The sequence below is a fragment of the Nuphar pumila genome, chromosome 1 (genome assembly GCF_984573655.1).
Source record: "Nuphar pumila chromosome 1, dmNupPumi1.hap1.1, whole genome shotgun sequence".
Classification (NCBI taxonomy): domain Eukaryota; kingdom Viridiplantae; phylum Streptophyta; class Magnoliopsida; order Nymphaeales; family Nymphaeaceae; genus Nuphar; species Nuphar pumila.
Genome location: NC_143249.1, coordinates 119533003 through 119605091, shown reverse-complemented (window position 1 = coordinate 119605091; position 72089 = coordinate 119533003). Strand labels below are relative to the sequence as shown.

General features: G+C 38.2%; 1 protein-coding gene across 3 annotated transcripts; it reads left to right on the top strand.

Moving 5' to 3' along the window:
• The first annotated feature begins 44900 nt into the window (after positions 1–44900).
• LOC149849126 (protein OSB3, chloroplastic/mitochondrial-like) lies at positions 44901–70219 on the top strand. Of its 3 annotated transcripts, none has more exons than XM_089998529.1 (10): positions 44901–45515; positions 46305–46443; positions 48404–48500; positions 60131–60222; positions 60333–60468; positions 67877–67965; positions 68101–68236; positions 68672–68763; positions 69548–69702; positions 69896–70219. In XM_089998529.1, the coding sequence occupies exons 1-9, from the start codon at positions 45025–45027 to the stop codon at positions 69674–69676; spliced, it is 1401 nt and encodes a 466-aa protein (XP_089854655.1). In that variant the 5' UTR covers positions 44901–45024; the 3' UTR covers positions 69677–69702; positions 69896–70219. The 3 variants fall into 3 exon arrangements, with proteins under 3 accessions (XP_089854655.1, XP_089854663.1, XP_089854673.1); XM_089998537.1 differs by having other exon boundaries at positions 69548–69709; XM_089998547.1 differs by having other exon boundaries at positions 69882–70011.
• The last annotated feature ends 1870 nt before the right edge of the window (positions 70220–72089 follow it).

Sequence of the window (72089 nt, the reverse complement as noted above, 5' to 3'; positions counted from 1 at the left end):
TTCATTGCCGAGAATCCCATTTGATATAGTTGCTAGCTGTATCAGTTTACTAGAATATCATGTGAAATATCTTTATGTGCCCCCAAGTTTGTATGGCTTAAACATAAAGACCATTTTTTTGGTCTATCAAAGGTACATTATTTATTATAAATATTTAATATTCAAGTATCTGATTTTATGAGTGCGTTAACTGAGAAAAACATATTTTTGGTATGTAAACTTATAATTTTGTTATTCGTTAATACATTATGACATAATTGGATCCTGTCATGTTAGTTTGCATATGCACTTTTTAAAAAAGCATGCTTGATTCTGTTAGAGATGATTATCTTGTGGTTTGTTCTCTTTTAGATTTCTAACCGGTTTTTGCATGTCTCTTGTTGATATTATCTGCATGTTAACATTTATTTTCTTGTTTTCAACAACAGGCAACTGTCATGGTTGTTGCTGAGGAGGATGTTAGAGATCCTGGTTTTGGTTTTTCAGCATCTCAACTGCCCATTGAAAACTTGGATACCACTGTTGAACTGGCGGAGCTCAATTTACAGCAAAAGTTAGAAGATGTTGGTGCCCAACTAGATCAAAACCTTGGCAACCCTCTTCTGTCAGGCTCTTTGAAATTGCTGAAACCAACTTCTGGTGCTTGTGATGATGAGGTGGGCAGTGAGGGTGTTTATAGGAATGGGCTTCTTACCCCTTCCACGGATCCATCAGTTGGGCCAGATGCAATAGTTGCTGAAAATATTGGATATTCTTCAACCAAAGCAACAATAGTTCTATCAGTAACTACTGCTGACAATGATGTGAATCCAGAACAGCTTTATGTGCAGCCAAATTCCAAAGTTGTTCGGGCTGAATTATACCAAGATCATGGTGTCTCTGTTCCCATAGAATCTTTCAAGTTCCTGAGCTCAGGTTCCAATGCTTGGTCTCAGGAGGTGAGTGATGGAGGACTTCACAGAAACCAGCATCTTTCCCCTCATGAGGAGTCACCCATGCCGACAGATGAGTTGAATGCAGATGCAGAAGATGGAAGATCTGCTTCAAACGAATCAGTGACTGTCCTGACTGTCATAGGTGATGGTGCAACTGATTTGCATGAAAGCAATGGTAGTAGGCACCTTTCTCCTGCTATGGAGCAATACTCGAAGCCAGATGATACAAATCCATGTGCAAAAGATGGAATATTTGATTTAACCCAATCGATAGCAATCTTCCCAACATCCGGTATTGATTTGGGTGGCAGAGAAAAGGCTGAAGTTGGTAGTGGGTATCAGTGTGTGGATGTAGACAAAGAAGACCATGTTCAGACCCTTGAGATGGTATTCCAGTGTGACAATTCTCATAAGAGACATGTAGATACTGCTGAAATGTTTAATGATGATGATCACATGATGCATGTTCTTTCATCAATGTCTGAATCTGGGGATGATTCCAAAAGTGAAATCCTGCTGAGAAGTGATCATCTCAATGAAATCAATATCCTTAAGATGGCAGTACACTCATCAGTTTCTGAGGAACTTTGCAAGGACCGTGAAAATTCTGAGGCAGATAAAGAGTTTGAGGAGGACACCAAGTGTGAAAGTCTGCCAATGGGTCACCATGTTGAGGATAATGTCTTTGATGTGAAATTGGATCTTGAAGTGGTAGAATTAAACTCGTCTGTTTCTGAGGAACTTCATGAGGACAATGAAAATTCTGCGACTGATGAAGAATTTGAGGAGGGCACAAAGTATCAAAGTCCGCTGATGGGTGACCATGTTGAGAGCAATGTCCATGATGAAAAATTGGATCCTGAGATGGTAGAATTAAACTCATCTGTTTCTGAGGAACTTTGTGAGGACCATGAAAATTCTGAGAAAGATAAAGAATTTGTAGAGGACACCAAGTGTCAAAGTCTTCTGATGAGTGTCCATGTTGAGGACAATGTCTTTGATGAGAAATTAGATTCTGAGATGGTAGAAGTAGACTCTTCTGTTTCTGAAGAACTTTGTGAGGACCATGAAAATTCTGAGAAAGATAAAGAATTTGTGGAGGACACCAACTGTCAAAGTCTGCTGATGGGTGATCATGTTGAGGACAATGTCTTTGATGAGAAATTGGATCCTGAGATGGTAGAAGTAAACTCTTCTGTTTCTGAGGAACTTTGTGAGGACCATGAAAATTCTGAGAAAGATAAAGAATTTATGGAGGACACCAAGTGTCAAAGTTTGCTGATGGGTGATCATGTTGAGGACAATGTCTTTGATGAGAAATTGGATCCTGAGATGGTAGAAGTAAAATCCTCAAGTTCTGGTGATCTTTATAAATGCCATGGAAATTCTAAAGTAGATGAAGGGTGTCAAGAATCTGAAAATGCAGATGAAAATCCTAAGGAGGCCTGTTTGTCATGTTTAGACTCTGTTGAAAAATTATCTGTTCTTGATAATGCAGATACCGCATTCAGTGGTGTTCTTGATGAAACTAACTGCACAGTTGAGGAAATAAATTTGAATGGATTTACCAAGATGCCTTCGGTAGCGCGACAGTCAGAAAACGGGTTGATGGAAGAGACAAATATAAGAACTGGAGAAGATTGCTTTGAAGTATTGGATGTTCTGGAAAGCCCTGAAGCTGGAACCTGTTTGGGATCGAAACATTCCATTGTGCAACATGATACAGGACATTGGTTGGATGACAGGGATCAACATGCCACTGTTGTGGAGATTGAGGATCATTCTGGTAGCATTACCTTGGTTCATAAATCTGATTCATGTGCCACAAATTCGGTAGGCATTGGAGCTACCACTACTATTATGGAAGAAGTGCACAGTGAAATAAATCTACTGGAACAATCTGGATCATCTGATGAGTGTCATGGTTTCTTTGGGGAATTCAATCGTTTACCACAAAGTTGTTCAGAGGTCAGTGAGCCTCCTGGGACAATTCATTCTGAACAACTGTTTACTGATTCTGGAAATTTTTATCACTCTTCACTTGTTGAGGTTTCTAGGTTGGAGGGTAGTGATAAGGGAGATGATTCTGTTTCTATTGAGGAACACACTGATCAGAATCAATCTTTTGACCCTGAACAAGAAAAGTGGTATGAGTCTGATTTAAGAATTGAAGGGCAGCCAATCTTGGAAAAGGCTGAATGCAATGTGGGTACTGCTATCCGTGATCATATATCATCCTACTTTCTGTCAGATGATCTCTTCACTCCATATAGTTACCGTTTTCAACAAAGGGATGGTGGAATTGAATGTGATCCAAGCTTGAGCACTGAAGATCTATTGCAGTTATCTTACTCTGAAGTGCACAAGGAGATGGACCTTCAAGAGTCTGCACCTTTCTCCATGGATCTTGATGAGAGTCCCATGCATGGCACCAGCCGCACCACAGATAATATGTGTGCAAACCTTGATAGGAAGGATGGAGAGGTTAATATCATTGTGAAAGGAAGTGAAAGTTATGCGCAAGCTGACATGGGGAGCTCTATATGTTTGCATTTTACTGATGTAGGACATGACGAGTACTGCTTAACAGACTGTCCTTGTGAGAAGCATGGTGGCAGCCCTGCTACAGAACTTGCAGCTGTGACAAGTGAGTTGCAAAATGATGGATCCATTTCATCATCATTCTCATCTGGAGTGGATGGAAATCAGAGGGAGCCTCTTGTGGGAAATAACTCATTCGTTGATTACCAAATGCAGTCAAAGTCAGCTGCTGTTCCTTTTTGGCTTAGTTCCCAAGATGGTGCAAATCCTCAAGGCAATAGTTCAGACTCAAATGGTTATCACATGCTGAGTGAACTTGCAGAAGCTCAGTCCAGTAAAGCAAATAGGGTTGACACTAATGAGAAGCATGAAGCAAACTCTTCTGTTGAGGAAACAACTGCTGCAGCTAAATCGGATCAAGAAGATATTGTTTGTACTGATGAAACTGTTGGGGCTGAGGGAGAAATATCCACTGGATCTGTTGATGAGGATTCTTCCATTCCTGTGCCAGAACAGTACTCATATAACAAAACTTCGCCTGTATTGAGTACTCGAGTTCAATATGGTTCTGTTCTTGAGGATTCAACTGGTGAGAGGTATGAAGCAAACTCTTGTGTGGGGGAAACAGTTGCAGCTAAATCAGATCAAAAAGATGATGTTTGTACTGATGAAATTGTTGGGGATGAGAGAGAAATATCTACTGGATCTGTTGATGAAGATTCTTCGTTCCCTTTGCCGGAACAGTATTCCTCATTTCATGAAAGTTCACCTGTATCAAGTACTCAAATTCAATATGGTTCAACCTCCAGTGGAATTGATGGACCACAGGAAGAAGCCCATCAAGTCATGGTCTCCAGATCTGTTGGCTATGATTTTAATTTTCGTGGAGTGAGGAAATTAGTAGACCAATTTGATGAGTGCCTGGCGAAGGAAGCAGAAGAGGCTAGGAAAGATGAAATTCAGTATGAGCAGGTAAAAGAGGAAAAAGCTTTATATCTTTATATTATGTTCTATCATGTTTACATCTGCTTGTTGCAGTTGTTGATATTTTTGCATATGTCCATGGCAGGCGTCCACTGGGAGTTGTCATTCTGGTTTATTACTGATCTCACATTTGTTTATTTGTTATAAGATTGGCGTGTTCATGCAAAAGCTTCAAAGCCAGGACTTTGTCCTGAACTTGGAGGGTTTGAGTCAAATTAATCTGCAAGACAATCCGGTAGAGGCGACCTGGTGGTCAAGTTGTTCCTAGTCATCCAATCATAAAATGAGATATTTTTTGCTGAAATTACTAAATTTTTGGATGATATATTCCCAGTTACCTTGACCAAGTAATGAATGGAATAAGCCAGTCTATATCTGTTAACAGTACTATTTGCTGATCTGCCTAGGTTTAGAACTGATTGGCTTGGCTTGAGCTGCAATTTCCCCATTCAGTTGTTTGGACTTGGGAGCGCTTGCACAACCACACATGTATTGGCAAGTTATCAACTCTAAATAACACGAGTGCTCTGCTCTTTCTTCTCAGGATAAACCTTCTGCTGGAATCTTGAACTGTAGAAGAGCTTCTTTCCAAGAATGCTGTGGCGTCTGGGATTGGATTCGCAGATTTCGTGGATAAGGATCGTGACTTGATCACTATTACTGTTATTTGTGTATCCAATACAAGTGAAAACTTCTCTCAAGCAAAAACACCACGATCAGTTTCATTTGCAGCATCTCAAGTTGGTTAGCAGCTTCCACGGACTCTATACCTTCTAGTGTTGAGCCTTCTTAAGTAGCCTTGTTTTGAAATAATATTCTTAGTTGTAAGTATTGTGTGATACGTGACTGTTACCTTGAGCTTCTTTTCTTGTAATGCGTAAGATGTCATATAAAGTAAATCTGTCAAAATCAGGATTGTATCACAATCATTAATATCTTAGTTTTGCTATTATGTGCAAATTCCCTTGAATGTACATGTGTGGGATTGGATGATAGTTAGGCCGATCAATCTTTCAAATGCACAAACTTGACCAGGTAAATAAAACTCAATCATTCTCTAGATGTGCACATACATTCTGTTTACGTTGCAAGTTGGGCTATTTAATGCATGTCACCAGTTTGCTCTCTCAGCTGTCCTCTTTGGAACTTTGTTCTTTTGGGAGTCTTTGGAATTGGAAAATTACATTTGCTTGCTTGTTCACATGCACGAGTCACATGATAGAAATTGTGTTGAACCTCAACTTATGCATGGTACATGTGCGTGCGTGCATGCTTGTGATGTCTCTTCAGACTAGCAATGGTTGTGCACTTCTGCTCTTCTATAGAATCAGCCAGATCAACAACCATTGATATATGCTCCAAATCCTTTCATGTTTGCCAAATTTGATTTCTTTCTTTGAGCTAGAAATAAAAAGCTGACCTTACTAAAACCTGAGAAACAATTAGGTACTCTGAAACCTCAACTGAAATTCCCCTACCAGACCAGGCCTAATCCTGGTTCTTTCAGGCTAAGCCCCAGGGTTTCTGACTTGGACCAAGCATGGTGCTGTTGGTTCATAATTTTCTGTCTGGATGGTGCTTGGCTCTGTCTGGGCCAGCTAGTAGGCGTGAAAGCAGATTGAATGAGGTTTCCTATCTTCAACCTCCGCGCGTTGTTATTGGATATTTATCTTAAAATTGACTTCTATAGTTGGGCTCTCTTGAGAAGAGATTAGGATTAGTATTTTCTGCTGGGTCTTTACTTTTATATTTAATTAAATCCTATTTTGTACATTTTGCACACACAAAAAAAATGTTTTCAACCTCTTTTTATCAGATCATAGTACCATATGAAATTAGGATTATGTTTCATCAGATTTGTTTTGGATTTGTATTTGAATGGCTTACTGCTCAAGATTCAGGTATGGTTTAGATCTGCGATGATGTAATACCCCAATTTTTATAACCCAAAAAATGATGATTTTTTTTAAACCCTTTTAAAAATATTTTAACAAATACAACAAAAAATTCATCGGGTCTAAAATTTGGGGTGCTACTTCTCTTATTCATGTGTAACCATATGATTGTGGAGATTCAAAAGAAATAGATTTCAATTTGCATAAAATAAATCAATATCCACAATCATTCAAAAAAAAAAATTAATTACTTTAGTCTATTGACATAATAATCAAATAATAAATCAGAGTCCGAAAATCTTGTAAATGCAAAGGAAAGGTAGGCTCAGTCTCCGTCGCAACATCCTACCTTCGCATCTAAGTTACTTTTCATCACCTGAAAAATATTAATCCGTATAGGGTCAGACAACACATGTCTCAGTAGAGTGAGATATACTAAACTCGTAAGACAAAAATACAAAACATGAGTTTCAACAACAGTTTCATAGTTTAGCATTTAAAATTTACTGAAATAATTATATAACTAGTCATGCATATTCAATCTACCAAATTAAATAAGAGAGCATCAATTCATACATTCAAGAAGTAAAATGCATGAGCTGTTAATATGCATGACTTACCATATGCAGAAACCCTTCGATGCGTACATATATTTTTGTCTTTAATTACATTCTCTTTCTTAAATGATGCATGCAATGATTAACTAATGCATATACATCTTAAGTTATCACTTCTTAGACCTACTGATACGACACAGACTTGACTTTCAGATCAGGACCATGACTCAGGCAGTGTTTTACATACATGAGTGGTTTTGGCCTGGCCAAACTCTTTCACCAGGATGAGATGAAGGATGATAATATGAGAGAGATTCACAACACCTTTCAACCTGATGCATCATATTTCCTTATGAGTACATTGCCCTATATGCTGCAATCTAATGCAGAGGTTTTCCTATAAAATCGTGAGAAGGGAGGAGCAACCTTCTGTGCCCGAAACATACTTGCCTTACGCAGTTTTGTATCACCTGCCACTCTCCCAGCAAGTATCTTGATTTTAATGTCACATGTTACTTAATTATATTTATATTTTTCATGCAACATCAAAACCTTTGGTCACTTTATGGGCAATGAATGCATTCTTATAAAGCATTAAAATATTTATTCAATCATGCTTTTAACATAAACTTGAGCATATGCGAAAATAAAAAATTTATTCATATTCATGCTTTAGTTAGCACATATGCATGTACATGGCCAATGCAATAAGGAATATGAATTAGCGTATTCATATTGTTGCAATATCAATATTATCATCCTCTTCATTACAACATGGGCATACATGCAGTCAACAAAATATTTGAAATTAAACCATAAACTTGCATTCATTGGACCCTTCGATTATTTATCTTTATGTGTAGGCTTTTTCTTAGGGCAATTCATGTTTTAAGCTAGACATATAAACTTCTGCATAAAATCAGAATTGCATACCCATTCACATGTTTCATGCTATTTGATATGAAGAAATTTATACAACATATGTGCAAACTGCGCAAAAGTCGACCCTTGGTCCAAAGACCAGTCTCGATTAGCGAAATCTTCAACTCTATCCGATTGTTACAGAGTTAACAGAAAAATTTACATCTAGTGAACAAAGCTAATATTTTTACAGCATGTAAAAAAATTTGTCATCTTTCCGTAGCCGCAAACCTTTCATAAAAATTCTTTCGTATGCGGGAGTTATGAACGTTTTACTACAGACATGACATATTTTGTTCCGACTGTCACAAGGTCGTACTCAGTCCATGAACAGAGTCCAAAATTTCACAGTATATGCAAAATTTTGTTATCTTTCCAACGCAATAAATTGTTCGTCAAAATTCTTTCGAACAAGGGGGATACAAATGTTTTATTGGTCAGATGTCTTGCCGAAAAGCTAAAATTCTGGGTCTATGCATTCGGGTTGGACCAAATTGGGTCACCCGAATCCCTACACCCACTATTTCTTGCATAAATTTAAATAAAATCCAAAATTAAATATAAGCTTAGTCTAATATATTTTAATTGAGACAAATCATACTTTTTCTCAACCGTTTGGCCGAAAAAATATGCTAGTGTCGCACGTGCTTTATTTTCTCATAAATTAATTCGGTAAAATACACAATAAATTAACTAAATTATGGAATATTAATGAAATAAAAACTCAAAAAAATCCACAAATATTACAGAATATCTATTTTAATATGGTCTATCAACTACCATTGATATCCACATCCTTTCAATATTTATCGATTAATTTTCTGAAAAAAAAAACCCAATATTGCTAAAATAGCAATATCTTCAATTTTCGATTATGAAAATTCATAATTTTTTTACAGAATGTCTACAACAACCTATTTTACCCATACAAATCATTACTTGCAAGAAAATAATAGCATAGCACAAGCATTTATAAATTTTACAGATTTCTTTTCTGAGAAACCAGGTTTTTATGATAAACTTGATTTCCAAAAGGGTTTTCTTTTGAGAAAATCGTTCTTTTTTCATGGATCTTTAGATCTGGGTCAAACCCACGGTTAGGAGGATTTGATCATGGCCTAAACTCATGAAAAATTGTTGGAATCCATGTCAAGAATTCTGCTCTTGCAAGAAAAGCATAAATCACCTACCTCGTGTTGGAAAAATATTTTTTGAAGATTTTGGCGGGTCTTTTTGCATGATTCGGACGATCCACACCTTCTACTAGCTTGAGAAGGATCTAATACACCCCCTAGAATCACGTGGAGGTCTTTCTTGAATCCAAGAAAAAGAAGGAAAGGCTCTAAGGGGCGCGGAGAAAAGATGAGAGAAAAAAAGAACTAATCTTGTTAATCCTCCTTACGAGAGCCTCTATTTATAGATGGGCTTAGACGAGAGTCTCGACTCTAATATAAGAAGTTAATATTTATTAATTTCTTTTATTAATAAAATAAAAAAAAAACAAATTATGAGACCTAATTAATTAAATTTCAAAATTACTTAAGCTATAAAAGAAAAGTAAAAACTTTTTACTTTGGCTTGAGCTCTAGTGACATGATAACCTTTCGAGAGGCCTAAAGACCCAAAGATTCATCGGAATCAAATGTTTAAATAGTCAATTTGATAGCCCTTGAAATGTAAATCATCGTGGTGGTCTTATATTTAATCATATGTATACGTATTGGCAAAAAAATTTAGTCGATATTGAAAAATGTTAATTTTTGACTTATAATTAGGCATGAACTTCGGTCACTGATAAAACGCTCAAATCAATACCAATTTGGGCATGTAAATAGTCGATTTTGATGCCTTCAAAATGAGGAACGCCAATGTTAAATTTGATTTAATAGATAAATCATTGATCAACCAAAATTTATGTCGAAACAATAATGATATTGTTCGGATCGTCTCACCCTATAGGTTCAATCCAATGAGATTAGATCTAAATCCAAAATCCAAAATCTACAATCTAAAAATATACCAATCATTTACTTTCTTGTTTAGTCCACATATTTTAGCTTTTTTAATTATTCTTGAAATAATCTTGATAACTTGAGACAAAGGTTCATAATTAATCGAAATCAAGAATTCATTATTATAGTCATGAATGCACCGATAATTCATCATTTATTCATTTTAATTATCAAGAATTTTTTTTTGGTTTTACACATGATCCAATCCATATGCTCTGTGTTTGCACCCTCAGGGTCTGTTTGATTTGCAGGACAATCGTGTGCAGGGAAATTGTCGCCCCCGTGCGGGTATCGCATCCTGCATTTGATTCACCTCCCATGCATGTCCTCGCAGGACAAAACAAATCTCACTCGGCTGTAATTAAGGGGATACAAGAATCACATTGCATCCAGAACATTTGCCAGTCGGCTTGTCCGAGCTACAAATATTTTTTGCATCAAATGTGCCCTTAGGTCTTGTTTATGCACCGTTCCCAGTGGGATTTGGATGAAAATTCTGCTGGGAACAGGGATTCCAACAAACGTTGAATGCGGTGGATGCACGGAATGTGTTCGCTGCATTCAAACAAGCACGTAATTTTTGTAACACCCTATCCCCTATTACGAAAAGATTTGGATGCGGGGAACAAGGGGAGGTGTTACACGGGAAAAAAAAAGTAGGGAGTTGGGGAGGGGGGAAGGGAAGGTCTCTCTCTCTCTCTCTCTCTCTCTCTCTCTCACACACACACACACACACACGTGCAGGTTGGGTGAGGCCACCGACGACCAGAGAGGTAGCTTGGAGAGGCGACTGGCGAGGCCACCGACGAAGTTTGGAGTCTGTGGGTTTTTTTTCTCTCTTTGTTCAGTTTCGTTCTTCTTCATTTTCGTCATGGCTCACCGAAGCTCCAGAGGTATGACTCCTATCTCCTTCTTCCTTCCTCTCTCTCTTTTCTTCGATCGTCGCTACATCTTTTTTTTTATCTTGATCTTTGATTTTAGGATTTGATGAGATCCGTTCGGGATTTACTTTATTTATCCGATTAAATTATTAGGTTTATGGTTAAGGTTTCGTGGTTCTCTGTTTCGTTGTTTTTCTTCCATCTTTTATTTGGTGGATGAGATAGGATTGAGATTAACACTAAAATTATTTGTGGCCTTCGATTTTGGGTTTTCCATGCTTGTTTTATTCGTTGTGGTTAGGGTTTTCCATGCATGTTTTATTGGATTAGGGTCTCTCTCCCTTTTTTTATTAGGTTAGATTTGATTAGGGCCTCTCTCCCTTTTTTTTATTTTCCTCGATCTTCTTCTTCTTTATTAAAATCTTGATTAAGGTATTCTTTTTCTTCTCCTTTTTTATTTTCTTTAAACATTTTTTTTGGTTTGATGGCTTGTTCATGTTGTCCGTAACAAACATTGGACTTTAGAACACAGATAGGGAGAATGGTCGAAACAAACTTTAGACTTGGAACAATTGCTGTTCTTCTGTTCCATAATTTCATGGACAAACCATCGAACATGCCCTTAGGGCCTAAGAATGGGTTGGGACTGGATTTTGGGCCCGAGCTTGTACCATTCTGGGCTGGGAAATCCAGAGAGCACACAGGCTGTTATGAAGCTCAGGTGGCTGAACTCATGCTTACCCTTGTTGGGAGACGCTAGTAGTTGATGGGCCATGTTTGGCCTAATAGTTATCCAAACTTCTAATACATATCTAGTTCTACATCCGGCCTGATGCATGTTGTGACTGGGGCTCATTGGATCTGTTTGGATTCAGTTTTATTATTTTCATTTTTTATTTGGATTTTAAATTTAATTTGGACATTAGATTTATATTAGATTACAGTTAAAATTTTGGGTCTTATGGTTCCTTTTTCTGTAAAATAGAGGATTACATAGGACTTTTAGGAATTTAACCATTTGTTTATTTTTGTATTTTTTTTTATGGTTCTTTCTAGTTAATTGATTTATTATCAAGTTTCTTTTTTAGTTCGTCTTATGTTTTAGTGACAAATCTGAGTCTCACAAACGGTCGTCCTGGACTTTTTCACGACAGAATCTCGGATACGGGCCTTATTTGAGTACTTGTGATATTGATTCCTGTGAAAATTGGGTAAAGCACCATTATTTTAATTGGGAAAAGATGTAAGTGGGTCAAGCAGGCTTGATTCTGTGTGGATCCTATTGAGTACGCAAATATGGATATGAACTGACAGGATCCAGACATGCATGTTCCAAATATGACCAAAATTCAGATATATCCTATCCTATCCATACCCAAAAATCTGGATTGGGTCCAATTTGGACTGGATCAGAATTCTAAACAAGCTGGCATCCTTAGTTAACATAATGAAATCTTGTTTTGTAATGGATGTTGAATGGTATTTGATTGTCCTTAACCCACTTACGTCTATTCTACGTTCAGCACAGTGGGTCTAGGGACCTGTGGAAGTATCCACCGCGATCACAGGACCCGTTGCTGCAGCTCGTCTTCTGCGTTGAAGCCGCTCCCCTCGGACGGTAGGTCGTAAGGACCCCACTTCACGCAAAGGGAGTCTCGCACACTGTCGAAGGCACCAATTTTACGTCTATGATTTTTGGAATCCACCCCCCCCCCCCCCCCCCCTTGTTGCACCGTGGATTGGGATGCTCTAGACATTTTCCTTAATTCGCCATGGATAGAGATCGGAAATGGAAGCATTGGGAGGTCTTTGACTGGAGCTGGAGACGTGTCCTTGACTTCCAATGTGGACGGGGAAAATTTGTCCACGTCAGCCCGAAGGTGGTTTCCTGCTGACTCAGCCTTCTCCCTGTATCCCATGTTTGTTGGATGGTTGTCCATCTGCACTGTCAACTCAGGCATGGAAGGAGAACCGGCCATAAGTCCAGGCAGATGATGTGGCTGTTGTTATCCTTATTGATCTCCAAAGAAACTTTGTCGGCCCAAACAGCCTGATGGGGAACCGAGTCCTGCGACAATTCAGGTCCTTGGATAGTGGGCCTGAATTCAGTTTTCATGGCAGTGTGGTTGACAGGGGGACTGACCTCTTGTCAAATTTGTTGTTGTGCACTGTGTTAGGGTTTCGATTCGGGGGAGCTTTGCTACGTCGATGCACTTTCACGTGCATCCCAGTTATCTTGCAGAAGAATATCTGTCTTTTCTTTAAGAGTTGTTGGACATTTTGGATCAGTTTGACACAGGGCATTGTTCTCTTGTAACTTACTTTATAAAGTTGGCTGTTTTGCTTTGGTTGAGTCATGATGTAAGTGTTGAGTCACTTGTAACTTTCTTCGGGCCACCTTTGTACTTTGGTTCAGGTTGATCAATACCCTGAAGGGCTAGCCCATAGATCTGAACTATAATGAGCCTGCGGGCAAAATAATGAATGAATGCAAATGCGTTGAACTTTCTTTGTTTACCTTCGTTGTGATTACCTTTAAGTGATTGCAATTTCTCTCCCTCTCTTATCTTTCGCTCTCTTGCACTCTCTATACTCAGCTTTCGCAGCGGCAAGCAAATGATCGGATAGTCTTGCAAGGGTAAGGAAGGACCATCGCGCTGCACTGACTTATTAAAGAAATATGTCCTGAGACCGAGGAGATGGGTTCACCTCGGGACTATGAGAAGATGGCTGAGACTGTCAATAGACTGGTGGCTGATATGACTTTGCATGATGAAGTGATTTCACGTGCATTGGAGTTGTTCGAAGGACTGGACGATGAGGTGAATAGTCTAGGAGAGCATATGAACTTGTTGATGGAACAGGTTACATTGCTGACCACGACAATAATCGCCCTGCAAACTGAAGTAGGGGGAGCTTCAGTTGAAGAACTGCACGTTGCAGCGGATAGTGACCCTAAATGGTGGAAATGACAATAGGCCATCAAAGATAGATGTACCGAGGCCAGCGAAGTTCAATAGTTTCAGACACAGCAAGGCCATAAAGATTTTTTTGTTCTAGATAGAAGACTATCTGGATATTTAGAATGTACTGGCTGAGGACCTCAGGGTGAAAGTTGCAACAACTCTGCTTGATAGAGATGCTATAGCCTGGTGGAGAAGGAAACAAAGTGACATGGAAAGAGGGCATTGCGTCATTGATACTTTTGAGGCTTTCAAAATTGAGCTACAAAACTACTTTATGCTACGAAATATACAACATCAAACGTATCGGATGCTGTCAGAATTGAAGCATAATGGAGCCTTGATAGATTACATTAGGACATTCTAAAAGCTCATGTTGGACGTACCCAATATGTCAGATGAAGACAGACTCAATTGGTTTATTTTGGGACTACAACTGTGAGCACAGTCCGAAGTGGAAAGGAGCAATCCCGAGACTTTGAAAGATGTATATGTGACGACCAAGCGCTTAGTGGATACTCAACGCACGACCTTCACTCCATCAACCAAGGCCGGGAAGAAGCTAGATCATAGATGCAAGAAAGATGATCGACACGACAACAAGGGTGAGGCGTCAACCCAACACCACTTTGACAAGAAGCAGAATTTCAAGAAGTACAACAATGACAACAAAGGGGGGTTGTGACTTATTGGTTTTGTGGCGATAGGCATATCATAAGGCAATATCTAAAGTGCTTCGTGAACGATGACAGACAAGCCAATGTGGTACAAGCAGAGAGTAGTGATACCGAGGTCGTGTAACCTAGGATGGGGGCCATGCAGACCATAAATGTGGTCAGAAACTGTGCAGTAAAAAGTATACTAGTCAGCAAAGAACTCATGTACTTGGAAGTCATTGCGAATGAGAAGTCTATTATGACAATGGTAGACTCTGGGGCCACACATAAATTCTTCTCACGGGAAGAGGAGGAGCGGTTGGCCTTGAAACACGGGTCAAAGCATAGGACCATTAAGACGGTGAACTCTGAGGCCAAACCCTTCCTTGGTGAAGCAATAAATGTGACTATCCAAATTGGGAGTTGGGCCGGCAAAGCCAACTTCTCGTTGGTGTCCCTGGACGATTTTTGGATGATTTTGGGTATGGAGTTTCTTCGCAGTTAGAATGTAATGATGTTGTTGAAGGTGAATTCATAGACAATCATGGGACCGAATTCTTCTCACACGGTGTAGTGCCTCGCTCTTGGAGGCAATACTTCAATGCTATTTGTGATGCAACTAAAGAATGGTGTCAAGCGGGAAGAGCAGACATTCCTAGTTGTGTGCACCGAATAAGGAAAGGTGGAAGTAGTAGTGTCATCGACCCTTGCCCCACTGTTGGCGGAGTTTCCAGAAGTGATGCCTTCGGAACTGCCGAAGCGTCTACCACCAAGGCGAGAGGTCGATCATAGGATTGAGTTGACCTCAGGAGCAAAGCCCCCTGCCATGGTCCCTTATCGCATGGGACCGACTGAATTGAAGGAGCTGCACAGGCAACTGGATGAGATGTTAGAAGTAGACATCGTTCATCCTTCAAAACCACCCTTTGGTGCCCCTTTGCTCTTTCAGGTGAAACACAACGGTTCCAAAAGGTTATGTATGGATTACCGTGTATTGAACAAAGTCACGGTGAAGAACAAGTATCTGTTGCAACTGATAGCGGACTTGTTCGATCAGTTAGGCAGTGCCCAAGTTTTTTCAAAGCTAAATTTGTGATTGAGTTACTGGCAGGTGATGATTGCAGATGGTGACGAGCCAAAGAACACTTGTGTCACTCGCTATGGTGCCTATAAATTTCTGGTGATGCCATTCGGGTTGACGAATGCTCCAGCCACGTTCACGATATTTATGAATAAGATTTTCTACCCTTAGACAAGTTTGTGGTAGTCTATCTTGATGACATCATGATCTACAACAGCAGCATAGAAGAACATGTAGGGCACTTGCGAATAGTGTTTCAGGTGCTAAAGGAGAATGACTTTTGTGTCAAACGGAAAAAGTATCTCTTCGAACAGGAGGAGATCAGCTTCTTTGGTCACGTTATGGGGTGTGGTTTGCTGCACATGGACGGGCAGGAGATAAAAGTCATTCAGAAATGGAGTCTGCCAACCAAAGTGCCAGAGATATGGAGGGGTATGTGCAAATGTGCCTCATCTGTCAGCAAGACAAGGGGACCATCCAGAAGATTGTCGGCCTCCTTGAGCCTCTACCTATTCCAGAACGTCCTTAGGAGAGCATCTTTATGGACTTCATTGTTAGTCTGTCGAAGGTAGATGGCTTCAGTTCCAACCTGGTGGCGGTGGATCATTTATCTAAATATGCCACCTTCATCCAAGGAGTGCCCTGCAGAGAAGACTGCAAAACTATTCGTCAAGCATATTGTGAAGCACTAGGGTGTACCAAAAAATATTTTGAGTGATCATGTTTCTCGCTTCACGGGCAAATTCTGGCGTGAAGTGTTTCAGCTACTCGGCTCTGATCTGCTGTTTTCAACATGTTTTCACCCACAGACGGATGGGCAGACAGAGTGCATTAATGAACTGCTAGAACAATACCTCAGGCACTTTGTTAGTGCCAATCAGAAAGACTGGGTGAAGCTCCTGGGTGTGACCCAATTCTACTACAACCTTTAGAAGAGTGAGTCTTCAGGCCACAACCCGTTCGAGATAGCCACGGGGCAACAACTGCTGACTCCGCATACTCTAGCCACACAAGAGAAGGGAAGGTCATCATTTGCCTATCAATTTGTTCGAGTCTGACACAAGCAGACCGAGTTGAAGAAGACGTTTTTGCATAAGGCGGCTAAGAGAATGAAGAAATGGGCAGACAAGCGTCGTCGACCTGCTGAGTTCTGTGTTGGGGACCAAGTGTTGGTGAAGCTTTATCCTGATCGCACATACATCTTCTGTGGACCGCACCGCGAACTGATCAAGAAGTACGAAGGACCATTCACTATCACCAAGAGAGTGGGCAAGCTGGCGTACAAGCTGGACCTGCCCCCAGACTTCAAGGTGCACCCGGTGTTTCACGTGTGCAACCTAAAACTGTTCTATGCGGATGAGGGGGGTCCAGAATGTAGCGTTTCACAACGTGCTCCTATCCCGCAGAGGCCCCCGACAACACAACGAGCCGAGAAGCATCTCAGCAAGATCCTTCATCACAAGGTCAATTACTTGGGCGAAGCAAAGAAGTATTTTATGCAGTGGGAGGAGACAACAGAACTGACGTGGGAGCCAGCATTCCGGATGAAAGCCGCTATCCAAATGAAGTCAGGGCTTACCATGAAACAGATGGTGCCGAGGGCAACACATGATTTGAAGGGGAGAACATGTTCTCTTGTGACCTACTTTGTATAGTTGTGTCTAGAGTTTGTTTTGCTTTGGTTGAGTCATGATGTAAACCCTTGTACTTTGATTCAGGTTGATCAATACCCTGAAGGGTTAGCCCATAGATCTAAACTGTAATGAGCTTGAGGACAAAATAGTGAATGAATACAAATACGTTGAGCTTTCTTTGTTCACCCTCGTTGTGATTGCCTTCAAGTGATTGCAATTTCTCTCTCTCTCTTCTCTTTTGCTCTCTTGCACTCTCTATACTCAAATCTTTCGCGCGGCAAGCAAGTGATCGAATAGGCTTGCAACGGTAAGGAAAGACCGTCGCACTGCACTGGCTTGTTGAAGAAATAGGCCCATGACACACTTAATGGTATGCATACGTGGGGAAAGAGTTCCGTGAATATGAATGGTTCATATTAAATATAAGCATCTCCTCCCATTATAAATAAGGAGGCATGATTGCTTTATTAGTGCAATCAATGAGCTCTCTTTTTCATTTGGGTTCAGGGTCCTGACTTTTCAACTTGACGACATGGGCTTATCATGAGCATCGATAAGCTGAAGAGAATGTCGAGCACTCACGTCTACGAAAGCTTTAATCGTATCGACTATAGCGACTTCTTGTATGTTTTCGTTCTTCATATTTTTTTCTGTCGACATTGGGTTATAGGCCCACACCTCATATCCTCTATGCGTGAGGGTGTGTCAACGTTTATGCGGTGCTCGCTGGAATTTTAACTTCTTCGTCGTGTTTTTTTTTACCCCCTACAAGGTGCCTCACAAGCCATTCATAAAGGTATGTAGCAAGCCACTGCTTGGTTGCAGTTGGGAAGAGGTTTAACCCCATTTTTTCACAGCCCTCTACCATTGCAGTCGCCAATGGTCAGCCCAGGGTGCTGACGGTTGGTCGCCGCTCACCAGTCGTCCCTAGTGGCATCCAAGATCGACTGTCGAAGGTGGGGATAGCAGGGCCACGAGGGTGAAACCCCATCCGTTACAACCCTTCACAACTGTAGCCACCGACAATCGACCCAAGGAGTCGATGACTGGTCGTCGCCAACGACATCCGGGACTGATCGTCGAAGATGGCAGCTGGCAGTGGTGGCTGTAATGGCAGGTGTAGGGAATCAAGCCCTGTTCCCGCACAACAGCCCTCCATCGCTGCAGCCTCTAATGGACGGTGGTGATCGACGATGACTGGTCACCATCGACCGACTGTCGTCGTAGGATGCAAAGGCCAGTCACTGGTGGTGACTGCAGTCAAGGAAGGTCACTTGCAACCAAAAAAAAATCGGTGAGGGTGGATGTCGGGATTCCACTATAGCAATTACAGTGGATCCCGACTGGGTCGGGGACCCGATCTAAATCCATAATCATTTCTTGGTTCTGGGTGGATCTGGTCTGCGCCTGTCCTGGTGCAGACCCGATTTAGACCCAAATCCGTTAAGGATAGGGTGGATCGGGTCTGAACCAGATCTCAGGGACCCGATCCAGACCCGAACTCATTTGGAGTTTCGGGTCTCAATCTGACCCAATCCATTGTGATCCAAGATCCAGATATGATTGGTATCTAGTTTAAACCAAAACTAGATTCAGATCGGATCTAGGATTCGGATCTGACCCAAAATCCAGCTTGGATTGGGTCTGGATTTGGCTCATAAGATCCAACCCGAGATTCAGTTTGGATCAAGTTTAGATCCAGATAGGGTCTGAATCTTAGAATCCAACCAGAGATTCATTTTTAAACAGATCTAGATCTGGTTCTTAACCATATTAGATCAAGTTTGAAGTAGGGTCCAGACACTATTTACCCCTTTTAAAGAACTAAACCAGTTTTGTGACCCCTGCTTTCATAAATCAGTGAAGGAACATGGGTTTTCTCATTCGGTTTTAGGAGTTTATAGGCTTTAGTACATGTTTCAGACTAGTTTGGTTGTTCTTGGACTGATTCAAGGCCTTGATTGATGGGTTCAGGAATATTTTAGACCGGTTCAGAGTACTTTTTTGTCTGTTTTAATATGAAGACTCTGGGTATTACTTATCAAAGCATGTTTTTGTCATTTTTGCATGATTTGTGTATTTATTATCATAGATGCATGACTCATGTATGTATTTTATGTTATTTTCAGTTATCCATTATATTTAAGCATGAATTACGAATAAATTCATGACATATGTGATGTGTTTCATTAAAAATTTATTTGTGCATATGAGTTGAAGCATGAATTTATATTTTTGATGATATAATACATAGTTTGTCATGAATATACATGAATTATCATGTCTGCATGAGCATGCTCTACAATATGAATATATTTGTGATAAAAGATCTCGGTTAACTTGTAACGTCCCAAATATTTAACTTGAAAATTTTGGAATAATTTTTTTTTCTAAACAACAGCGGAAAAGCTTTATTAAATCCTTCGTCAAATTATTTGGGTGGGTTACAAGTAATAGCACAGACTCAAGGCATTTAAGTAAAATGAATTCTGGCATTGAAATACTACAAGTTATCATTTACAATTAATGATTTATTACAAGTCATATTCCTCAGGACATCCGAAGAAGATATGGTCACATGGCACTGTCGCAGCGACGACCGCAATTGCTCGTCATTCAGTTTCCTGAAAAACATTAATTCAGAAAGGGTCAGACTACCACGTCTGAGTTAGAAGCATAATATCCATATGAATGTGCACAGTGTCATGTGTACAAGTATATGTGCAACATGTTTAGATAGAATTAATAACCATTTAACAATTGATAAATGTACATGTTACTAAAGTCAAGCATTTCATGATATATTCAATCACATCCAAGCACGATCCATCATATGCATAAACCATATTCACGTAAGTAATAACAACTTTAAAACTAATGTGGATGTACACCTGACTTAACTAAAGCGTTTCATGTAAAGTGTGCATAAAGCACAAATATCAATGTTCAATACATCATTCATAAGTTATCACAGTTTCCATGTAAAGGAAAACCAATTTGAATCATGCCCTGCAGGAGTCACAGTTTACTCCGACATTTTCAACCTCAAGCAGTATGCAATTACTTGAAGATTTTTCTTAATGCACTACTTTATGTTTCATCTTGTTAATTACCATGTGGGTACGCACAGGCATTCAACATCGTAGCGGACCGAGACCACACGAGGGTCTATTATTTTATAACCCGTGTGACTAGCCGTACGGATATCCAAAAGGGACGGTTCACGACCGAGAGAGTACTCCCCAATGGCTAGAACTTAGAATTAGGATGCACCCTGTACTTCTGTAGAAGACTTGGATCTACCACCTAGGACAAATTGGTAGTCCTGGCCCCCTAACTCCGAGGACTGGGGACCGGGTGAGACGCCTCGCTCTCACCAAAACAAAAATTGTCCCACGGAGCTTGTACCATCTACCCTCTCTAAGGTAGACCATGGGTCCAGTAACATACACCGTCTTTCAGGTGTACCCAGAGCCCTGGGAAACCAGTAACATATACCGTTGTCAGGTATACCCAGTATCCCGGGAAACCAGTAACATATATCATTTCAGGTATACCCAGAATCCCATATTTTTATTTTAGGTGTGCATATATTTTCATTCTTGTTTGATTGGGTCTAGTAACATACATCGTCTTTCAGATGTACCCCGAACCCCCCAATAGAAACTGGTAACATATACCGTCTTTCAGGTATACCCAGAGTCTAGAATTTTCATTTATGTCATCATGTATGAATTTAACTTTTGATTTTGGTGCTAGAGTATACAAATCGCACCCTATTGGTTATGCTGCAACATGGCATAACCCAACTTTACCAATTCATATGTGCACGTATGGCACTATCAGCTTTCAGCGAAGCTGCAAGCTCAATTTTAAGCTTTCACATGATTATGAAATAAAGATGTCCTTTACTTGGCAAATTTTTGTAAAACAAACATAGATCACCTCACACAAAACATGTCGTAACCCTTACGTATAAAATCATAAATCATTTTATATGCAACTTGATTAGCATCATGAATGCCCATACGACACCACAAGAGTTATGCGTGCTTAGTTTCAACCTTGGACCATCATGCCCCTATATATATTTATTTTATAACAAAAATCATATATTTAACCATAGGTGAATTCTGCATTTAACCTGGGTTCCAACATTCCTATGTCAACCACACCCCAAAATAATGTGCAACAAGATTACGTCATTAACCTCCCATTCATTTGGCTTATTTACCAATATGTACCATTTTATTCATAAATATATAATAAGGCACTTCATCATACTATTTAATCATGAACACTATGGTGATTTTGCCATGACTAATGTAGGTGGAAGCATAATTTTAAATATCTGACCACCATGTCACTGTAGATTCTCATTGATTGGGTAATTTATAGCTAGCATATGTATTTACAAGAAGTCACATACAAACCATTATGCGATAAGAATACATCATTGAAATCTCATTCATTGTCACCTTCATTAATACGTAACATTCTTAAGCGGGTATGCATAAAAAGTGACTTTCATAGGTACACATATATCATAAGCGACTATATCTTCAGGTTTGTAGTGGATTCACAACCATTGTGATATGATCATCATAATATAACTAGTGGGTTGGTGTTCATCTCATATCTCATCATGCTTCAATATGACTGTCATGATTTCAAGGGCAAATTTATGTCTGAACTGGATTTGCATATTCAGAATGAGCAAGAAAGAAGTAACCCTGCCATCAATAATCTCTGTGGCCCATATAACCAAACTCTAAGTGTACAATGCATTTTGCCCTTATTAATATTACATTATTATCATTATTACTTTGTGTATTATACCAAACGGATGGTAGTGAGCTAAATTGTATAGTTTACCCATGTTAACATAGAAATCCTTTAGGGTATGATATATGGTATTTTAATTTTGCTTTGATGTAAAACTTCATCTGTTGAGTGTATCGATGCCTTAGGAAATGTTTTGTCAATATTTTGTGTAAACACTATAAGCTCAACTACTCACCATGTCATAGACAAAGATTTTCCTTTCATATATATATATATATATATATATATATATATATATATATATATATATATATATATATATATATATATTCTCTTGAGACTATAGTCAGGTCGCGATGAGTCATTGACAATTTTACAATCCGTGGCACCTTCATGTTCAACGCAGCCCATAAATGCTTCCGTGTGGTTTCAAGATCATACTTGAATAGGCTAGAAAGGTGTGCCAATGGGGTAGTGTGATTGATAATCGTAGATTCATTTCCCTAGCCCCTTGGTATATGATGGTGGTTTAGGGTCACGAACTCGATGGCAGCCCCATACCCATAGCCGATCTACTAATGTGGCAGCGTAGCTGGTCATGCCTTCAATACTCAAGCCTACTAAAACCTATTCAACTCTTCAATGTATCCCCAGCTCATGTGTGTAAATCGAGACTTAGCAAAAACCGTTGACCAAAATTTTTGGTCTATACTAGACTATGCATACCATTTAGATTAGTGGTTTTCATAGGGCTCCATCACCTAATAACTTAGTCAGACACATACCAATTGTACATGTAGACCATAGTGATTTGGACATGCAACGTCCCAACACCTAATGACATACATAAGTTGGTTCCTTATCAGTTCAGCTGAATTCCTATTGGTTTCAGCAAGTAGTGGTTATGCCATCAAGGTATGGCATACCTGCTGCATCAACCATGCCCAGGCCAATCTATATAAATAACCCATCTAAGCCTTAAGTTGTACTACTTCAATGATTATGGTGAACCTCATACCATCAGATTGGGTTCACGTAGTAAAAAAAATTATGATTTCATCCACCTATAAGGTTCTGGAATTAACAATATAATCGTGATGGGTACAGTTCATCAAGCATGTGTGTAGAAAATGTCATAGTGTTGGATGCAAACCGTCAAGTGCATGTGTGTGGGAAATGTCACAGTGGTGGTTACATGCTATTTAGGGTATGTGTACAGGTCAATTGGTTCGACTTGTGCCTTCCCAGGTCAGCGAGCAACCTCCTTGCATTGTAATAGATGAATTCTTCCGTATGTGAAACAAAGAAAATAAAAACAATACTTATCAAGATACGTAAACTGGGTGATACCGATCTAAGATCGGATGTCAGTATGATTTTATGCTTCAAGACATATAACAGCAAAATATATGATCGATTTACTCTTAAAAGACATGCAGTTCAGTTATGATGGTTGTATGCATAACTAATCAAATCATCCCTTGTATATATATATATATATATATATATATATATATATATATATATATATATATATATATATATATATATATATATATATGTATTTTTTTTCTACTTAATTGATAAATCAACTGTATGGAAAAGAAGAACAACAACAACAGTATGTCGAACTTTCATGCTTGTATGCACATGCTATGATGGCAACATCATCATGTTCACACCAGTATTAGATATACATGTATATTTTTGTTCAGCAGAATAATGAAAACACCATTATATGCAATGGAAATAAAAACAAGAGGAGTCTTAGGTATTTGATAGATATTTGAGTAATCAAACACCCATAGGTACCCCATGGCTCTGTGCACATACGTAGAGAGAATATGCCCTTACATCTTTGAAGTCTCGCGATGGAATGGCTGCACCCCTTCCTTCCTTCGTTGGAGCGGCACACCACCTCAATAATGGAGTCCACATGATCAGCAAGGGAGGTCGACACGTCCAGCAACGATGGTCGACCACCACGATGGAAGAGAATGATGGATGAGCCAAAAACGTTAAGAGAGAGAGATAATGGTGTCAATGGCTGGAATAGGAAAAGATATGAAAGAAAGAGGATGAAAATGGTCACACGCTTGAGATGAAAAAAAACGTGAAGAAGGATGAAGATGAATCCAAAAAAATGATTTTTTTGTAAAGTCCCTTCTCCGTCCGTTTTTTTTTTCTTGAAATTGTCCTTCCCATTCAATGCCCCATGTAAACCTCCCCCCTCCTTGTCAAAACTCGTGGGAATGGAAACCTTCCCAAAGAAAATGCTTGGGTTTCCTTTTTGGGAAATTCGCCCAGCCCCCTCGCTCCTTGAAAAATGCATTTTCTCATTTAAGTCACTTTAATGAGGAGTTACTAAAAAAAATCCGTTGGTTATAAAGTATTTTCGGAAAAAAAATAATTCTTGGCACACTAGAGGATTTGAACTGGGGTCCTCTTTTGCAAGGGGTAACGAGCCCCACCAGTGCACCATATTAAATTTCGTTGCATATCTTTGCAACAAAATTTTATTTAACCACTTATAGACGTCTGATGATATTTATTTTTTTTTCTTGGAACCACCATTCTCATTTAAGACTCCTCCCAATTCTAAAATCGTGGGCATGGTGATCTTCCCAAAACGTTTTTCTCACCCTCTTCAATGTCCTTTATTAGGTTTCCAACTTGGGAAATCGGTCAGCCACCACCCTCTTGAAAATGTCATTCCTCATTTAAGCCCTCTTAAATGAGAAGTTCTAAGGTCTTTTCGAATTTCAGCAAAAGTAACAAAAATATTTTTGTCAAAATGGCTCGGCGCACAGAGGGATTTGAACCAAGGTTCTTTTCCATGTGAGTACATCATCTTGACCAATACACCAACTCCTCTTTAGTTGCTTATTCTTGCAACTAAAATTCTCTTATATACGTATTGATTCTCGATGAATCTCAAATATGAGTTGGATAATAATTATATTTTCAATCTTATGAACTTTCTAACTACATTTCTGGATCTTAATTATGGTTCGACCCTATTTGGATCCCTTTAGATCCAATTGGATTCTAATTGGGTTTCGGATCCATTCAGGATCCGAATTCATTCATCGTACCCGAATCCAAATACTGGATCCAGTTGATTCAGTTTGAATTTTTAGATCCATTTGGATCGACTCTATATCATTTTATCGTATTTCTTTCAAAGGATTTTATCCTTTATTTAGTTTGATAATTATCGAAATTTTATGGGTTTTACATAACTGACTCATGTAATCACCAAAGTTATCTGAGTTGTGTTGATTGATGATTTTTTATACCGTGTTAAGATTCAATATCATGATTATGTGTAACTTTATGAAATAATGATTCTACCCAAAGGTGGGTCATTGTATTCCAAATTCACACAGGGTGTAATAGTATGTGTGTATCTCAGCCCATGAAGCATGTTCGTACACAATGATACAATATTGAATTGCATTTAATTACATGATATGCTAGTTTAATCAACTGAAGTTAATTCCTTAAAAATTGAGAAGACAAAATAGCTTTGAGTATTGTCATTTTCACCAAAGTGGAATAATAATGACCCTATTATGCTTGTCTCAGAAAAGGTGAATAATAAAGGGTCTCAATTTTTTACCTTTTCAACATGAGTCATATTTGAGCATTTATAAGGTCTTTTCTTTTCATTATTGCAGTACCAGGTTCTTTGATCATTGACGGTTCTAGTAATATCTTAATTTTAGACGGATCCATTTTTTTAGATTGAAAAGATATAATGTTAGTCACTCTGGGTTACATAGACCTAGATTTGGCTCTTAGAATTGACGAACCTCCTGCTCTTACAGAGCAGAGTACAACTGAACATAAGACTATCTCTGAGAAGTGGGAGTGCTCGAATATACTTAGTATGTTGTTTTTGCAATCAAGAGTGTCTAAGAACATTCGAGGTGCCATCCCTCACTACAGGATAGTGAAGAAATTCTTTGGACCCATTAAGGCTCAGTTTGTCAGTTCTAATAAGGCTAAAGCCAGTACCCTGATGTCCAAGTTGGTGTCTATAAAATATTCTGGTGATAGTCACAACCGACAACAACTCTTGGAAATGAGAAACATTGCATCTTAGTTGAATGACATGAAGTTCTTCATTTCAGACTCTTTTCTACTCCATCTGATTTTGACCTCATTGCCTATTGAATACAGACCCTTCAAAATATTTTACAACACACATAATGATAAGTGATCCTTTAATGACTTCTTGACCAAGTGTGTTGAAGATGAAGAAAGACTGAAGGGTGAGAGGGTGTCGAGCGCACATATGGCTTCTTATCAAGGAAAATATAAGCTGAGGACCAAGAAGGGTTCCTTTAAGAAGAAGAACAAGAAAAAAACCTTTGGAGAGAGTTTCGACTCTTAGGCGAAAGACAAATCTTGGGCAGAAGGTTCTTCTATAAAGTGTTTCTTCTGCAAGAATAAGGGACATAAATAGGTGGATTGCCTGAAATATAAGAAATGACTCGAATAATATTGTAGTGTATTGAAATATGACATCTCATATAAATGTGTTAATCTCCATGACTCATATGATTCATTCTTGTGATACAGGATAACACGTGAACCCACATGGAAGTTGAATCAAGATAACGGTAATGAACTATTATGTGTATTTTTGTGTCAATAGGTCAAGTGAGAGAATATTGGACATTTTAGATCGGGTCCAACCATGAGTGACCCGGTTTGACACAGAGCACACTTAATGGTATGCATAAGTGGGGAGGGGGTTACGTGAATGTGAATGATTCACATTCAATATGAGCATATGAAGGGTTCACATGCATGAATGGCATGCATGTAACCCCTACTCTCCTGCCACTATAAATAGAGATGCATGATTGCTTGATGAGTGCATTCAAGGAGCTCTCTCTCTCTCTCTCATTTGAGTTCAGGGTCCTGCTCACCTTTCGACCTGACGTCTTGAGCTCATCGTGGGCGTCAATAGGCCGAGGAGAACACCGAGCACCTATGTCTATGCAAGCTTTGACCAGATCGACTATGGCGACTTTCAGTATGCTTTCGTTCTCTATATTTTTTTCGCCGACAGGAGTCTAATGTTTTGGGCATGAGCTCGTCGAATGATTCCTTGAACCACAAAGTCTGCAAAAATGAATCTTCTACTCAATAGACAATATGTTGAATGAAGAATCTTTGATTCAAGATAGCTATCTCAATGTCAGCCTTTGGCACAAAGTTTAATGGAACTGATATGCATATATGAGTGAATGCACATCGCTCCATCGCCCTCGTATGACTATCCACATCCAAAAGAGTGCCCTGTAGGAATGTAACAATCCCCTCAAAAACATCTCTTGTCCATCATTTGGCTAAGAGACTGAGAAGTCGATCCATAACGGAATCCAATTCGTCTCTTGGAGTTGATGCCTGAGGTCCATTGTTCAGTATGCACCCTGCCACTTTCTATGGTCCCCCGTGAAGGATTCCGGACATCTCCTCTACATTGTTCAAGCGAATCAAAAAGAGCGAAGCAGGTTATATGTCCCCCCCCGAACAGGGTCGGTACTCCATCTCATGTTCGGGTGTTCCCAAAGAGCGCCACGTATAAGATGCAGACTGGCATGTATCCCCATGTGTGTCAACATCATATTGCATCGTAATGTGGTGTCGTCGCAAAGACTTAAGTACCCTTTACCATCATTCTCTTCCTCTTCCTCGAACGCACATAAAAGCCCTCTATCTAGAAAATTGAATTGGCAGTTCGTGAAAAGGACAAAAATGCCCTCCATCGTTATCGCGCCAAAACGTTCTGTAAAGTTTGCGTATGCAGCAAGCTGTATGTTGTAGGATTTAAATAGTTCAAAACAATTCATTTTCGCCCTAAGCAGAAAACTTTACCGGAGCATACTTTGCTTTCATCTGTGTACAACGGAGCATCCTTTCCTTTGTTCCAGAGCATCCGTTTCCATCTTACGCGCAGTCGCAGCATCGTTGCCACCTTCTGTTGCGTATTAGTTGTTACTGTTGCTTACTCTACAGTTGGAATATCCAAAATCCTATCGTTTCGGTGAGTTTTGTGTAAGGTTTCATTATTCAATATGTAGGTTTCTTCTTATACAACGACTTGTAAGTTTGAGAAATCTTATAAAGATGTGTACTTATGAACCCAAATATTGCGACGATTTGTAATCATGATGATCGTTTAATGTGTTGTGCGGGTTAGCAATGTCTGCGCCTCATCAGAGAAGAGATGCCTCGTCGTTCTATGGTTTGTGTATTAGAGAAATGATTCGCCAGTCTCATCTATCTAAGGTTCTTGAGAGGTACCAAAATATACTTAAGATTGAGAATGATGAAAACAGAGAGAAAGCTTTGGAATTGTATTATGCGGAGGATTATCCCTCAGATATCGAGGCTGCGGACCAAAGGAAGAATGTTGAAGAACGAAAGATGCAGAAGAAGGATGACGAAGAGAAGGCAAAGCAAAGAAATAAGAAGGATAATGAGAAGAGAAGACGGAGGAAGGAGGCAAAGCTTAGGGAAAGGCAAAAAAAGAATGAGGAGGATTGGCAAAGGTATTTTAACAAGGTAATGATGGAGTCAAAAGCGGAAATTGATAAGGGGATCTTGGAGAATAAAGCAAGGCGAAACAAGGCAAAGCTACTGAAGGAGGCGGAGGAGAGGCAAAGGCAAATGAATAAGGAGGAGGAAGAACGGAATAAGACTCAGGATGAGGAAGAAAAGGAAAGGCGAAGGAGGGAGAAGGAGTTTGAGGAGGGTAAGGAAATGCAAAGGCAGAAGAAGGAGGATGAGGAGAAGAAGGAAAGGCAACAGAAGGAGAAGGAGGAGGAGGAACAAAAAGAAAGAGAAATGAAGAAGCAGGAGGAGGAACAAAAGGAAAGAAAAATAAAGAAGCAGGATGAGGAAGTGCAGGAAAGAAGGAAATAAGACTTGGAAGAGGAAGAAAGGTGGCGGAAGGAGAAGGAGGAGGAAGAAGAAAAGGAAAGAGAAAGGAAGAAGCAGGAGGAGGAAGTGCTGAAAAGAAGAAAACAATATTTGGAAGAGAAAGAAAGGTGACAGAAGGAGGAGGACGAGAAAAGGGAGAGAGAAAGGAAGAAAGAGGCGAAAAAAAAGAGAGAAAGGAAGGAGAAGGCGCAGAAGGAGAGAGAAAGGAAGGAGAAGGAGGACGATGAAAGGAAGGAGAGAGAAAGGAAGGAGAAGGAGGAGGCGAAAAAGGCGAGAGAAAGGAAGGAGAAGGAGGAGGAGAGAAAGCAGAGAAAAAGGAAGGAGAGGGAGGAGGAGTGAAAGCAGAGAGAAAGGAAGGAGAAGGAGGATGAGGAAAGGATGGAGAATGAGCACGAGAAAAGGAAGGAGAGAATAAGAAAGGAGAAGGAGGACGAGGAAAGGAAGGAGAAGGAGCTCGAAAAAAGAAAGGAGAGAATAAGGAAGGAGAAGGAGGATGAGAAAATGAAGGAGAGAGAAAGGAAGGCGATGGTGGAGCCGGTAGAGAAGGAAAGGGAAAGGCAGGTGGAGGCAGTGGACCCACCAGAAAGGCCTAGGTTGGAAGGAGAAAAGAGCGACCAAGGTAAATAAATTTGTCTTGTCTTTGAAGATTTAATAATATGTTTAGCGATTTTGATATAGCGATTATTGTGTTAGGTATTAATATGTATAGTGATTACTGTAATAGTCTGTGTGCAACCAACATTATTTATAGTGGTCAGTAGAATAGTATTTATAAGTACAAATGGAACTAATTGACAATTGGTAGAAATAATATATTATTTTGTGTTACAGGGAGGTCACAAGAGAAGTAGAGCACCAGGTGAAAAGCTCAGAGGCCAGTGTCAATGGCTTGTAGTTCTGTCATGGTATGGTCAGCTGAGTGCATATCTGAAGGACCGATTACGAAATATGCACTTCGGTGCCCTTTTGGACCAGCAATATTTTGAAACTTGCTGGAATACCATGACCCACCTGGTAAATAAGTGGAATGATAAGACTAACACATTCCAGTTTGATTCTTTTGAGATCACCATGACTCTAGAAGATGTGGCGAGGATCACTGGCCTTAAGTGTGATGGCAGTGCTGTCCTATTACGACATTCAGACTATAACGCATGGAAAGAATGCATGACCCTTTTAGGAATGTCGATGGACGAATGGAGTCAATGTATTTCTGGTGGAATGAAGTCCACACCAATGAAAGTTTTATTTTTCCGTAATAAATGGGAAGGTCGCTCCGCTACTTGTGCATCTAAAACAGCTGACCAAGAGTTGCGCGACTTTCTTCTTTATTTTTTTGGTCTTACATTATTTTCCGATTGTTGTGGTTCGAGAATAAGTTTCATGTGGCTGCAGTACCTGGCAGACTTAGACGAAGTCGACAACTATGCCTGGGGTGCCGCTATGCTCGCACACTTGTACAGTCAACTCTATCGTGTGAGTAATGGTACGAAAACAGTTGGGGGATTTTGGTCATTTGTTCAGGTATTTGTTGATTGCATAGTTAGTAATTGTAGACTAATTTCATTGAAGGTTGTAGTGTTACTAATAATATTGTTTCTGTTAGGCTTGAGCGTGAGAACATATTATCCCATTGCGTCCACGTGGTGCCCCTGCGAGTTATAGTTTTCCAAAGATCAGTCGCTGGGCTAGAATAAACATCACAGTGCATAATGCTAAGTCCATTTTAGATAGGCTGCAACTGAATGAGGTAAACGTTCTAAAATTGTTTACTTATCATTGAGTATTATAAATCGTTGTAATGTTTAGCATTCTTAAGTAATCATCGTTGCAGGATTGTCTTCCGTAGTACATATCGTTGTCGCCATATCATGCTTAAGTAAATTGTAATATATTTGTCACTCGTTATTAAAAAGAATTACCAATGTATAAGTTTTGTGGAGACCTTATGGAGATGGGGAGGCCGATGACCAAGACGTTGTTGCAGAGGCTGCTAGATTGTCTGACCGCGATTTATGGTTGTTTTGCAATTATGAAGCCGAGTTGCAGCATGGTAGTCGAGTTCTCCTACAATCTGGCTTGGGGCAGTCTATCCCAAATATGCCTTTGGAAGTGAGAAGGAAGATGAATAGTGGTGAGTGAAGGAACGTGAATTGGCGCGAACGCTACAGGGATGAATTATTCATTTGGAACTCAGGTGATGTCCCTGCCGTATCGTATGATTCTAACAGTCGACAATTTGATCTCTTCTATTTCGAAAGCTATTGGGAACCAATGCGCCGAAATCTGTCGATTGATAAAATTGGGAACCCATGCATCCCAACTGCCCCCTCTCATGTTGCGACCCAGCCTCTACAACCAAAACATCGTCTCTCTTTTGTTACAACAACGATTTCCTCAATAACAAAGCGCGATGAAGAGCGAACACTTGCTACAAAAGAGAACATTGTCTCTGCCGCAAGGTTCGATTTTATAGAGAGGGAGAATAAGAAATTAAGGACAGAAGTTAGCAATATGGGGATACAATTGAACTCAGTTGTAGAGATGATGACCAACTTTTTTAGTAAGATGGACGCAACCCATAGGTCACCCAGGATAAAGAGTCCACCAATAAAAACAGAGAGACAAGTGTATGATATTTCATCTGATTCATCAAGTGCCTAGTAATAAACCCTGGGCATTCTTTTTTATCACGATAGCTATTTGTTGTAATTGTATAATTAATTATCGTAACTTGACATTCTTTTATTGTTTAATTCTTTATTATTACATGTAACAGACACGTTTCGTCTGTGGATCTCGTAAATAAATAAACTTTAATCGAAAATAGATGTCTATTGTTCAGAATGTGTGGCATTAAATAAGGTCATCATCGTTATGATAGAGCATTTCTGCCCAGCAATCGCTGTATTTGTCTCCCCCTCGAAAATACATCACAAAAAGGATTTGTGATGTAGGCCGTGAACAATAATTTAACGAGTTCTGACGTCGTAAATGATATCAGTGAATAGCGATCAGAGAAGTTTGATGCTCAGAAATCGCTACTGATGATCATAAGTAAACTGTAAGTAAATTGCAATCGCGCAATAGGATGTCAGCCAGCCAAAATCGGTACAATATTGTTCTCTGTCAGAAATCGCTCATTTGCGGGGACACCTTCAATGCAAACCGCGAAATAAGATTGCAATTCATGAGGTGAACAACGCAAACGGCAATGGCTTGTCCCTTTGTAAACGTTGTAAGTCAACAAGGATTTGCGGTGTTAAATGATACTAGTATAAAGCGACAATGAACATTGTTAAAAAACCGACAAGGGCTAAGATATGTGGCATGAATATATCGATGTATCCATGTTTGATAATCAATTGAGTAATCGTCAAAGATTATTCATACCTGGAAAACAGGTTTGTTCGGGTCGGGTCAATCTCCCATTCAACCATTGTTATAATATGAAGTCGAAACGATAGTTTTTTAATTATTTAAAACTCAATCATTTAAGTTGCGGGTTGTCTTCGATAAAGGGCGGTATTCGAAACGATGGTTTTTTAATTATTTAAAACGAAATCATTTAATTAGCGGGTTGTTTTTGAAAAAGGGCGGCATGGGAAAAGACGTATTTTGTATTATTTAAAACGCAATCATTTAATTTGCGGGCGTTTATCGAGCAAGGGCGGCATGTGAAATGACGTATTATTAATTATTTAAAATGCAATCATCTAATTTGCGGGCGGTTTTCAAAAAAGGGTGGCATGTTAAAGGACGTTTCCTTTATATTTGACTGACGACGTCGATTCCGTATCTGCGTTGCAAAGGTGGCATCAATATCTTCGTCCAGGCATGGCGCCGAAGAAGAGGACTATGGGAGCAATACGACCAGGCATGGCGCCGAAGAAGATGACGATGGGAGCAGTACGACCAGGCATGGCGCCAAAGGAGAGGACGATTGGAGCAATATGACCAGTCATGGTGCCAAAGGAGAGCACGATAGGAGCAATACGACCAGCCATGGCGCCGACGAAGAAGACAACCACTCCCACAGTACCAGCTTTAGCGCTTAAGACATATATTTTTGCCTTTTCATGTCGTATTTCGTCTTTTGCTGTTTACTGTAAAAAATAATTTCAATGGCGAATTTTGAATACTACGCTCATGGTGCACTCAGTGCAACATCCACAGATAAGGGTAGGCGGCAATGCCCTAATGAGGTCCTAGATGACATCGAGCAGATGCAAGATGAATTTGCAGACGGGAACACTATCAGTAATTTTGTACGTACGTAACCACTATCATTTACTAGGTCTTCGGTTTGTATGTTTTGAAGTTTGTAAATTTTTGCAACCAGACAATGTGTGATTTTGTCAATTATATTCAAAGCAACGCAACGAGCAATACAGTACGCATCATCACCCCTTATTTCATGGTATGTCTGGCCTGTCATTGTTTTATTTGCTTTTATGACTTACTCACTTTTTTTGGTGGTTAAACTTTACTATTTCGTGCAACAGATATATGTCCGGCGAAAGCCATACACCAGTGGATTCGCAGATGCACTATCTTGTTGGAACAACGGTGAAGAGTTCGTAGACTTTGCGAATTTTGATAAGGTAAGTTAACAAACCTCTTCCCCAAGGTTTAGTCGTTACATCCCCATCAGGATCTGTCTATGAAATTATAAATTATTGTATCGATTCGCAGATTTTACTTACTACGTTGTGGCAAAATCCAGAACATTGGGTCTTATACGAGATGAATTTTGTAGAAAAACAACTATGGTACTACAACTCATTGGACTGCCACAATGGTGTAGAACGTGACGCCATGCATTTGGTAAGCTTCTGCCCATATGTGAAGCATAGCTATTTGAGTTGGACCAGACTATACTATATTTTCCCTTTATCACAGGCGGGATTCCTGAAGGAGTATTTGGGTGTCGACATTGCCGAGTGGATGTTGCTCTGTGCTCACGATGCTCATGTATAAAGTAATGGGATCGATTGTGACATATTCGTAATGAAGCACATTGAAGCAATATACAAAGGAGAAGAACCTTTTTTTTGACGTTGTATGAGCTTTGTATGCACTGTTATTGGGGATTCCTGTTATATATTGGTTTCATATTACATATTTTTGTTGCAGGAAGATATACCAGATTTACGCGAGGAAATATGCAAAAATTTGATTGAGTTCAAAAAGAACGGGAGACAAAATATGTAATGTGAAACCTATCGATTGCTCTCTTTGTACAACCTAACGAGCTCCGCCATCACCGTTCTCGCCCAACTACGGCGATGCAGTCGCAACATGGTGAGGAGCGGTCGGCGGAGGTGGAGTTGGCTGACGTGGAGCTGCCGGCGGTGCAGTCACGAGCACTTAATTTGCGGTCGTCAGCGGTGGCGAGGGACGCGGTCGCCTCGCCGAAGGTGGCCATCAGGAGCTCCACCGCGTCCTCTTCCTCTCGCGAGGAGGAGGTTTCAGAGGAGCGGTCTTTCCGGTGACGGGGGTTCATCTAACCCGGTTCCGGTGACGGGGGTTCATCTTTCGGTAGGCAAATTTTGTAGGACTACAAATATTGTAAATCTATCTCCGTTGAAATATAATTTAAACATTACAACACACTCTTGTAAATCATTGTACTGCTTCATCTACGAAAACTAAATCGTATCGAGACATAGTTTTATGTTGTATGCGCTTAACCAATGCTGGTAATGTTGCTCTTCGGTAATTGAAAACACTGTACAGTGAAAGATATTTTGTTGTTGTTCCGAAATCGTTGTATAGGCATTCCGTGAACGAAAAGTGCGGAAATGGATTACCGCGATTCCTAGTAACAAAGGCACGTAATGTTCGCTTTGAACAAAGTTGTGGTTTTATATAAGACCAAAAAATATTTCTACAATCAAACCCACATGCTACGTGCTACCGTGATTTGAACTACCAGGTCCCATCGCATTGATTAGTTTTGAGAATAGCTCTCTGACATGCCATTGTTCAAATTCATTAATGCGGAGGATATTTTATTTGAGATTTGCTCTTTGTTTATTAAAACTATCGTATTTATTTGAAAACTGACGGAGGGTGATAGGGCGTTTCATTAATATTTGAATGACACATCGCACAGGTTAAGGATGTGTTCCACTTTGCTTCGCGAATAAGGAACTGACAAACCGACAATTCCTGCAAAAGCAACTTGTTCTTGAATCGAGTGTATAGGCGCTTTGACGCAGTTGTTGTATCCATGTAGACTTTTTTCATATGTATGCAATATCATAATTAAAGAAAAAGTCGTTTAAAATTCAAAAAATTTACAAATTCTTAAACAAGATTTCATGGTAGTAGTAGTGAAGCTGACGTTAGACCACCATTTCTGAACAACAAACTCGTCTTATCGCTGTGTACTATTTGTAATTACGAAAGCGACATTAATGGCTCTTGTTCACTGCATTCATCTCGAGTCTCTTCTGCGATTTTCATTCTGTGCGTGTCAGCAATAAGGCGATGTTTAAACATCAAACATTTCATAACGATGTTGACTATTATCATTTCGAACATTACAATGCTTCGTTCATTACATACATCACAATCTAATTCTACGACTGTCAATCATGTGTGTTGGGCACCGCTGGTTGCTGCCTTTTACATCCTCGTGGCGGCTCGGTCAGTTTCGCCTCCGCAATTAGGAAGGACGCAATATTTGGTAGAGTTCTTCACGGAATCCAGGTATATCAACCTGCAAAAACAAATTGTAATGTAGAACCAATAGACATGCATTTAATCACTAATAACAGAGGACAAGAAATGGCATACAGCGTCGAAACAGGGTTCTGCACCATACTCGCTAACGTCGACTCCCAAAATGGCTTTGACGAAACCGATCTGAGAATAAAGCGGCCGAAAGTAAATTCATGATCCCAGTACACGACACAATACTCATATAGATGAAATCTTACGAGATGAGAAATGTCAAGCCGTAAACCATTGTCGACTTCCAACGAATTGTAACACCATAGTTGTTTTTCGTGTAAATCTATCACGTATAAGACCCAATGCTTTTCAGCATGCCAGAGTGTAGGAATCAATATCTGCAAATGGATCATAAAAAATGATGTTAGCACTGTTATGTTGTGACCTTGCACTCTAGGGGTGTTTACTTACTTTTTCATTAGACAAAAGGTCTCTGCAATGATTACCGTTAACCCAATAAGGTAGGTTGTCTTTAAATCCACTGGAGTATGGCAAACAACGTAAGATAGTCTGCAAACTGAAATCTTATTAACAGCAATGTTAACATACGAATCAACTGGACTAAATCAATAATCAAAAGCAACATAAAATACAACTGATATACCATGAAATACGGGCTGACAATGCTTATAGTCTTGCTTGGCGTGTTGCTTTTAATATAACTGACGAAATCAGATATAGTTTGTTTGCAGCAAATATGTTGTTGTTAACGTACGTACACATGGCTTACGTATATAGACAACTCCTACTACTTTCATACGAACAAAATTATTGATCATGTGGCACTGTGCGAATTCATTGTGCATTCTTTTGATGTTCTGCAGGAGTGATTGACTAAGTTCTCGCCCAACTTCGTCGGTGGATGATCTACTGAAATGAACAAGCACATTGCAATGAACGGTATTGAAATTACATTATAGAGTACACAACACAAAGCGCAAATACGGCATGGAGACAGATTTTGATGAAAATGGAGACGATGTGTAGACAATATCGTACCGATTCGCCATTGTTGGTTGTGTAGTTGTCTTCCTTTGCCTCACATGTTCGAGAGAGGAACACCGGGTTTATAAAGGTACCATCGTTTTGACTATTGTTGGTTCACGAAGTAGAAGATAATCACACCGTCCAGTGCTTGTGCGACTATATATGAGCCAAAAAATGTACTGCTCAACCACCGTGATAAATGAATAATGTACGAATAATCAAAAAATTTACGAGACATTCTTTCATGTCTGTATGCAACGCCTAATGGAAAACAATTATGGTGTTACATTCAAAGTTGTTTGTGACTAGTTTCCTTCCTTATTCAATTCCGCAACAGAATTCCAAGTGCGTCGCCTGATCGTGTTGAGGTTGTCCTTTCTATTCCCTGGACAACGATTTGTAGTAGTGATCATCAGCTGAATGACGATTTGTAGTAGTGGTATGTCTGTGTCTATGAACTCAACTCCATTTTCATCCTTTGTTGTCCTCTCCTCTTTAACAGCCACAACTATCTTTTGATATTTGTCAACAAGTCGCCGGTAGAAGGATGGCACACCCATCGCTGGATAGTTTGTGCTGTGAGCCGGACAGCGATTTGTGGCTTCTGCAGGAAGTCGATTCATGGCATCACTAAATGGCGATTTGTGGTTATCGTTGAATAGCGATTTGCGACATCGCAGCTTAGTGATTTGCGGTTGTCCTTCGAATGTCAATCTAGGCAGGCTGAGAAGGGTTGTTCAAGTAAGCTTTTTTGGGGCATTGATCAAGGTTGCGATTCATTTTATGATCTGAGTAAGCTTTCACCTGCGTTTTTTAGGTAGGTGGTTGCACAATGTTGGACTTGAGTAATGTTAATAAAAGAAAATTATTTTATGATCTGAGTTTTTTTGGTTGATTTAAAAAGTTATTTATTTATTGAATTGTGATTTACATCCAATAAATAGAATGTGTCCCAACAAAGCTGCCAATCTACTTCCAACATTGAAATAGAAAATATAAGACACATACTACAAGTTTCACAGGAAATGCAAACCTCCTCCAACATTGATTATATACCAAAAGACTTCTAAAGCGCAATTTACGATAAATAAAATAATAATCAATTTTACAAGATGTTTATACGTATAAGTACAAAGAAAAAGAAGGGCACTCGTAGCATGTGGACATGACACTATTTTGGAAGTAGATTGGCAGCTATGTTGGGACACATTGTATTTATTGGATGTAAATCGCAATTCAATAAATAAAGGACTTGTTTAAATCAACCACAAAAACTCAGATCATAAAATGATTTCGTTTTATTATCATTACACAAGTCCAACATTGTGCAACCACTTAGCTGGAAAATGCAGGTGAAAGCTTTCTTACATCATAAAATTAAGCGCAACCATGATCAATGCCCCAAAAAAGCTTACTGGAACAACCCTTCTCAACCCGCTTGGATTGACACTCCAACAATACCCGTAAAACACTATGTTGCGATGCCACAAATCGCTATTCAACGATAACCACAAATCGTCATTCAGTGATGCCATGAATCAACTTCCTGCAGAAGCCACAAATCGCTATCTATCGGTTTAAGCAAATCCAACCACGGACCACAAGTCCTCACTGACAAATCACTATAAACTCTTAACAAATCCGACAATGTGGAAATCGGGTCATGAAAAGAGGCATGACAGCTAAATTAATAGCCCACACGAGATTCTTGTGTCTCATACCTATCTGTCGAATGCATCAGAGTCTGTCATGAAATAGAAAATATAAGACACTGCATTAAGTTTCACAAGAAATGCAAACCTCCTCCTAACATTGCTTACATACCAAAAGACTTGTAAAACTGAAGTTACCGTTGCCGGAAATTTGGTCGGGAGGAATGAAGGGTTCAACGTTTGGTGTTACTTCTATAGGGTATTGCTGCATGTTGGACATTACACGGGTTAGATATTGACAAGCTTCACGTAATGGAAAACAATATAATGTCTTACATACCTGTTCACTCGAAGGGCTTTGTTATTTTTTATTACAGCTTGGTTGTTTCTTAGTCCTTTTCTTGCCAACCAATTCTAGTGCACCCTTTGCCCTCCGACGACTGCGATCAGAGGCCAGTTTTCTTTTAATACCCTTCGCTTCATAAATATGTCCATCATAATCAACAACGTTCACTACTGACTTGTTGAAGATAATGTTTATGCTTCGGTGCAACTTCTCAGGAGTGTCGAGCGAAACATGATTTTCACCTACGTTGTTCGATCCCATTATCTTCGACTGGTATTCATTGGCTGCAACGGACTTAAGGTGAATTAACTCCAAGTTTTCAAGTAACTGCATTGAAGCTTTTCTCACGCATAAATAGCCTTCTTCACTTCTCGATGCCAAATCAGCAACATGCATAAATGACCTACACAGTTGTTGGTAATGGGAGGGTATGTGGCACTTCTCGTCAACACCATATTTACTCACATTGTCCATAACAATGGTTTCAATCTTTGCATGTCTCCTCCATCTTCGCATTACGTAGGACTCATGTATTTCTTGTATCTTCTCTTGATTGAGTGTCTTTAATGCATGACAGCATAAAATACCTTTGAATTCATACATTTTGCACGAACATTCAACTCTTCTGTTGTCAACATTGTACATGAGATGTGCTTCTCGCTTTTCGTGATGCTTTTCGCCCTGCCATAAAATATGGTATTTGTGCATATTCTCGGTTTACACGAGTCCTTCTATTTTGTAATTTATGACATGTAACACCTCTTTCTTGATCCATTCAAATACTGTTAGTGTATACAGAGCTGCAGGTCGCATCAATATTTTAATGCCAAAAGTTAGAGGTTGTGTGTTGAAGCATTTCACGTCTTGTTCAAGCTCATTCTGTCTTAGACCGTCTACAAATAATTCATATTGTTCTATGAAACGAAACATTGTCAAACATGAATACAGGGTTTTCTTCAGCGTGGCATACATAGATTCAGCTCTTTGTGTGCTTATCATACCAGCACAAAAGTATTGTCTTCCATATGCTAATGCCCACTTCTCATTTTCTGCATATAAATTTTGTAACCACGGACAATCTTGAAGGTCGTATGTCTGAATCATTTCCTCCCAATCAGACATAAAGGTGATCTCATCTACGCTCTCAAGCACACACCTAGTAAACTTTTTGTCAAACCCTGTCTTCTGATTAAATATGTGTCATATGTTCTTTGCTGCATTTTGAAAGATATGCCACAAACATAGGCGATGATGTGCATCTGGCCACACGTGAAGCACTGCAGCTGCAATTGCGTGATCATCATCTATAAGTACAACTTCAGGTTGCTTCCCGTTCATTGTCTGTGTAAATACTCTGAACAACCACTCAAAGCTTTCCTTGGTCTGGTCATACAAAAATCCCTCGCCTAATATACAACTCTATGCGTGATGGTTCACTCCGACAAACTGCGCAAATGGCCACTGTTCAGTATTAATCTTTACTGTAGTATCAAATACAAGCACATCATTAAAGCATTCATAATCTACTCTTGACTTTGAATCTGCCTAAAACATATTCACAGCATATCCATCTTCATCCACTTGCATTGCACTAAAGAAACCATGTTCATTGGTTGATTTATTCTGTAAGTAATCAACCAAAGAACATATTTCTCTTTTCTTCATGTTATCTGTCATCTTCCTTCTCAAGTGGTTTCTTAGATCCAAAGGTGTGAATGACACATTATCGCGACCACCGTCGATGTGGGCAAACAAATTGTATGTCTTCCTTGGTGCAATGCCGGCACTATCGGCTATTTCAGCCATTGCAGCACGCGCTACAGTTACTTTACGATATGACCTTAGCATAGGAGTCATAAATGATGTAGATAAATCATGATTATGATCACTGATTAAAGTACGAACTACAAATTTTCCATTCGGATGTCTTCTCAAAACCATTCTCACTTGACATCCACATCTTGATTCTGGCATGCTCCTTGTTGGATTTTCCATTGATTTCTTCCAACCTTGCTTGGAACAAACATACGTCTTTCTAACCAAGACACCCAGTGCATTTTTTGACCAAGAAAACCTTCTTACACTGAAGCCAACTTTTAAGGCATAATCATTGTAAAATTTATATGCAGCTTCCTCGTTATTAAACTGCATTCCTTCTACAGGAACAGAGTCAAGTGTAGTTCCATTTACATTCTCGGTTCCTACACTTTTATTATGTGTATTGACATCAAAATCTACCTCATTATTGAATTGCATTTCCACTACTAGAACATTCAAGTCTAGTGTGCTTCCATTTAAATTCCCGGTGCCTACTCTTTTATTATGTCTACTGTCATGGTAATCTACCTCATTATTGAATTGCATTTCTTCTACTGGAACATTCAAGTCAAGAGTGGGTCTAATGCTTGCACCTTTCTTTTCATGTGGATCATTAGCGTAGATGTTCAATTCTTCAGTTGCGTCATTAGTACAGATGTTCAATTCTCCAGATCTTTCAATTGATTGAGCTACATCATCTTTATTACAACCTGATGATAAGCTCAACAAAGTTTTAAGCAATATATCAATTGGTGTTTGCAACAAAATAGCAAACAAATCGATATTAACTAACAACAATGTATCTCACAAAAAACGGAAGTATGTTACTAATACAGGGGTTTGAGATACAATGCATATAATGAGTGAATGTAGGATACCTGATGGGGTAGAGGCCCTTCCTAGCATTTGTAAACAAGCATTCTTGTCAACAGGTCCCAGCGTCTTACAAATATCGATAAGTTTTCAACCATCGTAAGAACAAGATCTACCTGCAATAACCAAACAATGCCTTAATGGCACACAAGACGACATGCCTTCTTCATCGATAGCATGATGAGATGGAAAGCTACTCACGCCGCCTTAATGGCACTGGTTGGAATGTTTGTGCATCATTGCTTTCTTCCATAATGCCTAACAACAACGAAACAGAAGAGAAGAAAGTGGAATGTTTTGTAAGCAACATATTAATTTGCGTTAGCAAGCGCATATGTTTACTGTGATTTAATCAGGATGCATATAACAACGGATACCCATAAGGTTAAGCAAGTCAAAGCAACGACTTAATGAATGACAGTATTCAAGCAAGTGCATTTTGATATTTGCTTATACTGACCATCGAGTTGTCACTTACCATGCCAATAAAAGATACATGTCGTACATGTGTGTTGACGATAACGCTCTTATTATATCCACGATACTGTAAAGCAAGTTCAATAGAAATCGCTGACAGAGCAGCGGTATGAATGCGAAAATCGCCCCCGCAATCGTGTAACGATGTGTTTATGCACGCACACGTTTTCAAAGTCTGTGTACAAATATCTTAGAAATACATCTTACAAAACATATAATATCTTACAAAGCGATATGAATATCGAATAATATATTGAAAATCGATACGGCAGTTCAGCATAATAACTTACAACTCGACAATACAAAACCATAATATCTAAAAGGTCGATAAATAACAAATCGATACGGAAGAAATCGAGCAAAATAGCAAACAAATCGATATTAACTAACAAAGATATATCTCACAATAACGGGAGTATGTTACTATTACAGCGGTTTGAGATACAGTGCATATAATGAGTGAATGTAGGACAACTGGTGGGGTAGAGGCCCTTCCTAGCATTTGTAAACAAGCATTCTTGTCAACAGGTCCCAGCGTCTTACAAATATCGATAAGTTTCCAATCATCGTAAAAACAAGATCTACCTGCAATAACCAAACAATGCCTTAATGACACACAAGACGACGTGTCTTCTTCATCGATAGCGTGATGAGATGGAAAGCTACTCACGCCAACTTAATGGCACTGGTTGGAATGTTTGTGCATCATTGTTTTCTTCCATATTGCCTAACGACCGCACAAAATGAAGAGAAAACGCAGGAATGTTTTGTAACACAAGGCAGGCACGAGAAGGCGACAATGTGTTGTAAAACAAGATAAAAAACAAGGCGGAAACCTCGACTGGAGACGAAGGGAAAGTTTGGGTTGATAATGGGAGCTACTGTTATAACAGATGACACATGAGTTTCATGAATAGGGAATGTCTCCACTTTAAATAGTTAACATCAAACTTTCTAGATGGAGGAGTTTTTTGTCCTTTGCTCGAACCATATTTTCCCAACTTTTGAATGCGGGATATTTTTGTCATTTCCTCGAACCGTCATTTCTGGGCAAGAAAAGCAATGGTGATTAAGTCTTTGCAATAGCACCAGAGTCCGATGCAAACTTATGTCATCATACATGGGAATACGAGCCCCGTGTGCCTAAATACGTGGCGCTCATTCGACCCCCCGAACACAGACGTGGGATTCAGTGAATCATCAGGGGCGAACATGCACCACCCTCTCCAAAAAGAGGCCTTAAGTGAGAGAAAAGAACTTATAGGAGATGCGAACTTTCACATAGAAGGAAGTTCTTGGAAAGCATATTGATATTCAATATGCTTTAGTGCTTCTCATCGCACTCCGCAAAGGGACGAGGGTGGGAAGGAGAGTCGCATTCCATTCTCAACAGGTCCAAACATTGCCTAAGAGCTATAGGCCATGTAACATTGCAATCTTGAATTTCTTATCAGAACCCAGCTCTCTTAGTTAATCAGATTTGGAAATGCTTTACCAAATCTGACCAAGGAATAGGGGTGTCAATGGGTTGTGTTTGACCTAGACCCATCCCGTACCAAACCCTATATGGTCAGAGTTTGGTGATAAAAAAGAAAGTCCAATTAGAACTTCGGTCGAACTTAAAGGGACTGGTTAATATATGGAGCAGGGTATGGTTTGTGAAATTTCATACCAGACCTGTGTCTAACCTGAGTACTGATTAAGATCTAGGGTTTTTCAATGTAAAAAAGATAAAAAGTACCATGTTACTGGGTATGGACCCGGTCTGGTTCATGTAATCTTATAAGACCCAGCTATGGTTTTTATGGTGGACCCAATTGGACCTAGGTCCAAACTCATACCAGCACCTAAAAGTCAGATTCGAGTTTGGACCCCATCTGGGTCTAAACAAGATCCGACCCATTGACACCCCTACTAAGGAAAAATATGTGAGCCAAATACCCCAACCAAGCCTTACTTCGTTGGCATCCTATTATCTACATCACAGATCTGATTATATAAATGTTGATTATGATTGCCTATGAGGGCTCTAAACATCTGATAAAGACCTCTCATGAATGTCAGGGCATCAGGAGTTCGAAACCCATAGGTGGATGTGCTCCTTGGTGGCCAAGGGGGACCTAGGATTTTATGCCAATGAACTGACTGAGCGAGAAGGTTTTTCTTTGGTTGTAAAGGAAAAGGTTATGATTTGAAATGTTTAAGTTCAAATCCAATAATCTAGGGACCTAGTTCAATATATATATATATATATATATATATATATATATATATATATATATATATATATATATATATATATATATATATATATCAGGCATATTAATCAGTCAATTTTACATGCAAATAATATAGATCCTAAAAGGTATAGAGTTATTCGGGTCTGGATATGGTAAGGGGCCCTCAATATGGGTCCAAGACTGAACCGGATTATGCCAGATTTTATTAGTCGAATTTGGTTATGGTACTTAGATCTGAACAGAATCCAAACCATTTATATGTTAAGAACAAAACAACCTTAGACAATGGGTCAGGTATGACCCGATCCTGATCCATACTAGATCTAGTAGGGTCAGGGTTTAGTAACAAAGGAAGGGGTCTGATTATCAGAGTCGCTCATGAGCTCCAATTAGCATATAGTGCTGGGTGTAGTTTGTAAAATTTCATATCAAATGCAGGTCTTACCCAGGTTTCGATTATGATCTGCAAAATTTCAACAGAAAACACACATGAAAACAATATTATTTTACCAGGTATGGGCTGAATCTAATCCTTATTGGATGTGGGTAGGGATGCAAATGGGTCAGGTCCAAAAATGTATCTTTTGCAATTTTTGTCTGTTCCGGATCTGATCCGAATCCTATTCCTCATGTTTTCAGCTGTTTCAGATCCCATTCTTTTACATCCCTACACCTGGGTATGGTTTTTCCTACGAAAGATCTTGTCTTGTCAGACCTGTGTCTGGACTTTAAGAAACTCTCTCTCTCCATGCACCAGAAGTGCACAAAAACGAACTGATGCAAGACTTCAAGGAAAGAATTTTATTTGTTTTTGTGTTGTTAAAAGAATAAGTTCTTTCATCTGTCGCTGCCACGTCTGGTATTAACATTGTTTTCCCCAAGTAACTTTTAAAGTTCCTCATTAATTACATAAATGTCCTTAATGTTGTCTTAAAAATAATACGAGCTTGACCTGTGGCTCAACTTCTGGTCACCCAATCGTAGAATTGAGCACGACGGCCATGGCGGTTCGTATTTAAACGCATCTCTGGCGACGGCGGGATTCCCATTGCGAAAACCTACTCTCTCTCTCTCTCTCGACGTCGATGAGTTTCCGGCGGGGCGTCGCCGGAATCTGCCGGCAGACGCTCACCCACCGGCATGCTTCCTGCGGTCGCCTCCTTCCGTCTCTCGCGATCATTCGCTCCTCATACGCGACTCGAAAGCGGGCGATCCCTCCCGATTCCGACGAGGGGAAGCGAGGGTCTTCCGATAGGGCGACGAAGGGAGCGCCCGGAGGCGAGTCTTCCGAGACTCGAGGGTTACCGGGTCGCGTGAACGATGAGGAGCACCTCCGCGTCGTGTCGTCCGGCTCGGAGATCGTGTCTCCCGTCGCGGCGACACGGAACGAGCTTCGCCTCGAGGCGAAAGAAAGGCCGCGGCCGACGGAGATCCCGTGGCAGTCGAAGATCGTGAACTCGGTGAGCCTGATCGGCCGCGTAGGGATACCGGTCCACTTCGAGACGTTTCCGGACGGCTCCACCTGCGCCGTCATCGTTCTCGAGCAGAATAGGAGCATGAATTTCCCTCAACTGTGGTACGTTTCTTCTGCTTCTCAACTTTGAATTGGAATGAAGAATCAAAGAGCATCCTTTTCTTGAACTGTTGATTGGTTTCATGCACCAATGAAAACATGTGGCGGTCATTTTTAGACAAGCGATGCATCTTCCCAACTGTATGCTTCGATATAGGATTCTTTTTCCGTTTCTTGTTATTGTTGATGATGATGATGATGCTTTGTTTTCGTCGACAGAAGGCAGTGTTTCCCTGCTATCATACACATTGTGAGCGTTTTTTCCCCTTTCTCGTTATTGATCCTGTGTGCCAGTTCAAAATGTTTATTAGCTCCTTCTCATTATTGATGTGTGTACATTCTGACTTTGAGAAGGATCTGCGTGGTTTCATTTCTGTATGTGTATATGGTGCCGTGAACTCCTTTGTCTTGCTTCATTGGCAGAATGCAAGGCTTCCTACTATGTACTTAAATGGGGATTTAAATGCATCGCCTATACGAAAAAACGGGATATGTTGTGATATCTCATGGTATTCCATAATGCAACATCCCCGTTAGTTTTCTGCATGCTTGGTTGCGTCTAAATGCCCTCTAATAGCATATTCTCCTTGTGTTTCTCGTTTTGCTTTCTTTGTATGATGTGCTGCTTCAACACACATTTGTGCAGCTCCTCTCGTTAAGCAGAATTAAGCTTTTCTGCTTCTGTATACTTCAACAGAGTTTGTTCTTTTTTCCTGTTCCTCATTATGGATTTCCGTGCACCGTTACTGACGGAGACATGGAATCTTATGCTTCTTCTCTTGATTGGAACAGGGTTCCTGTAGTCTTTGAAGGTGACCTGGCAGGAATTGCAGCTTGCCATCTTAAGGAAAATGACTGCATCCATGTTTCTGGACAGCTTAGTGCAGATTCACCACAAATTATTATTGAGAATCGTCATTCCACCGTCCAGGTTAGCTGTTGGTTCAGTTTTTTACAGTGCAGGGATGAACTCTTTTCTTATGATCAAATAAAATGTTACAGAAATTCTGTTTTTTCCATAGTGCATATGGTCATTTGAACCAATGTTGTAATTATCGTATCCAAACCTGTATCGGAAGGGCTGGCGATAGATACAGGTGTATCATACAATATAGTAAGATACAGGAAAAAAACTATTTTAAAAATTACAAAAAAAAAACTCAAAAAAAATCAGAAAAATTTTCCAAAAAGAAAAAAATCATAGAATAAAATAGAAAAAAGAATTCAAATTTAAGCATTATGAACAATTAAACATACACGTGTACTACTATAACATGTGAAACTATGTCATATCAAACAAACAATTAACAAGAATAAAAGGTTTACTATTAAAGAGTCACATTAGATATCAAACAAAAGAAAAAGGTTTTAAGTAAACAAATTATAACAATCACATAATACAAAAATAAAATACAATTTAAAATAACTGAATATCATATCGTATCACATTAAAGATTCAAGGGGATATATTGTATCGCATGAACCAGTGATACTGCGATACGCCATATTGTACGATACTGATAACACTGATTTGAACACCAGTTCCTTGTCAACAAATTTTATTGGGCTGTAATTATGATATAAAATCCCGTACTTAAGACAAAAAACTTTAGTTAGGCTACTTGAGCAATAAAATAAATGTCCCTAGTTGAGATTGAATGAGATGGCTAGATCGTACACTGTAACTGAGGGTTCTAGGGTTTGGATCCCACTGGGGTATCCCCCAGCTTGACTGTCAAAAGGAAGCCCTAGTTAAGTAAGGCACTTTATTTGTGCTGCAATACAATATTTATTCACCATAATAAATGATAATTAGGGCACTTGAGAGAATTTTTTGATAGTGAGAAGAAAAATCCTTGAGTACATATCCTTGTAATTCAACTTGGTTACTTTTTGAAGTTGCAGAATACGTAAGGTTTATCAGCAGTTTTACCTTTTTGTCCCTTATTGTGAATGCACTTTCTTGTCATGTTGAGTTGGATGCCCTTGTTCTTTGTAGCTGCGACTACTCATTTTCTTGACATGGGTTTGATTTGCTAACTTATTGTCTATAAACGTCTTAAAACCATGTATCTAACACCTGTTAAAGTTGAAGTAGGGATGGTTTGGTGTAAATGTATTTGTTTTATAAGAATTTGAAAAATGGCAAGTCAGTCTGTCTAGTTTTAGTGTCAATTATTTTTTCATTTCCCCATGAACTAGGGTATTCAAGCTTTATAGGAACATAACTCACATTGGATTGGTGTAAGGGACATGAAAGAGGAATAGAGAATCCAACTCCTCCCACCCTCATTTAGTGGTAGAAAGAAAAAATGTTCTTAGACTTGCTAATATTTTAAAACATTCTTTATTGCTACTCTGGGACCCAGAAGCTCAAGGAGATTTTACTCCTTGGTGCCAATTAGGTGCTCTATCATGTTTTCGTTTTTATTTTTTATTTTTTATTTTCATTATGCATTATAATGTTCCTTTAAGAAAACCAACAAATTACCCTGGTAGATTAAGTTTGACTTGATCTTAATCTGAAGTTTCCTAGTCTCCTTAATAAGTAAAAGCTAAGTTTTTGACTTTTCCTTAATTTTTTTATTAATTCAGAAACCGATTTTTTAGTCTTCTTGTTCACTATGAAATGAAGCCATTTGAAAAGCTTAATCAGCTTGCTATTTGAATTTTGGCTGCTCCATTACTAGGGGTGATTCTTGTTACTCACTCAATTTTGCATCTTCATTTTGTAATCTGGACTAATGGCCTATTTCCATTATGAGTAGTCTATAATTTACACAGAATACAGTTACTTGCTTAGATGTAAATGTGGTTTCATATTTGATTGGATTTCCCTAGCATCTGGTTATGGCAGTTGGTTTGATTTCCCCACCATCTGGTTATGTCAGGTGATGGCACACAGTCTAAGCTTTGTCCAGCCAAAATCTCAAGAAGAAAATACTGAACCATTCCATAAACGATTGCCTCATGCCACTCACTTGCGAGGTAAATTTGATATTTTTTCTTGCAGATAGATGGTTTAAAACAGTATGGATGGTTGAATGGGCTAAATTTCATGGTATTTTAAAAGGAATTCTATCTAAGCAGTGGCTTTACCAAAACAAAATCTTTTCATAGATATGTTGTAAATAAGACCTTTTCTACTATACTTTTAGAAGAAGATTCATGAAATTTGTCTACACCTCAATCAAGACACGTCTAACTAATTAAAGCCCATATTACTATTTCACCCTGAAATTAGTCTTTGACTTTTTTAATATTAATTGAGAAACTAGAGTTTGTGAGAGGTCTAAAAAAGATTTTATGCTGAATAATAGCTATTAATTTTACTTCAACAACAGAAAAGTATTTCAATGTTTGGACTACTAGTTATGTAGAACTGAAAAGCTTGACTTGGGATGTAAAAATGTTTCATGTGTCTTCTTGGGACATGGGGTTTCCCTATTTGATTTCACACAATAATAGCCATGTGAATGATGACGATCATGTGAATATATGACTTGGTCTATGAATCGTTGTAAACATAATACATGGGATATTTGGCTTAGTATATAAGATGCAGTTGGTTTGATACAACATAGGAATCCTTACCTTAGTTGTCAAAGGTGCTAGGCGGAGCCTAGGCAGTGAGCCCCTAAAAAGACTAGGTGGGGTTTAGGCGGGGGCCTAGGTGGACTAGGCGGTACCCTAAATAATTTTTTTTTTAAATATACAAAATATGTAAGCAAACTACTAAAATTAATAACAAACATGTATACAACATAAATCAATCAACAATAAGAAATAGACAAATAATAACATGTGGTCGAAAAGCAATAGACAAATAATAACATGTGGTTGAACATTGTAAACCGATCATATGAACTACGCACAATGCCAGAGTCATGTAGATATATAACTCACACACACACACTCCCACCACTATTCAAGACAATAACAATGTCCAAGAAATATAACAATAGGAAATTCAGATAAATCAATGATTCTCAAGAAATCAGAAAATGCATAGTTGATCAGAATATTAATGTAAATCAACAAAATCACAACCATAAACTATTGATGTGATGCATTAGCTAATAACCTAAGAAAACTCAATCTATTTACAGAAATTAATAAATCCAATAAAAAGTCCAAATTTAAAGAGTGAGAAACAAAGAGAGTGAGGAGCGAGACAATGAGGGAGTGAGAGAAACAGAGAGAGAGAGAGTGAGGAGCGAGACAAAGAGAGAGAGTGAGAGAAATATAGAGTGAGAATGAGACATAGAGAGTGAGAGAAGCAGAGAGTGAGAATGAAACAAAGAGAGTGAGAACGAGACAACGAGAGAGTGAGAGAGCGAGACAGAGAGAGTGAGAGAAACAGAGAGTGAGAATGAGACATCGAGAGAGTGCTAAAACGAGACAGTGAGAGAGACAGAGATTAAGAACGAGACAATGAGGGAGTGAGAGAACTAGACAAAGAGAGTGTGAGCATTGGCAAACTCATGACTCAGGCTCGAATCAAACCCCTATTGGGTCACCAAGTCAGCGGGTTGACTCGGACGAGTCAGGACTATATTTTATAGTGTAAGCACATGAATAAGATATGGAAATACCTAAACTTCAATCTAATATGTCATTAGATAAGTTGCAAAAACATATAATTATACATGATTATTAACTTTTTTCATTGAACAATATTAGATTCTTCATAACAAGTGACTATATAATAATTATGCATTAAAATAATAAAATGCATGATAAAAAATTTTATTTAATGGGTTGGATCGACAGTCCTTAATCGTGACCCAGTTGGGGTCCGATCTAGGTTGACTCGGGCGATTCCCGAGTCGACTCGTCGGATTTGCCAACTATGAGTGTGAGAGAGACAAAGAGTGCGAACGAGATATATATATATATAGAGAGAGAAACAAAGAGATAGAGGTCATACCTCTTCTTCTTCTTCTTGCTGCTGCAAAAACCCTAGAGAGAGTGTGAAAAGGGAGAGAGAGGGAGAGAAAGCGAAAAGGGGAAAGGGAAAGCCCCTTTCCCCTTTTTATACTTGTGGTCTACGTCAACAAAACAAAAAATGACAAAAGGCTTTAGAGCCTAGGTGGTTCCAGCCTAGGCGACACCTAGGCGAGCTAGGTAGCACCTAGGCGATAAAATAGGGCCCTTGCCTAAACCCAGTTGCCCAGGCGGTGGGGTTGCACCTAGGCCACTTAGGCACCGCCTTTGACAACTAAGATCCTTAAAGATTGCAAATGGTGACTATGGTCTATATATTCGTCTCAGACTGCCTATTGTGGACAAGTTTGCTATTTTTCTGTGTATAATGGTGCACTTTACTCTTATAGTTGTATAACCAAATATGAATAAATTCTATGTCACATAGATGCGAGTGAGGATGCGGCGATGAGGCACTTTAAAAAAACTTGTGTAAGAAGGTGCAAGAAGGATATATATATCATTTTTAACAGTTTTAATCTAGCTCTAATAAAATAAAAACAATTATCATGTCATCAATTCATCATGCATAAATTCATACAATAAATCAAATTAACAATCTAAAATTGTTATTCTTCATCAATAAAAAATAACACCACAATTAAATCAACCTAAATATATTATGGCTCTGCTAAGTGAATTAAGAAAACAAAAAACAATCAAACAAGTCGAACAAAAAAGAAGTAAATTATACTAATAAAAGAAGCAACACTAGCACTAGCAACAAACTTGCATGTGGTGATGAGGATGACGTAATTCCTTTCTCTTTATTTGCGAGTCCTTTTCCTTTATCAAAGCCAAAAAAATAATTATTTTATTAAAATAAAGTTTATAAAAAAAAATGGCCGAACTCAGAACCCAACCCATGCCTTAGTTCACCAAAGCCGAATGCAGTCGGTCTAGGTTTGGTTTTGGTGAACCCATGCCTGGGTTCACCAAAGCCTCTTCCAGAGCAAGCATGGGTCCGGTTGTGCTGAACCTAGGCCTAGGCTCACCAGAGTTGAACCCAGCGGGACTGGGTTCGGCCCTTGCTCCAACGAGGGGAGGTGGAAGAAGGAGGATAATAAGGAAGAAGAAGAAAGAGAGGAGGAGACGGCGACAGAGGGATGAGGAGAAGGAAGAAGAAGAAAGGCAAGAGGAGCAGACAAAGGAAGAAGAAGAAAGACAGGAGGAGGAGGCAGGGAAAGAAAAAGAAGACAGGAGAAGAAGGAAGAAGGGAGAGAGAGAGAGACGTACCTATTTCACCTCGTCAAGTCAGGGAGGGGAGGAGGATGAGTCGGGGTCGGGGGAGGTGTGGTGGCGTGATCATGCTGCCACCCCCTGATTTCTTTTTTTTTTTAATTGGACCAAAATGGACTTGGTCAAATTTTTGACAAATATAACCCCCGCACCCAGGGGGTATTTGACCATACCTGCACCCGCGTCGCATCAACGTGGGTGTGGCGGCCTTTTTAACTAGTCTGTTGTATTCAAATACAAAAAAAAAGAATAATAGAGAGCCTCTTATGGGCTTCACAAACACGCAAAAATGTGTAAACACAAGGACCACTTATGGGTCAAATGCAAGCATACAAGCACAACCCACAAATGGGTGAGAGACAAAGAGTAAAAAATATAAATCGTATTGAGGATTATTGCTTGAGACAAGCATTACAAACAAGATGGAATTCATCCCCTATTTATACACAAAAGGAACCGACCATTGGGAGTACTCCCAACGACTAGAAATATAGTCGTTGGGAGCACTCCCAAGAGCTCTTTGTGTCAAGGGCATTATAAAGACTATAATGCCCTTGATAAAAAGATAAAAATGTTAAAAATATATATACATATGTATATATATACATATGTATATATATACATGTCTCTCTCTCTCTCTCTCTCTCTCTCTCTCTCTCTCTATATATATATATATATATATATATATATATATATATATATATATATATATATATATATATATATAAATTATGTAATTCATTTGTAGTACCCGATAGGGGTATTTTTGTCTTTTTACATAGTTGTTTTATAGAAACAACTATTTTTTAATTAGGTTATTTTATCTCTTTAGTTTTTTGTAATTTCTTTTTTTAAATCTCTTTTTTTGTATTGTGACCGTTGGGGGCTCCCAACGTCTCTATGGGGAGCCCCCAATGGCTCTACCTTTTTGCTTCATTTTTGGTATAAATAGGGGTTATTTCCCCTTGTATATGTTATGCCTTTTCAAGGCTCAATCCAATAAACATTTCATTATTTTTCATGCTTGTATAGCCTTTTAGGCTTTTATATTGTCCCTTTAGACTTCTTGTTTGAATGCCATAGTGCTTGTCCATTATTAGACTTTGTGAATGCTTGTGCATTCTTGGGTTACACTTCCGCCTATTTTCTTACATGGTATCAGAGCATGGTCTCTAGAAGAATAGCTCGTGTGTTGCTTCAGCACGGTGGTCGGCTTGAAAAGCATGCCACTCAAAGTTTGGATTCAAAGAAAGAATTTACTCGGTATGAATCGCATACCTTTTAAAAGGTGTCTCTTGTATTATTTATCTCATGCATTGTGCATGAGAAATACTTATTTTCTTGATCATTATATATATATATATACATATATATATATGAATGCTTTTGTTATTTTCTTTGTATTCTCTACTTTAAATATTTACGGTATGCATTTGAAAATGTATTTAAAATGTAGTAGCCTCTTGCTAAATATGTTAAAAATGAATAGTTCTTTAAAGAAATTATTAAGTCTTGTGCGTAAGCATATTTCCATAAAATATTTGTTTTAATTATGCATATTGTCATAAAAATTATATTTTACAAGAATATATGCTTTTCCTTTAAAATCTTAAATATTATGCTTTTCATATTGCTAATTCCCTTGTATGCATTTGGTTTTATCATAATAATTATTGGTAATCATTATGAGTTTTAGGAGTTCCTTAAAATTTTAGGCACTTGTATGATTTACACCTTATGTCATCATGTTTTCTTTAACTATTTGGTAATATCGTGGATATTTTTGCATACTTATACAATTTCAACGATTCTCTCATTTTTTTCCCTTCAATAATATTCTTCTTTTGCTTTTTAGCATTGAACTCTTAGTGTGTTTTTGTGTATTTTGCACTTTATGTGCTTGTGATATTTGGTTCTTTATGAACTCCTCTTGTGTTATCCTTTGTAATTTGTATTTTCGCAATAGTTAATTTTAAGATGTTTTTCTCATTATGCAAAATTAATTCTTTGAAAAACATTCTTGATTGATTATGCTTGAGAATGATCTTCGATATTTGTGTTCATCTCTATTTGGCTTTTATATAGAAAGTAAATCTTGTATTAGATGCTTTGAATGCATTTTATAATGTTAACTCGTTCTCTCTAAAAATGTGTCATAGTCACACAAAAATAGATTGCATTATGAATTATGTTTAGTATAATTTCATAGCTTCTATATAACTTATGTGGCTATGAGTTATTAGATCATCTTATTGCTTCGAGTATTCATGATTGATAGTAATTATGTTTACTTTTGAGATTGTAAAAGGTTCTTCTAAAAACTTTATATGTATTATTTCCTTAATATATTACATGTTTTGTTTGTCTAATAGTAGACTTTTGATTTAAAAGAATTCCTTTTAAGATAATATGTTCTTGTTTTCTCTTTAAAATTATTAGATATTTTGTATATAACGTGCCCTAGTGCATCTATCCCTTGATCGGTGAATTTATTTTAAAAATTTGATTATGTTAAGCATGATTCTTGTTTATTCAAAAGGTTGTCATAAGACATATTGTTATGCATATGATTGCACTTTTTCTAAGATTGGTCATTTACCATTATTGGTTTTTTCTATTTGAAATTATCTTTTCATATCGGTTCTTTTTATGAACTCACCTATTTGGAAAATGATTTTCGTGAGTATTCACCTATATGTAGACAAGAGATGTTTATTCACACCTTCATGTGTGTTTTTTAGCCCATTGTTGGCTTTGTACTCTTGCTCTAGTAGCTGATACACTTGTTTTAAGTGTTATTATATGTCAAAGTTACCAAAAGCGCCTAGGTAAGTGGGAAAGCGCGCTTCGGAAGTGCAAAACGTCGTGCTTCCAAAACGCGCGGGGAAGCGCGCTTCTCTTTTATGGGAAGCGCGCTTTTCATCATGCTTCTCTAATTTTTTCAATTTTTTTATTTTTTATTTTTATTTTTTTGTTTTTTTCGCTTTCCCCTCGCTTCCTAGGTCGCTTACGGTTCGCTTTCGAGACGATTCCCGGTTCGCTCCTAAGTGGTTCCATGCTTCCCGCTTTCTAAAATTTTGAAAGTGCCTCGCTTCTTGCTCCCACTTTCCGTATCGCTTCCCGCTTCCGCTTTCCGTATCGCTTCCCGCTCTCGCTTCCTCAACTTGCAACCATGTTATATGTAGACAAGAGATGTTTATTCACACCTTCATGTGTGTTTTTTAGCTCATTGTTGGCTTTCTACTCTTGCTCCAATAGTTGATACACTTGTTTTAAGTGTCATTATACGTAGACAAGAGATGCTGATTCACACCTTCGTGTGTGATTTTTACCTCATTGTTGGCTTTACACCCTTGTTCTAGTTGCTGATACACTTGATTTTGAGTGTCACTATATGTAGACAAGAGACATTTATTCACACTCTCGTGTGCGGTTTTTAGCCCATTGTTGGCTTTGTGCTCTTGGTCTAATCGCTGATACACTCGTTTCAAATGTCATTATATGTAGACAAGAGATGTTTTTGTATACCTTCATGTGTGTCTTTAGCCCTTTAGTGGCATGTTGTTTATGCTCTTGGTCTAGTCGCTGATACACTTGTATTTGAGGTTTGGAGGACTACATGGTGATTGCTTGTGATGATTAAACCGATGCTCTAATTTATTGATACAAATGTTTGAGAATTTTTAATCTATTCAAAATTGTCTAACTCATTTTCTCTTCTATGAGAAATTATTGATTGAAATAATTTCATGCATCTTGCATTGCATTATTAAAGTTTGCAAAATATCACTCCTTGATATTTGTGAGAATGTAATTTTTCACAAATTGGTGTTTTTACTATTTTGTTTAAACCATGTTATTCTTGCTTTACAATATATTGTTGTTACAAATTTTATAACTCTTGGGCTAAAATATTTTAGTTATACATTGCCGGTCCCAAGCCCGGATAAAGGAGGAGGGTTGCGGTAGGCCAGTGACAGACAGCATAAAAACTTAGTCATATCCTATGAATATGAACCAATATGAGAATTTCGTTGGGGGCGTAGCGACGCGCTGTACTCTATAGGCCCAGATGCAGTGATAAATGGGCAAGGGTTGCTAGGTCGTCGCCCGGAAGCGACGTGTCACACCGGCGCCCGGGTGTGGTGTCAAATAGGCAAGGGTTCCCTCACTTTGTTGGACGGGTGGGGGTAAAGAAGTTAGTCCAAGACCATAAAATTAGGTTAGCCACTTGGAACATAGGGTCTTTAATTGGTAAGTTGGCAGAGTTAGTAGATGTTATGTGTAGGAGAAAGATTGATATTTTATGTCTACAAGAGACCAAATGGGTAGGTGAGAAGGCAAAAGTGATAGAACCTTGGGGATATAAGATTTGGTATACAGGAATAAATAGGAATAGGAATGGAGTAGGGATTGTGAGTTTATAGATAATGTAGTTGAGGTCCGTAGGAAGGGTGATAGGATTTTACTTATTAAATTAGTATTAGGTATGGATATTATTAATATTATTAGTGTTTATGCACATCAAGTAGGTTTAGATGATTCCATTAAGCGTCAGTTTTGGGAAGATTTAGATGGAGTAGTACAAGGGATATCTTATGGAGAAAAGATTTTCATCGGCGGTGACCTTAATGGACATGTAGGCATTAGTAGGGATGGATTTGAGAGTATCCATGGAGGCTATGGTATAAGAGAAAAAAACGAAAGTGGAGAAAGGATTTTAGATTTTGGTTTGTCCTATGATATGATCTTAGCAAACACTTGGTTTAGGAAGAGGGAGTCTCACCTAGTAACATTTAAAAGTAGGGTTAATACGAGTCAGATAGATTTTTTCCTACTTAAAAAGAGAGAGAGAGGAGTTGTTGTATCGATTGTAAGGTTATACCGGGAGAAAGTATAGCTACACAACATAGAGTCTTAATTTTAGATCTTAGAATTAGACAATGCCGCAAAAGGGATAGACATAGGATAGATCCTAGAATTAAGTGGTGGGCGCTGAAAGGAGCTAAACAATGAATGTTTATAAAGCAGGTAAGAAGCTGATTGGTGTCTCGAGGAGGATTCAGAATCAATGTGGAATAAGATAGTGGGTGGCATTAGAAAGGTGGCTAAGGAGGTATTAGGTGAGTCTAAAGGCGGTGCACCGCTAGGTAAGGATACATCATGGTGGAACGAGGATGTCAAATTAGCTATTAAGGTTAAAAGAGAGTGTTATAGAAATTTAAGTCGTGATAATGAGAATTTGGAGAAGTATATAATAGCAAATAAGGAAGCTAAAAAAGTAGTTCGAAACGCGAGGGATAAGGTATATAAGGAGGTTTATGACAAATTGGATACCAAAGAGGGCGAGAAGGATATTTATAGGCTTGCAAAGATGAGAGATAGAAAATCGATGAATCTGGGTATGGTTAAATGTATCAAAGATGAAACACAAAGGGTTTTAGTCAAAGATGAGGAGATTATGGAGAGATGAAAAGATTATTTTGATAAGCTATTTAATGGAAGTCATGCTCAGGGTCTTGGAGACTTCTTCATTCCTTTTCATAAAATGAATCGTGACTTCATGCGCAAGATTCAAAAGAAAGAAATTGCAGAGGCTTTGAAGAAAATGAAATCAAGAAGGGCAGTTGGCCCAGATGGTATACCTATCGACCTATCGAGGCTTGGAAATGCTTAGGAGAGAAGGGTTTAGAATGGTTGACAAATCTTTTTAACAAGATTTGACGGACAAATAAGATGCCTAATGAGTGGAGGAAGAGTACTTTGGTGCCTCTATATAAGAATAAGTGTGATATACAAGATTGCACAAACTATCGTGGTATAAAACTCATGAGTCATACTATGAAACTTTGGGAGAGGGTGATTGAGTCTAGGTTGAGGAAGATTGTCATGATATCAGAGAATCAATTTGGTTTTATGCCTGGAAGATCAACTATGGAAGCTATACATCTTCTTAGACAACTTATTGAGAGAAATAGAGAGAGGAACAAAGATTTGCATATGATTTTTATTGATTTGGAGAAGGCATACGATAGAGTACCTAGGGACGTTCTCTGGTGGACAATGATGAAGAAAGGTGTTTCTCTAAAGTACATTAGTATAATTAAAGATATGTATGAAGGAGTAGTAACCAATGTCCGCACTTGTGGAGGGGTGACAACCAATTTTTCTATAACGGTTGGGTTACATCAAGGATCTACTTTAGGCCCTTTCCTATTTGCTATAGTGATGGATGAGCTTATGAGATCAATTCAAGAAAATGTGTCAGTGGTGTATGTTGTTTGTTGATGATATTGTTTTGATTGATGAGTCTAGAGCTGGGGTTAATGCTAAGTTAGAATTATTGAGATAGACATTGGAAGCAAGAGGTTTTAAGTTGAGTAAGAGTAAGACAGAATATATGGAATGCCGGTTTAGTAAGCAACGAAGTAGTGATGGGTGTGTAGTGAAGCTTGGTGAGCAAGAAATATCGGTGGATGACTGTTGCAAATATTTGGGATCTATCATTCAAAAGTATGGAGAAATTGATGGAGATGTAAATCATAGGATAAAGGTTGGGTGGATGAAATGGAAAAGTGCAACTGGAGTGTTGTGCGGTCGTAGAATGTCATTGCGGTTGAAGGGAAAGTTTTATAGGACGACTATTAGGCCCGCTTTACTATATGGTACGGAATGTTGGGCTGCCAAGAGACATCATATTCAAAAAATGAGTGTAGCTGAGATGCGTATGCTTAGATGGTGGAAATACAATAAAGGATAAGATTCGGAACGAGGAGATACATAAGAAGGTAGGCGTTGCACCCATTGAAAATAAGATAAGAGAGAATCGTTTACGATGGTTTGGACATATTTGGCGAAGGCCTAATGTCCAGTTAGAAGGATGGAGAAATGGGAAAATATATTAGTTAAAAGAGGTCGGGGTAGGCCTAGGAAGACTTGAATGGAGATGATAGGAAAGGATATGAATGCTTTGAACCTCACCAAGGACATGGCATTGGATAGAAATGATTGGAGGAGAAGGATTCATGTGGAAGACCCAGAATGATTTTCTTTGTTGGTTCATATCGCCAACCCCAATTGTTTTGGGATGAAGGCGTAGTTGTTGTTGTTGCGCTAAAATATTTTTCTTAAGTACTTGGAGTCTTCTTTTGGTTTGTTCTTTCTATGCAGGATCTTTAAGATGTGATACCTTCGATACATCATGGAGATAACCAATGAAGGTGCTTGGGGATGATCACCAATAAAGGCGTTTTGAAGACTTATATTTGCAAGATTTTTCTGAGATGCCATAAAGATGGAGATTTTCCTTGAAGACTTAGACTGCTTTCCAAGATTCTTTTTGTATTTCCAAACTTTTCGGATATCTTTTTCCGTCAAGTTTGAGGAGTGTTAAATATATATATATATATATATAATGTAATTCATTTGTAATACCTGTAGGGGTATTTTTGTCTTTTTACATAGTTGTTTATAAAAACAATTATTTTTTAATTAGGCTATTTTATCTTTTTATTTTTTTGTAATTTTTTTTTTAATTCCCCTTTTTTGTACACGCATTGGGGGTCCCACATAGAGTCGTTGGGACCCCCAACGGTCACAAATGCGACCGTTGGGGTCTCCCAACGTCTCTATGGGGAGCCCCCAATGGCTCTCCCTTTTTGCTTCATTTTTTGTATAAATAGGGGTCATCCCCCCTTGTATATGTTATGCCTTTTCAAGGCTCAATCCAATAAACATTCCATTATTTTTCATGCTTGTATAGCCTTTTAGGCTTTTATATTGTCTCTATGGACTTGTTTGAATGCCATAGTGTTTGTCCATTATTGGACTTTGTGAATGCTTGTGCATTCTTGGGTTGCACCTCCGCTTATTTTCTTACAAAAAATACAAAAAGTAAAAAGCCCTAAAGTGCCCCTAATGAATACAACTAATTACATGCAGTGAAATAACAAAAATACCCCTAATGGGTATATATATATATATATGTGTGTGTGTGTGTGTGTGTGTGTGTGTACACAAGAAATACATACAACTTAACATCCGTGTGACGTAGAAAAAAATCAATTTGTGCTCCTCATTGATAGTCTTCTTTCAAATTAAAGAATGATTACATGCATACTTTTCAGTCTTATATTGCAACTTGCAAGGCCAGATTTGCTGTAACTGCTTAAGCATCGTGGGAACTTTTGAATTCCTATCTTCATAGGGTATTTGGTTTTTGTCCATGTACTTATTGTGGATGTAGCATCTGTTCTGGACTCTGCAATCTTGCTTCTTACTCCACCAAGAATCTCTCTCTCTCTCTCTCTCTCTCATTGATCTTTAAAATGCTACCACATGTCCCACTTCTAGAATCAGCCTCACATCTAAATTTGGTTTTCTTTTGTGAGAAGCTAATAATATCCGAGGATCCAGCTCTTCTAAAACTCATTGGAATGACCTTCTTGCAAATCCCCATAACTGGTGGGACAAACGATATTCCAAGGTTAGTGACAGTAGGAATGATTTGTGACTTTAATTTTATTTTCTTTTTCATATCATATGGACAATTGGTGATCCTCTGGCTTATTTTGCTCTTTTTTTTCTTGTAATTAGGCTAATCCTAAACAGCCTGATTTTGAACACAAGGAATCTGGTGAAGGACTTTGGCTTGGCAATTCGACTGCTGCTCAGGTTTTGTTAGCACTTGAAAATCCTGTCTTTTTTGATAAACTGAAGCGCTTGAAGTCAGGCAAGTCAAGAGTTTTGATATAATATTGGAAATTGTTGTTCTATGTTTTGAATGTGTTACTTTTCTGTTTAGGTGGTTTTCTCATTTAATTTCTAGTGTCATAACTTTTGAAGATTTGTTCTTATTGCTTTCTTGGCAGTTCAGAAAGTGCATTCAAGGTACTGCTTGAAAATGTGAAAATTATTCATTTGCTTTTTCTGCAAGTTATGAGTAGTTTTTTTGACAGTTCATCCTCGGAAAATGTGTGAAAATGCAACAAAGAATTATTCCTACTTCTCTATCTGTAGGCAATGATATCTAAGGAAGGAATTGTTCCCACTTCACCTAGACTGGGAAGGGAGAGGACATGAGAGGGGAAATTTAGGGATCTGAGTTGGTTGAATTCAGTTGAGATCTAGGCGTGGACATAGGGTCTATCGTTACTGAGTCTGTACTATTTAATTCTCCTATCAGGTTGGGGGATTTTACTTTATACAATTCCATTTGCCTCTCTAGTTTTCATTTTTTCTGTTCCATCCTTAGTGTAAATTAAGATGGCCAATTAGAACTTTTGTGAGATGTAGCACTCTTGTATTTTTTCTGAATTTGGTTTTGAAAATCCTTACCAAATACAATCACGTCTGTTTGGGGGCTTATGAACTGTAAATAAATGGATTTTGGTTGACCTTTGATATCTGAACTGAACCTGTCTGATTGGCATTTATTGTTAGATGCAGACATTGTACTGCCTCCAACCCTCTCATATATTTTATCTGGATCTGGATCAGGATCAGGTTCTAGTTTGGATTTTGTTGGGATCAAGCAGGTTCCAGTTTTCATTCGAAAATCAGAACTGTGTTCGCCATCTTGCATTGAGTTCTATTACAAATCAGTTGGGTTTGATATGTGTTTACTAAATCCGCTTTCTCTGTAACAGTATTTATTACTACCTCATTGGGACCCACAAAAATGGCATCTGGACATACATTGTTGCTCTTTTAGGATGCGTGTCTACAGTGTCTCCCCATGAATATGTCTAAGTTTATATTTGCTTCCAAGGAAGTTCATGATGTTAGTATACATGGTAGTGTTAGAAAGTGGCTTTGAATACATTAGGTTCAATAATGAACCCATACACATGCACATGAAGTGCGAATAAACCCATTAAAGGGAACAACACAAGCACATAATGTGCTAACACATAAACCCACACAAGGGGCAAAAATATGACATAAAGTCATAAGTTGAATATTATTGAAGAAGAGAGTAAAAACCCCTTACAATGGAGCAAGAGCTCCTCCAAATCTTAAGAATACAAAGGGGCAAGCCCCTATTTATAAGCATAAAAGGGACCACCTTGGGGGCTCCCAAGGGAGACGTTGGAGAGCCCCCAACGGTCACATTTGTGACCGTTGGGGGCTCCCAACGTCTCTATTGGGATGCCCCCAATGTGGTACGAAATACGAAAATTAAGAAAATAAAAAACAGAAAATTAAAGGAAAAATTACAATGCATATTCCAATTGGAATATGCGTAAAATGACAAATTACAAGAATACCCTTGAGGGTATTTTAGGAAGATAAAATATATATATTTATATATATATATATATAAATAGAGATACGTATACATATATATATATGTATACGTATCTTTATATATATATAAATATATATATGTACATTTAAGGATTATATTTCAACATATATGTGTACGAGTACACATATTTTAACACCCCCCCCTCAATCTTTGCGGAGAAATGAAAAGATTGAACAATAAGGGCAAGACTCCAAGAGGCTTCGGCAAGGATGCAATTGAAAATGCCTTCCTCCAATTGTCTTCTAACGGTGAACACATTTTCTGAACCATCCAGGGTACTCCTCTTTGTCCTATCTCCAAAATCCTGTGGAATAACAACAAAGAACAAGTAAAAAATATCTTTGCACTTTACTCAAATAGAACATTCCCAACAAGGTGCAAAATTTATGCATAATAGGATAACTACTTTAGTACGAAAATAAAATTTAGAAAACCAAAGTTTCAAAAACCAAATATCATATTAAAGAGTGAGCGGAAACGAATTGCTAGAATGCATAATGCATTCATAAGGTCCAACATTGGACAAACACAACCCCATAATGGGGAAAAACAAAATGGTCCACTAAGGGACACCACAATAAGCCTACGAAGAGGCATAAGCTACATATGTTTTATTGAATGGGGGCCTAAAAGGCCATAATGAGCATATGCATATACTATCATAAAATGAATTAACACTTAAAGAAATCATTAATGAACATGCTCCAAACATACTTTAGTCAAAAAGAACAAAAGAGTTCAAAATGTGTTTAAAAGAACACGGATACAAATGTCCAAAGGCATGACGAATATGATCTTCAATAAGAGGGGCTTTGTAAAGGTATATTTAAAAACGCATAATAGAGATTTTCACATCTTTAGGGAGAAGATCTATGTCAAACAAATGTCATAAATAAGAAGCATGATTTGACTAAGTATATTAAAACATCCACCCAAGATTCAAAAAATGAATATCATTTGAGACAGAAGACTCATTTTGCATATCAAATACAAAAGTCGTCGAAAAAACTGTAAGCACTTAATATATAGATTAAATGCTAAAATATCAATTTGATTTAAAAACATATCATAGATATGATTCACTTGTATCTAAAAAACACAAGAAATTTTCAAAAGTAGTTTATCTACTACAAGCAACTACCTCATTAGTCCTCCAAAACCCGTAAATCAAGTGTATAAGCTACTAGATCAAGAATATAAATATAATGTCATTAAAGGCCAAATGACACACACTAAGGTGTGTAAAAATACCTCTTGTCTATATATAATAATACTTGAAATGAGTGCATCAACGACAAGAACAAGAGAATACATGCCAACATGGACCAAAAACATCTCTTGTCTACGTAAAAAGACACTAAAAAACAAGTATGTTCAGCTACTAGAACAAGAGTATTAAGCCAACCATGGGCTAAAAACACAATACATCTCTTGTCTACATAAAATGACACTTGAATTGAGTGAAAGAAGCCAACCATGGGCATACATCTCAGCGACTAGAACAAGGACACAAATGCCAACATGGACTAAAGATCACACACCATGGTGTGAATCAACGTGTTTTGTCTACATATGATAACACTCAAGACAAGTGTGTTTAGCTACTAGACCAAGAGAGCAAAGCCAACAAAGTGCTACCAACACACAATGGTGTAATAATATGTCTTGTCTACATATGATGACACTTAGATAAGAGGTATAAGAGGAGAAGACTTTTGAGGTAATAAAACTTTGTAATGACAAACATATATATAAAACCTTGAATCAATAGAACAATATTATTCAAAAAGAATACCCATAACAACAATATTTTGGAATAAATGTGTGAATATACACACACCAAGAACACTTGTGCACAAAAGCACAAAACACAAATGTGCAAATGCACTCATAAGATTCATAAACAATAAAAGGTTGGGCAATAATCCCAAAAACCTTGATTTTAATATACCTTAAAACATTTTAAGGTTTCAAACATCATATATCCATCACATTTATATATAAATAAGAGCATCCATAAGATCAATGGCCAACATCAAACGAGTGTCATACTCATATACCAAATCATTCTAGAGTCCCAAGGTGCCCATAACTCACCTCAACCACCATCTATAATATGGCAAGTGGACAATCTAAAATGATATAACACAAGGTGCCCATAACTCACCTCAAATATCTCTAATATAACAATAGGGCCATAAAAGAATTGATGCATCATATAACTTGTGATGGATAAGATAAGTACCATAAAAAAACTTTTTCAAAGAACATAATGACATAAAGAAATCATCTTGGGATAATCAAGAGAAGAAAATCAAGCTTTTAACAAAGAAATCACAAGAACCGTAATGGTTCGCAAGGAGAGCTTTAACACAATACCCAAGAAAAGATATTCAAAAATACTTGAAAATTTATAGAATTGGGATTAAATCCCATACAACAAGTTTTAATATTCTTTGATTGAGATATGCGGAAACGTACAAAGTGCTATAAGCACTTACAATGTTTTATAATGATTCAACAAAAGAATCAATATCTAAATTCATTACACTTTCACCAAAAGAAATGTGCACAAAAGCTCCACAATGTAAAAATGTCTACGAAGAGACAATACGTATATGAGTACAAATACTTTAGAAAAGATGTACACAAAGGCACTCTCACAACACTTGAACAAAGAATACGCAAAAAGCGTAATAATATCAAACATGCAATAATGCATGTATTTCATAAAAGATGCAAATGCTTGAGACTCTCAAGCTTCAATTATGCAATTTTATGCTTGATAAATGCAATTTAAAAGAAGACCATATTATGGCCAATGTAGGCATCCTTAGAGATACAATCAAGAGGTTTTGAAATCTTATGTGAAAATTACAAACCAACAAGTTTGTAAAGTTGCATCAATAAATTTAATGAAATCTTTTATACCAAAAAGATGTAATAGATACACTATGCATTTTATATAGTGTGAGAAATTCTTTTAAAAGATCTTTTACAACGGTTCGAACAACCTATTTATCACAAACAATTTTTTAAAAAACCTTTAAATAAACCAAAATCATTGAAACATCTTTAGGAGTTCTCATAAATAGTTATTATTAACGAGAACTACTTAGGATTCATAACAAGGATTTAGATGTGAGAGATTCTTATACAAGAATTATATCAAGATTTTCCAACAAATGCACTAAAATCCATAAACAAGAGAGGAACTCAAAACAAATTAGACTTTATATGAGATTAAAGAGTTTTTAAACAAAGATCATTAATCTAGCAAGAAATCGTATTTAAAAAGTTAACTTATAGGTTAATCACGAAATTCTTATGAAAAATCATAAATCTCACATAATTGAAAAACAATTTTGCAAAACATAAATTACTATTATATGTGATGAGAAATCGATAACTATATAACCAAGAATTATATATTTGAACAATAAACAAATTTACCAAATTTAAAAGTAGATATTTTAAAATATACGAACACGCGAAATGTGAAAGGAAATGATTCAACTATCAAAAACACTAAATGTGCATGAAAAATAGTTTCATAATGCATAATATGTTAAGAAAAGAGATACATACCGAAAACTTTTAAAAAAAGAGAGGAACAACGAATACTTCACCATTTCTTGAGCACCACGCTTTCCGTTGCGCCAAGAGACTGTGAAAATATCTCAAAAATGAGATAAAGTGTGCGATAAGCACAACACCACCAATGTGCACAAATGCACAAGAACACTTAGAACAAATGTACACAAAGGTACAATAAAGAAACTCAAATGCACAAAGGCATACAAAATATAAAGAATTTTATTGAGAGGAATGGAGAACAAAAGCTCCAAGAAGTGCATTTTACAAAGGGGGAACTCCCCTATTTATAAGAGAAAAAGGAGCCTTGGAGGGGCTCCACTAGCTGTTGGAGCCCCTCCAACGGTTAGAATTCTCACAGTTGGAGAGGCTCAACAGCTAGTGTTGAGCCCTCCAAGGTTGACTTTGAGTCAACAATCAAAAAGACAAAAAAATGAAAAGAAAAAAAGGAAAAAGAAGAAAAGTAAAAAATACAAAAGAATTACAACATATTCATAATTATGAATATGCGCAAAAGAGAAATGACTAAAATACCCTTGCAGGTTTTACAAGAAACAGGAAACATATATATTTACATATATATATAAATAGATACATATACATATACATCATGTATATATGTATATGTATCTCTTTTTATATATATATGTAAATATTTACATAAAGAGAGATACATTTTAACAGAGACAACCCCATCGTAACCGAGCTCTGATACCATGTTAGAAAGTGGCTTTGAATACATTAGGTTCAATAATGAACCCATACACATGCACATGAAGTGCGAATAAACCCATTAAAGGGAACAACACAAGCACATAATGTGCTAACACATAAACCCACACAAAGGGCAAAAATATGACATAAAGTCATAAGTTGAATATTATTGAAGAAGAGGAAGAAGAGGGTAAAAACCCCTTACAATAGAGCAAGAGCTCCTCCAAATCTTAAGAATACAAAGGGGGAAAGCCCCTATTTATAAGCATAAAAGGGACCACCTTGGGGGCTCCCAAGGGAGACGTTGGAGAGCCCCCAACGGTCACATTTGTGACCGTTGGGGGCTCCCAACGTCTCTATTGGGAGGCCCTCAATGTGGTACGAAATACGAAAATTAAGAAAATAAAAAACAGAAAATTAAGGGAAAAATTACAATGCATATTCCAATTGGAATATGTGTAAAATGACAAATTACAAGAATACCCTTGAGGGTATTTTAGGAAGATAAAATATATATATTTATATATACATATATATATGTATACGTATCTTTTTATATATATATATATAAAATATATATATGTACATTTAAGGATTATATTTCAACATATGTGTACGAGTACACATATTTTAACAGGTAGTGTAACGATACATGGCTAGCCCCAGTTGTGAGAAAGTTGTAGCTTAAGCAAAATTATTTAATGAATAAACGGTCAATCGGATGGTCAAAATTCTTGTGTTAGGTATATGTTTCACATCGAAGCCTGGGGATGGTCAAAATTCTTGTGTTAGGTATATGTGTCACATCGAAGCCTGGGGTTTTTCCATCACTCAGGTGACAAATAGTCCATGGTATTACGACGAGCAGATATCCATTATCAAGTTTCACCTAATAAGGTGATTATTGATAGTCTATTTGTTTTATTTTATCATGAAAGAGTGGTATTTACTAGAGTAGCCATTTGATATTCCATGGTTTTCTCTTCATGAATCAAGATAGTTTGTGCAATCCAAGGGAATATGTAGCATGACAGTTCTAATAATTGATCCCAGTTGGAGTTGCAAAAAAAAAGCTATTTACAATTTGAAAACCACCTTGGTCTCTGAAATCCACCCAAAGAGAGGAAGATTGAGAATTTAAAACTTCGTTGGACATTGGATATGTCTATTAGGAAGAAGCTCTCATTTTTGCTCCACAAGGAAAAGATTAGAACAAAAAAGTTTGCAGAATGTGCTATAATTCTTTCAAGAGAGAGAGGTTTGGAAATCCATTAAAAAACAATATTTATTTATCAGAGTTTCAAAGACCTATACAATGATTATATTCATAAGCAATTTACAGGAAAAAGACACTTCATTTTTTCCAATAAACTACCCCTCATTTAACTATCAAATTGCAAATTTGTGCTTTTCAGATACAGTGCATCACTGTGTGAATTGTAATTTCTGTCTAGTGTGCATTTTCGTTTTGTCTAATAATGTTTACATGTTAATAAATCTGTTTATTTAATCTCACATACAGATGAGGGAAAGGGCTCCAATTTGCCCAATCCACTCTGGGATGATCTTCTTGCCAATCCTGGTAATTGGCTGGACAACAGAAAGAGCAAGGTTGGTAATTGGTAATGCTTCAAATCAGTATGTGAATTTACAATGGTTCAGCAGCTTATGGACTCCTTCCTACTTATTAGTGTGATGTTTTTCCTTTCATCTTTTTCTATGATATTGTATAATTCTTGTGACCAGACAAAAACCAACCAGCCAGACTTCAAACACAAATCAACTGGAGAAGCACTTTGGATCAATAAATCCACTCCAGCACCGATTTTGTTAGCTCTGAAATCCCCTACTACTTGCCAAAAATTATTGAACAAGAGAACAGGTAAATCGAACTAGCTGTAGGATGGTTTTTGGTCTTTCAATTCCTTGGATTCATGCTTTTCCAAGATATGATTGTATAATGGTCTGAGAAATTTAATCTCCCTGTTTTTTCTCTGGATTATTTCATCGATAATCATCATCAGGTTAATGGTGCTAAATTTGGCCTCTCTCTCTCTCTCTCTCTCTCTCTCTCTCTCTCTCTCTCTCTCTCTCTCTCTCTCGTGTGTGTGTGTGTGTGTTTCTTAAGTCACTGTTTTTCTTCTTTCCCCATAATAAATGTTTCTGCAGCTCTAGCTGAATAATTTTGGCTGGATCTGTTGTTTTTTCCTTTTATGGGTGGGGGTTTAGGATATGGGGGGTTATATGAACTAGCATGATTACTTTCTTTGGTTTTTTTAGAAAAAAATGCTCAGAAATTCTTGGCATATACTTGTAGTGGAAAAAGAAGCAAAGACAAAAGACAAGGAGAATTCCTGGAAGGACTTGATTGCTAACCCAGACAAGTGGTATGACAACAGATTGAATAAGGTAGCTGCGTGCTTGTCTTTCCTTCTATTCCCAACCAGCTCTGTGCTACCAAGAGTGGAACACACACACACAGATGCACAACAGATTGAAGAAAGTAGCTGCATGCTTGTCTTTCCTTCTATTCCCACCCAGCTCTGTGCTACCAAGTGCAGATACACACACACACACACCAGATGCACAACATGCACCATTCTTTTGAGGGTATGTGTTTTACAAAGTCTGTGCTACCAAGTGTGGAACACACACACACACACAGATGCACAACAGATTGAAGAAAGTAGCTGCATGCTTGTCTTTCCTTCTATTCCCACCCAGCTCTGTGCTACCAAGTGCGGATACACACACAGATGCACAACATGCACCATTCTTGTAAGGGTATGTGTGATACAAAGAGCGCTTTCTGCATCATAAATATCAGTGGTGCTCAATTGACTTTAATATTTACTAAATAGGCATCACTTTTCCCATGGAAAAAAATCATTGGAGATCAAGCCTGTAGGGGCAGAGCAAATTGTTTATCATGATTTTGGCAGACAATAAGGGATTGAATCATATTCCATGTTCATATCACGTGGTCAGAAAATACTGTAAATTATTTCCTAAAGCTCCTTAGCTTTGCAAAGACAATGTTTTAAAATGTTTTGGATATTCTCAAAGGACTTTGATTTCTCCAACAACATGGACTCATAAGTTGGTCCATCATGGATGCACACATGAACATGCACACGGACACACGTATATATAGTTTATTTCTTTGTGAACTTGCTGTATTGTTGAATTGTAGACCAATCCCAAAGCTCCTGATTTCAAGCACAAGGAAAGTGGTGAAGCACTGTGGCTTGACAGCTCCCCAGATTGGGCTCGGCCTAAATTGGTACCTGGTAGAGAATCCGGTGCCTCTTTCTGGTGGTGATACATTACTCATACAAGTGGGATAAGGTGAGAGGTATTTAAATATTTCTCAATTTTGGTAACCTTTTTCTGTACCAGTTTGTCTATGCTTTTTGCTGTGTCCTGTATATCGTCACTTTCTCGGGTGCTGCCTAATTTTGCGTAGATTGTGCAGTTCTTAACCTTCTTCTTTCTTAGGGTTTCTCCATGTTCTGATAGTTTTGCAGTTTTATTGAAATAGGATGCATCGAGGAGCAGCTCTATTGCTTGTTGCACCATTCTAAAGGTGAGCGATTTAGCTGGTTGAGGCTGAAACTGGTGGAGTGCTGCTTGAATCGTATGCCGCATAAAATCATCACTAGAGGTTGTATGACACAAAATCATCACAAGGCTGAAATTGGTGCATGTATGTGTCTGTGCCCTTTGCTCGTTGGTCTGCGTGTTGTGTGCACATGCACAAGCCGTCCAGATATAATGCTATAGGAGATCTCGACATGACTATGCTTGTCTAATAGTTCTAAGAAATTCAAATCTATATGCAAATTCCTGTGCTTAATTTGTTAAATATTATCAATTTGTGCTCTTTTCTGATTTCTTTGAGTCATTCTTAATTGGTTATTAACTGAGAGAAGAGGATTGGAAGTGTGCCCGCAGGACAGTTTCCAGGATTAGATGATACCAGAGTTCATTGCAGCAGATGCGCTAAGAGGTGCCTCAAAAATTTTTGTACAAAACCATAAGGTAAAGTATCAGCTAAAAAAAACTGGTCTTGTTAGTTGGGAACTGAATCAAAGGTGGAAGATCAAGGCGACTATGTATCAGCTACAAAAAGCCAAGTCTTGTCTGTTGAGAATAAAAGAAAAGTTGAACCGACGGGGAGTGATCAAGACTTCTGATTGGATCTACGGCTGTCAATGGTGAGGTCTGTGCGGGTTGCCCGACCCAAATACCTGGGTTCGGGCATGAAAACTTGACCTGAGCCCAACACGAGCAACATACTACTTGGGTTTGGGATGTAATTTTGCACATCGGACTCAACCTGGCATATTGTAAGTATTGTAGTCTAAATATACATTGTAAGCACTCTTTAAATTATACAGTTTGGGTTGGGGATTCGTTTTCATAACCCAAGATATTCTCAGTCAATTGGTGAACCTGACTGGCTGAAATTTGGGTGTATTAGTGGAAATACTGGTTCAGATCCAAATCTTGATTTGGATCTGATCCAAAGACAAGGATATAGATGGCTTAATTAAAGAAGATAAAGATCAAGATGTAACCAAGACGTAAGAGAATAAGAAACTCAGTGGGAGTCGACATCCTCAAGAGAAGCCCAATGAGAGTTCCAGAATAAAATAGACTCTATGGTTAATGAAGCCTCACGCAGTAGGACTATTTTAGGGAGTCACGATTTGTGTAGAATCAATCCTGGCTGTCCATGTGGTGATAATCAAGAAGTAAACACTCTTGAAAAAGTGTAATTTTTTCTATATAAAGAGATCTTATCAGCTCTCTCAAACAATACATCAAGAGAGAGAGAGTTTAAAGAGAATAAAATTCGGTTTGTTCGTGGACGTAGACCACACTAGTTGAACCATGTTAAACCTGTGTTCTTGATTTCTGTGTGGTGTTTATTCTTTAGCATGATGACATGGTGTCAAACCCCTCTGATCCAACTATCCTCCATAGCTACTGTGACTGCTAGTATCATGCGTTCATTGATCCCAGCTCTTGCCACTGAAATCTTCCTAGAAGTTGCTATGGCCTCTTAAACAAGCACCAGGTTTCAATAATTCCTTTCCTCTTATTCCTGTTCCAAATACTTTACAACACCTTTCGTCTGTCAAGTTATTAATAAAAGAAAATTTGTTACGGGAATCTCAATTTATTTCTTTACTCAAAAGCTATAACCGGGTTACGTTGATAGAATCAAGAAATATAGCAAATTTTGAATATATAAAGTGAGAATAAGCTGGATCCTCTCCTCTTTGACGGACAATGTTTAGTATCAAGTTATTGGTCTTAACACATCAGTGGAACACATGCTGTAAAGCCTGAGTTCAACAACTCAAGTCACAATTGCAAAGTTTGAAAAAAGGCATGGATAATATTAGGGCCAAGAATATGGCTCATCAGCTTGTTATGACCGAGAAACCTGTTTCTAAGATTTGTCCATGCATATATTTGTCACTCCCTAGGGGTGAATATGGTTTTTTGAGGATTGTGCTGGATACTAGAGAAGATACTATTCTTTCGGCATGCTTCTTGTACATGGAGCAAAACTTTATGAAAGTGTTGATTATGATGCTCACATAGCTAACCTTGTATATAAACCAAATAATCAAGGGTCTATATGGGAAATGTAGAGGGGTTGGACGCTAGTCTGGCCGAACTAGACAAACCAAGAGAGATCAATCTTCTGCTCCAATTACTTG

Coding starts and splice junctions, on each gene's coding strand:
- LOC149849126 (XM_089998529.1), top strand. CDS start 45,025: ATGAGTTTCCGGCGGGGCGTCGCCGGAATCTGCCGGCAGACGCTCACC. Junction 45,516..46,304: donor ATGAATTTCCCTCAACTGTG/GTACGTTTCTTC, acceptor TGATTGGAACAG/GGTTCCTGTAGTCTTTGAAG. Junction 60,223..60,332: donor GGGACAAACGATATTCCAAG/GTTAGTGACAGT, acceptor TCTTGTAATTAG/GCTAATCCTAAACAGCCTGA.